Genomic DNA, 71587 nt, shown 5'->3' with positions numbered 1-71587 from the left:
CATGGTGAATGGAGAGCATAAGTTTTTTATTCTGGTATTCCATGGTCCACAAGTCCTTAGTATGATGTCTGATACAAAGGGTAGATAATGAGCTAGTGAAAAAAATGTTGTTGAGGACATTTTGCTTCTCATATGTGCTTTGCCAATGACACCATTCATAATAAGTCTGTAGAAAGACGGGGGCTTGATGACATGCTTCCTTTCTTGCAGATTTTGGAAAATGTCTGATTTAAGGTTAAACACTTAGAAGATGAGAATTATGGGTATTTTCATGCAGGACTTGAATTGGTTCTCAATTATCCCTCTATAGCCCAGTGTGTTGCCAGGGTTGGCCCTTGGCATGTTTAGAGGTCCCCATGGTGGCAATCCACATTTTCCAGCCTTTTAGAATTTGGTTGAATCAAATTCTAATCTCTCTTACTTGCTTTAATATTTTAAGCATGATAGATGCACTACTACTCCATATACTCTTTTGGAGAACCATGTCTAAAAGCAATGCTTCTGTGAACATAATGCCTAGATTCATCTTCACACTCCACAGTACTCCATCAACTCAACAGTATTTTAAGATTGCATCCTCAATCCAGGACATTAAATTGCTATACCACAAATCCCATCTCAAAATGAATAATAATTGACTTAAAAAACAATCCAAGCTATCTTAAGTAAAACAAACCCTGCTTCTAATTCAACATTTGCAACAGGAAGGAACCCTAAATGCTAAAAATCACCTAAATAATCAAAACCAAGTAAAAAAAAAAAATCAATCACAAAAGAAATTTACAAGAAGGGTTACCCTACAAATCCCCTAAGCATCAAACCAACCAGCTCTACAATCAATCAAACAACACAAATCAGCCTACAACATCAACACCAACAACAAATTTACTCAAAAGGGTATGGAAAACTTACCTCAAAGACATCAAGAAGGCGAATGATGTTGGGGTGATTGAAGAAAGACAAGAAATTAAGCTCACAATCTAAGCAGTTCCTCAAATTCTTGTTGAGGTTAGAGAGATAAACTTGCTTCACTGCCACTTCCCCCCCTGTTGTTTTGTTCTCTGCTTTCCATACTGTGGAAAAAGAGCTCTCACCCAGTTTTGATTTCAGGATGTAGTTTCCGATTGTGTGAGATTCTGAGAGATTCTTTGTTGCTTCAAGATCCATTTCTGTTGCTTTTGGATGGTTCTACAAAGAGTACTGAAAACGTTGTAGTAATATTTTGCCTTCGATTTTTGTTCTTCTGTTTTTTTCATATGTCTGTTTGTGAACGTGGCAGAGGTAAAGAGATGAGAGTCTAGATTTTCTTTATCGATAAATTATATTTTAGGCACTGTGGCTCGTGTTGTACAGATTACTAGCTTTGACATATTCGGATGATGCCGCGGTTCATTTTTTTTGTATAAAAAATATTTAAAAAAAATAAAAATTTAAAAAATTTTAGGATTTTTCTATAAAGTTATACCCAAGAATTTTAGGTTTGGCTGCAACGACTGACTAAGAGTAATATTTATAATATTAATAATAAAATTAAACTTGCATGACCCAAGTTTAAGTGAGTCTGACTGTAACACCGGACCTAAGAATATTGGATGTGGGTCTAGCTATAAGGTCGTGTCATAAAAGTGTGATAATTAAATAGATTAATTAAAAAAAAACAAAGAAAAAAAATCAACTAAAAGGAAAAAACTAATGAAGAAAAAAAAAAGAAATTGAATTAATTGGGTTAACCTTTTAAACCAAGTTATCCCGTAAAACCAAGGATTTGCGTCATGAAAGTTTGATAACTAAATAGAAAAAAAATGAAGGGTTTACTTAGAATTAACCGGGTTAACCCATCAAACCAAGTTAACCCGTCAAGCCCAGGTTACGTGTCATGAAAGTCTGATAATTAAATAGAAAGAAAATTAACTTTAACAAACTAAACTAAATGAAAAAAATAACTCGTCAAATCAGGTTAACCCATTAAGTCCGAGATTCGTATCATGAAAATATGATAACTAAATAAATAAAAATTTAACATTAACAAACTAAATCAAACAAAAAAAATTCATTAAAAAAATTAAAAAGAAAAAAAACAATCATATAATATAATACAATATAATAATAATTATAATGAAAAAACGTGGGGAAAGCTAAAGCTAAATTTTCAACCAACTCAATATTAAAAAAATAAATTTAACAAAGATAATTTAAAAAATAAACATGTAGGGGAAACATTGCAGCCAAACAAAAATCATGTAAGGAAACACTGTAACCAGCCTCCTGCTTAATTCACGTTCTGCATGCAAACAAAAACAGGAGGATGGCGAACGTAGAAGAAGATGGGGCGGCGAGAGATTACCTGCGGTGGTTGCTGCTGGCGGCAGAGGCACGTGGGCCGGCGTTGCTCTGTTTCTCTCTCTCTCTCTCTCCTCTGTCATTTTTGCTCTTTTCTGCTTCTTCTTTTCGGTTTTTCTTTCTTCCTTTTCCTTTCCTCTTCTCCTCTTTTCTACTCTGTCCTCTCTCCTCTTCTCCCTTATGTTCCCTCTTCTTTCTAGGTTCCCCTTCTTTACTCCTCCTCCCCTGTTTTTATAGGCAAAAACAGGGGGGGGGGGCGACGTGGTGGGGCGGCCACTGTTGGCCGCCTCTCCACTATCCTTTAATACATGGAAAGCAGGGCAAGTGGGTGTCCCTTTTCGACGTCTTTTTGAAGGGAGGCGGCGTCTTATTGAAGGCGAACGTGGCGGTGAACAGAAGAAGAAAAATAATTCTTCTTCCCCTGCTTCGCTGCGTCTCCAGGGGAAGAAGATGATGGTGCCGTTCAACACGGCACCGTTTTGGGTTTTTTTTTTTTTTTTTTTAAATAGTGCATGAAACGGCGTCGTTTTTACCAAAACGCGCCGTTTCATTTAAATGGATTTGGCGCCAAAACGCGTCAGATTTAAAGTAGGCCCTCAATTTGCGCGCGTTTTACAATTTCGTCCTTGGTCTCGGATTTCTTCAATTTAGTCCCTAATTGGCCATTAAGCTTCAATATTTATGCAATTAAGCCCCTTATTTGACCAAATGAACTTCAAAAAATTATAATTTGACCCCAGAACTTCAATTTCTTCCAATTAAAGCCCAAATTAACTCAAAAATCAATTTTTCTTGCAATTAAACTCTCCAAAAATTCAATTAAACCTTCAATAAAATTTAATTGAGTCCATAAACTTCTGATTTTGAATTTTTCTTTGTCAAATTGAATTTTCTTTATCATCGGGGCTCTCATCAGTCAATGATATATTGTCAAATTTTAATTTTTATATTTTTGAACATCCTCAATCAAATTTTGAGGATTTTAGGACGCCCTGACATTTTTTCACTGGTATATTTTTTGATAATATATTTTTTGAATTTTTTTAAATTTTATTATTTTTTATGTGGAGACCAAAAATGGGTTACAACACCATCTTCCATTTTTTATGCATTAGTGTAGATGCTGGCACTTTATTCTGGACTACTTGATAAGCTAGCAATAATTCAACACTGATTGAACTGCCCATCATTTAATGCAGGTCAGCCTGACCATGAATATAACAGCTGATTTACAGTCACTGTTTACATGGAACACAAAGCAGGTATGAAATTTGAAATAGGCGTATTTTTGTTTTTCCTCAGTGATGTGTTATAGTCTTTTCATTTCAGAGCTGTAAATATTTAACTCTCATGCCAATGCAAGCCATCTGGTTGTTTCATGAGTGTAATCCGAGTAGCGAGTACATTTCATTTACTGAACCAATCGCTCTCTATTATAGTTTCCACAAGTCACTTAATGTGCTTGCTTGACAGAGTTTTTTTTAGCATATTTTTCATAATATGCATGTACATTAAATAAGATGGTTTTAATAATGGCGTAAGGCCCAGAAAATTAGTACACTTAGCTACCCATTAGATAAATATTAGACTTGCTTTAGTGCTGAGTCTGCTGACCTCTCTTTGTTGTTAGATAAAAATAAATTAAAAAGAATATAAATAGATTTTGCTTTTACTTGACCTCTTCGTCTAAATTAAAATTGTCTCTTACTCTTTTAAGAAAATTTGACGAAATTATCCCCACTTCCACTTTTCAATTTTTTTGAACACTAATTTTCACTTATCATCCCTATCTTTCCTTTTTCCTTTTGCCGAAACTCTACCTTTCACAAGTTTAGAAGCAAAAGCTTTCAACTGAGGCTAATTAAGAGATAATTAGTTATATGCCCCGCGTGATGCCGCGGGTCAATTATTTTTTGCATTTCAAAAAATAGTCAAAGATCTAAAAATGTTAGGTTTTTTTGCGAAAGTTATACCAAGAATTTTAGGTTTGGTTGCAACGCCTGATCCAAGAGTAATATTTATAATATTAATAATAACATTAAACTTAGGTTAACCCTTAGCATAAAAGTGTCTGGACTGCAATACCAGACCCAATAGCATTGGACGTGGGTCTGAATGCAAGGTCGTGTCATAAAAGTGTGATAATTAAATAGATTAGTTAAAAAGAAAAAAACAAAGAAAAAAAACCAACATGAAGAAAAAAACTAATGAAGAAAAAGAAAAAAAAATGAATTAATTGGGTTAACCCTTCAAACCAGGTTAACCTGTCATACCTTGAATTCACATCGTGAAAAGTTTGATAATTAAAAATGAAAAAACAAATTAATGGGTTAACCCAGAATTAACTAGGATAATTCGTTAAACCAGGTTAATTTGTCAAACCCGGAATCCGTGTCATGAAAGTTTGATAACTAAATAGAGAAAAAATTAACATCAACAATTTAAATTAAACGAAAAAATTAATTTAAAAGAAAAAAAAAAGCAAAAAAAAAATTCAGGTTAACTCGTCAAACCAAGTTAACCCATTAAACCCTAGATCCGTGTTATGAATGTCTGGTAACTAAAAAAAAAAAAAGAACATTAACAAACTAAACTAAACGAAAAAAATTAATTAAAAAGAAAAAATCAAAAAACAAATCCGGGTTAACTCGTCAAACCATGTTAACCCGTTAAACCCAGGATCTGTGTCATGAAAGTCTGATAACTAAATAAGAAAAATTTAACATTAACAAACTAAATTAAACAAAAAAATTCATGAAAATAAAAATAAATAAAAAATCGACGGGTCAACCCATAATTAATTGGGTTCTCCCGTGAAACCAGGTTAACCTGTGAAACTCAGGATATATGTTATGAAAGTCTAATAACTAAATAGAAAGAAATTTAACATTAACAACTAAACTAAACTAAAAAAATTAATTAAAAAGAATAAAACGCAAAAAAAAATAAATCTAGGTTAACTTGTTAAACCAGGTTAACCAGTTAAATCCGGAAAACGTGTCATGAAAGTCTGATAACTAAATAAAAAAATTTAACATTAATAAACTAAATTAAACAAAAAAATTTTGTTAAAAGAAAAAAAATAAAAAAGAAGCAAAAAAATAATTTTTCAAAAGGCATAAAAAAAGCTAAACATATATTTTAATAAAAAAATTAATTATGAATTATGAGAATAATATTTTTTTTAAAATAAAATAATAAGAGTGAATTGCTTGAAATAACATATTAAAATCTCATTTTAATTAAGGAAATAATCACAGTTTGATTAAAGCACAAAAAAAAATATATTTCTTCTTCATTTTCTTTCTTGGCCAAAAACTCACTCTCATTTTATTTTTTTTGTATATGTTAGCTTTCACTCTTAAAAATAAATCAAAGTTGCTTTTTATACATAGTCATTTATAATACTTAAAAGACTTTAAATCTTTTTTCCCTTTTTTTCTTAGTCTATATCAGTTATGACCCAAAAAAAAAGTGATTAAAGCCAATAATTCTCACCCTTTTTGTGATGTTTTGTATTAAAGGGATAGGAAAAGCCTAGAAAGCCCTTGAAGGCTTAGATGTAGGAATAAATTAAATAAGGGTATAGTAGTAATTGGATAAATAATTGATAAATATAAATAGGAAGTAAAAAAAAAAAAAAAAAGAGAAAGTGATATGAAATTAGAGAGCAGAACCGTGAGAGAGAAGAGAGAAAGAAGAAGAAGAGAAAAGAAGGGAAAATAAGGGAAAAAGGAAGAGTTTTGGAGGAAATAAGTGAAAAAGGTAAGATTTAGGTTGTTTAATGTGTATAATATGTTAATTAAACTTTAATTTCAGTTTTTATGAATGTTAGGGTTTTGAGAATTTGTGTTTGATTTAAATTGATGAATTAATTTGAAGGTTATAAGGTTAATTGTTGTGGTTAATTGATGATTTAGTTGATTATGATGATTTTGAGTTATAGAATTGTGTAAATGGTGAAATTTAAGTTAGAAATCAGGGGAGAACAGTGGGGTTTCTGTTAAAATCTGGACTGGAGGTTGAAGATGACGAAAATTCAATTTGGTCCCTCAATTTCCGAAAATTACAGTTTAGTCCCCGAACTTTGGAAAAATTACAAATTGGTCCCTGGAGCATATTCCGAGATTCTGAACAGAATAACATATGAATTATGGACATAATTACTGTATAGATAAGAGAATTTAACACTTTCAATTTAGTCCTCCAATTTGACAAAAAGTACAATTTGACCCTAAAAATTTAGTAAAATTCCAGAATGATCCCTGAAGCATAATGATACATCCTGGACATAATTGATGATTAAGTAAGGTCAGAATTTCAGTATATTCATGGATTTATGACAAATTTCAGTTTGGTCCTCCAATTAGACAAAAGTTACAATTTGGCCCTAAAATATGATAAGTTTCAGATTAGTCCCTAGCTGTAATATTAGCTTTTGCAGATTAGTTTGATGAATAATTAAGGGTTATTTAGTGAATTATTACCAATTTTATTAGTTTTTTTTATTATGGATTAGATTTCGGGAAAACCGTTAGATTTTGGGTTTTTAAGAAAATTGACTAGTTAGTTCAAAAATATATAGGGTTACAGAATACACCCTTAGTTAAGTGTATTAAATAGGTTAAATGTTCTTTCGAGTTGTTTTTGAATATGTCTCCTTTGTATTCAGATAATCCTGATATTCTACCGGCAGGACGTCAGTAGAATTTCCTTCGGTTTCAGCTTGTGTGTGCAGTTTGCTTTTGAGTCAGGTGAGTGGATAATTTTTCATATGCATGAGAAATATTATAAATATTTGATTTGTTAATATGAATTGGATCATGCTTCTTGATAATATATATGTTGATTATTATCCTTATGATAAAAGCATGATCAATTATTGAATCTGAATTCTTGATATAAACCAGTATATAGTTTGAATTGACTTCTGATTGATAGCTCCTCATTTGATGGATGTCATGAGTTGAGCTTTGAGATATGAATATGTTTGTTTGATTATGATTATAAACCTATGGTATGTCAGTCAGAATACCCATGCTAACAGGGTAGTGTTAGTTTTTGTGCACATCGTATCTGAACCCTAGTTGGTCGGGGAAGTCACCAACCTGTGTGGACTGATCATCCCACAGTACGGAGCCTCATGCTCATTGCATTTTGATTTTCTGACAAGTTTTACCATATGATATTCTTGTTATGGCCTATTTGATAAACCTTCGTATAAGAACTAAAGCCATACTTGTATATATATTTCTCATTGCTATATTACCTCGTGTGTGTATATTGAACGTTATCTACTCACTGAGTTGTTGAACTCACCTTCTCATTATTTATCCTTTTCAGGCTTATAGCTTGATAGCAGGTTACTTTTGTTGAACCTTCTGAACCTGCCTTTTGGTTGTAATTTGTACCTTCTTTTTGTGTCAAGTTAGTGCTCCAAAACTATGAAATGATATTAAATCTTGTATTAAGACAATTACATTATATTATGAAGTTGTTTGTTGTTAATTATGCGTTAAACTCTGATTGAGTTGTTTAAAGGATTGTATGTAAGTTTGGGTTCGCATAGGCTTGGAACCTTGGAGGGGAACCTTGCCTATGTGCCGGTCATGGATCCGGGATTCGGGTCGTGACACTTTTTACTTATTTAGGGGCTTTACCAAGCCTATTTATCTTATCTTCTACACAACTCAAAATTTTTTTTTAGTAAAAACTTGATTATTATATATGAGATATTTTCATTATTATAGATTTTCTCAACAACAAAATACTTTATCTCTATAAAATCTTGAATTCATTAACATTCAATCTTAATGTGATTTAATAAAAAATAAAAAATAAGGTACTTGTTGAGATGGATTACTCTTGAATTATTGTATCACAATACAAAGTTTTATTACTTTAACTGTCTTGGAGCTTGCTTTAACCTATAAACACTCTTCTTCAACTTACAAATTAGTTTATTTTTTACTTGAAACCCTTTAGGCTATTTTATATATATTTTCTTATTGAAGTCACTATAAAGCTTTTCAACTTTAAGATTCAAACTAGTAGTTATACCAAGCATAACATGCATTAAAAACATCTTGATTATGGGTGAAAATATTTTCTCTAAATAAATATCCTATTAAAACCTTATATAAATAATCTTGTCTTATACCTAGGTTATGAGAGATTTTCTTCCTTTATTAACATGATCATTTATTTTTTAAAAGAAAAAAACCTTGTAAAAGGGTTCTAAATAATAAATAGAAAAATCAATAATAACTCTGAATTTTAATTTATCATCATTAAAAGGCTTCCCTCTTCCATATAGAATGTGTTTATATAGATATCAAGAAATTAAACCCTAGTATTCTAAACTAAATATAAATTAAGAATCCTAATAAAATATTTTTAATAATAACAATAACAATAACAATAACAACATATCCTAGAAATCAACATAAATAATAATAAAAAAATTTTAAATGTAAGAAATTACAAACAAACAAGTAAACTTTCCTTTTTCCTACACAACTTCATATAATTTGTCAAACGATATGCTAATGATGCTGGAGTTATGATTGAGATTGGACTGCTGAAAACTCTCTGCAAGCTGTTACAGGAAATATTTATTTGATTTCATAGACAAATGAATCTTTACAGTGGTCTATATGAATGGTACGATGGCAAAGCTGGGCTGCGTCATTTGCCAGTTGTGCCGGAGAGAAGATGGACATCATCTGTGCTTGTTGCATCAATTGGTGGCGATTAATTTGTGGATGATGAGGTTGCTTCAGTTACACTATTTTCTCGTTAGATCTGCGTTGTTTCAGAATTCTCTTTTATGCCAGTGACTATTCTGACGAGACATGATGTATAGTTTTTCTATTTTCATACAAGTAAAATATCACAAAAACAAATTGAAATGACAAAACTTTTCATAAATCACCACCATTAATGTTCTCTCATCTAATAAATCATTTAACATAAAATTTGATCGTTTTAGTTATTGAAATAGCGACAAAAAAAAAACTTTCTCTCTTTTAATTTTTTTCCAGTAACTTTGTCTCTTGTCTCCAACTTTCTCTATAGTTTGCAAAACCTAAAAATTAAAAAAAAAATAAAATTAATTTTTGAATCAAAATAAGAATTGATGTGCGCATTTGAGATTTACCTTCCTTTTCTTTCATGTTTTACATATCAATCCTTTATTTTTTTAATTTAATATTTGTACTACAGTTCTAAACTTAATTTCGTCTAATTAAGCCACAAAAAAATTTAAAAAAGAGAAAAAGGACCAGAAGGGGGTATCTCCTTCGCTTTTCATATGAATAGTGAAGGAGATAGGGAAACCCTAGTTGTTTAAATTTTTTTTTAATAATTATTTAACCACAATAATGAATCAAAACACCAATATAAGCCTATCTGACATCTGCTTTCTGCCCAGCGGCAGCGTTACTCTCTTACAATTACAAGCCCAACAAAAGCATAGACATATATTACAGGACTAGCCTAAATACCTGAAGTCCATCCCAAGTGCTGTGTAACAATTGTGGCTTCGGTCCAAGAATGGAGCCCATGTCTTTTTTTTTTTTTTTTTTTATGATAAGGATATCTTTGGATTAACTTGCTTGTTAATCAATACTAAATCCTTTTTTTAGTGATTTTAAGACACATTCTCTACATTTGTATTAAAAAAACTATAAAATCTTAATTCAAAAAATAAAACATTTTTTTGATCATCAACCTAATCTATAGGCCCATAAATTAGTGATTATGAAGAGTGACGTGAACAAAATATGAGAGAATACATAGTATATAACTAATAATAAAAATTTAAATTGTGAAATAATGATAATTATTTTGTTGTATTTTTGGAAAATATGGAAACTATGAGAGGATGTTTGGAAAGGTGCAATAAGCGGAATAATTTAGAAGATGACTATTAGACAAAGAGGAGTTTATATTGGCTACGTAAAAAAGAAACATGTTAAACTTATGCATTGTATATTTATAAATTCATACCATATATGTTAACATATTTAAATAAGAATGTATGCATAAATATTTAAATATTTCCTAAAATAATAACCAATTAATTTATGTAAAACTAAGATTTCGATAGATCCCTAAATAATCTCCCAAAAGAAGACTTAACTATTAATATATTTTTTTTCTTATATCATGCCTACATATTAAATAATTCGCATCTCATCATATTTTTCATATATTTTGTATGAAGATCTTGTAACCAAAGATTTTATATTCATAGAATTAATTAATGGTATCTACTCATTCAATGCATGAAATTTTCAAAAATTAAAATCGTTTCTCATGGAAAAAGTAACTATAGGTATGATATGAAGATTTTGTGTCCAAAAATTCTTCCCAGCTGATAGATTATAATATTCATTTAATACATGAATTATCGATCGGAAACTGATTTGGGAATACAAATCTTGTGAGATTAGAAACTATCATTACTCCATTAAATCTTTTTATATTTCAAAATGCATTAAAGATTCTACCCGTAACATTGATAGCATATTATAAATATCTGCATGCATGATGCTCCTTGTCCATTCACAACTCAGAGAAAAACGGCTAGAGATATGAGAAAGATAATGAGACTTGTAGCTATTGTTTTGACAGTATATATCGCGTCAAATGGATGTGTAGTGAATGGAAGATCTATACACAGTGAAGATGTAGAGCTGGAGAAGGAACTTGCAGCAATAAACAAGCCAAGCATAAAAACTATTGAGGTGAGGTTATGCTTTTATGTTTTTAGGGTTTTTATTTCATTGAAAAACTTCAAAAAAGATTATATTTTTCTTTTTTCCTATAAATTATTACATTGTTTTGATTTTTTGGTGATCACAGACAGAGTATGGAGACATATATGACTGTGTGGACATAAACAAACAACCTGCTTTTGACCATCCACTGCTTAAGGATCACAAAGCCAAGGTTTATTGCCTATGTTTTGATCTTATGAACCTAAGAATAGAAGTTTTGAGTATTTTATGTGTGCCTTAAGATGATTTTGCTACCAGTTTTGAGTAAATAATATTGTTGACGTTTCCTTTTCCTTCCCACCTTTGTGAGAAAAGACGAGGCCTAGCTTAGCTTTGGAAAAGATTTTAAGAGCTTCAAGGAAGGATACCTCTCTATTGGAGACTAACCCTACAAAAATAGGATTGAAAGAAGGGTGCCCTGCAGGATCTGTCCCTCTACGAAGGGCCACAAAGGAAGATTTGAGAAGGGCTAAATCTAGTTTCAAAAGACTATCGAGTTTTGAACCAAGTAACCCTGGTCAAGGTTATGATGTAAGTAATAAATAACCTTGCACTATAAATTTTCATATATATATATTTTTAGTATTAATACTTCATTTGATTATTACTTAATCACTGTTTCGTACACAAGAAAAACAAAAACAAAACAACTTGTTTAGAAGAATTTTTGATTAATTAATTAATTATAAGAGAATAAAAAACATATGCTTTTAATCTAATAATCAGCTTTTAAATGTATTTGTGAGATTAACGTATATGTTTTGTCGAAAAACATGTTTGGTAATTAAAACCCAAAGTTCTAAAGAAAATGGATTTAATTTCATCTTACCAATTCCTCGTATTAAAATTCTAAATAAAATAGCCTTATCCCATGAAAAATTCTCTCTATTTAGTTTGCAGGAATTGTTACAACACCACCAGCCAATGTATTATTTAAGGGGATTGCAGCACGCATGAGCGTATACCAGCCTCCTGTTAGTAGTCAGCAATCAAGTACAGCTCTGATTCAGCTTCAAACTCAGACTGAAACAAAAGTGGGCAGTATTCAAGTTGGATGGACAGTATATTTCTGAACTACATTATTTCTTAATTATCAAAGAAATATAATTCTTTAATTAATTATATTTTTCTCTATGTTTTTTTCCTTATCCAATATTATATGATTCTTGTTACCTTCTGCAGATTGATCCAGAATTGTATGGTGACAGCAGGGCTAGATTGTTCACCAAATGGAGTGTAAGAACATAGTGTCCTTGTTTCTTGGATACATACGTTGTAAGAGAACTATAATGGATTTTCAACAAATTTTCTGTCTTCCACAGGAAGAACATGATGGAACTGTAGACGGTTGTTACAACACACTTTGTTCAGGATTTGTTGTAACAAATCCAAACATTCCTATTGATACAGCTTTTAACGATGTCTCCATTGCTCAACGATCCCAAGTTTTCCAGTGGATGATGGTAACTCTGGTATGATTCCCTCACTTTCTGGTATTTTCCTCAGCAGAAGGTTTAATGGGTTTTGGACTACAGAAAGGGAACACTGATCAGGCTACCCTTCTTAATATTTGAAAGTGAATCAAAGGGCAATCCTTTTTCACCTGTGTATCTAGCCCTAGGAATCACTGTTTATCTTGATAGCACCCAGAAATGTATCTGTAATATTAAAAAAAATAAAAATAAAATTGGCAATCCTTCTCCTCTATTGATATCATGAGAAAGTTGGTGGTATTTGTTGAAAAAACAACATAAAACCATTTTTTGAAAACTCAAAGATTAAGCAGTAAAGTTAATCGCCTATTTGACCTTCTTCTTTTTGTTATAATCTTGGCATGCAGGATCCATTAAGCCAAGACTGGTGGCTGTCAATGCAGGATGATAACATTCGATTAGGTTACTGGCCGAGAGAATTGTTCTCATTCTCCGGATTTAGTGTTGGAGGTTACAACGCAACATGGGGAGGTCTGGTCCATACCGGAACTGATGTTTCACCCGCCATGGGAAGTGGTATTTTTGAAGATGGGAACTACAATTCAACTTGCAACATGGTAAAGGTTCAAGTCAACATAGGAAACACATTCGTGTCTCCTTATGACAATCCTGTGCAAGTTCTACAATCTAGATGTTTCAAAGCTAGTAAGCAGAATACACATCCCGATTACCGATTCCAGTTTGGAGGACCCGGTGGTTTGCCTAATGCTTGTGTAGCTTGAGAGTATGAACTGGATAAGTGGCAACCATGTTCTTAGTTTTATGAACACGCAATGCTTGTTAATGGTTATGAGTTGCTTAATCAATTCTAGCAAGCCTTTCTCCTCTTTTTGAGTTCTATGTTTTTCCACTTGTTAAATCAATTGAAAACAAATTAAGGAAACTGAAAATCTTCAAAAGGGATTTCTTAGACATAGAATTGTGAGAAAAAACTCGATATCCCATGTAATAGTTCGAAATGATCAATCATCAATATCAAGGAGACAAAATCCAAATCTTTTCATGGCATTAAAGCATTTTGTAATATCTTATTATTGATAACTTGGTGCATAATACTTTTTAAAAAATATTTTTAAATAAGAGGTAAAAACCATATCCTTTCTCTCGTTAATTACCAACAACATTACACTTCCCGCCATATACAGTTAGAAAGAGATAATTAATTGGGTTCATTGAAAAGAGATGAAGGTCTGCCTGTTGAGTTTGGAAATATGTTACGGGTGCAACTCTTGGCATATATTGGTGTTGTGTTTCATGAATTGCTGAGAAACAATGTACTTCTTAAACAATATATGTGATCATATATAGTTTGTAAAGGAGCATAGTTCCAAACTTTAACATGAATGATAAAAAAAACAGGGAGGAGATGATCTCGTATCAGAGGAAACAAACACCTCTAGAGATCCCATTTCATCAACTACTTGAAAAATGTCATGGGAGATTTGCAGTTTTAGTTCTATAATTCTTTCTTTGTCAAACTTTGATTTGCATAAAGATTCTCGAGATATAATGATCTTTAAAGAAACCAATTGAAGAAGGCTTTCACAATGCCCAAAGGTGTAAAGTATATTTTTTAAAACATAAAAGGAAAAGGGTTCGTCAATATATTTTCATTGCTATAGTATTCAATATTATCGTGAAAAAATTGGAAATTGGATCTTTCTTACACATCTATTGTGTGTAGATTGTGTTTACAAGACATAAAACTATTATACTTATATATGACATGGCCATGGTGAATAACCTTGGCTTATATGTCTAGCTTTAAATGGGGAGTAGCTGGCTTTTTATGATTGTATGTTCGACTTCCATTGCTAGAAATTTCTTTGTGTTCTTGCCTGGTGTGAAAAAAAATACATTTGTGAAAAATTAAATCGAGCGTCATGCTCATTTGGGTTGATGTTGAAAGCTCTTCTAAGTTTGTTGTTTCAAGGTGGAGGCTAACCATTGTAGACATAGATAGTAGGGTGTAGAAATTGGTGTAAAAATATGACACTATATAGAAAATATTTTTGCCTAAAATGTATCTAGGCAGTATTGGATTCTATAAGAACTCCCAAGTCAAACTTTGTGTTTTTTTTATATGTTTTTGAATCTTTAAAACTAAAAAGATAAAAAAATAAATATTTTAATTGCAAATAGCCAAGTTTCTAAAAATATATATAAAAATCATATCGTTTAGTATTTTCATATGAAAATTTCAAAATACGTATTTGCGTGTTTTTTGGGATTTAATAATCAGTTTATTGAATTCATGAGAGTTTGATCAATATTTTAATGATCAAAATTTAAATTCATGAGAATTAAAAGTTAAATATTCTAGCATAGAACACTGGATCTGCAAGTGAGGCTGATATTTGAATATCAGGAGTTGACTAGAAAATTTTCAGAATTACTCTAAATATTCACCAATTTTAATTAAGAATATTTTTCATTGTAATATTCAAATTACAAAATCCTTTTTCATAAGAATTTATTTGGATACATGAGCCCATAATAAATTTTTAATATTAGATTTCTTCACACAAATAAATCTCAATCCTAAGTCATAGACAAACTACTGGTTAGGAACTCATTAAAACCTTTAAACTACATTTAAAATTATACAAAGCAGCTTACTTCATGTAAGGTGTGTTAGTGGTGCTAGTGATGCTCATACCTTTTCTAGTCATAATTAGTCTTTTATTCTTGAATCTCTGATAAAACCGGTATATTCGAGTTTTCTAGTGGCTCTGAATCAAACAATATGATGGCAACACTGTCAACCCCTCGACGCCACATATACATGTGGAACAAAGGACTAGGTGATAGGTGATTGTTGTGGTAAAGTTGTTGCCGCAAATGATAGGGCCTTAGGATGTTGGAGAGTAAGAAATAATTTGATTTTCTTTTTTGATTTTTTTTTTGTTTTTTTACATTTGTTTTGTTAAAAAAAACTCCTCTCCTCAATATCTCAACCTTTGTATATTTTTTTTTCTCTCTCCTCTATTTTTTTTCCTTTCAAAATACTCTCTCTTAAAAAAAAAAAAGTTTCCCTCCACTTTCTCTTTCCTTTTTATTGCCCTTTTATAATACCTAAAATTCCTACGTTATATCCTCTCATTTATTTCTTACTCTCTCTATCTTATCATGTTATCTTAAATTACTTCAGGAAGGGATTTAAAATGTTCATATTAGTCCATCATCCTTTCCTTCATGATTGTCATTATCATGCTCACTAAACCTTTGGTTTTCAATATACACTACCAGAAATTCGCTTAATAGCAACGAAATCACCTACGGAATATTTCTGTCGGTAATTTGAGGTTGAAATTACCAATGGATAAATTCCGTTCGTAATTCGGTTGGTAATTACCGACGGTTATAAGCCGTCGGTAATTACCGACCGAATTACGGACAGAAAGTTCGGAAAAAAGAAAAAAAGGGTGGGTTGTTGACGTGGAGGTTTTGGCGGGTGATATTTCCTACAGAATCACCAACGGATTCAAAACGGGCGACCCATATGGGTGACTGGACCGGTTCACTGTCAACTATACCGACAGATTTGAAATGGCAGACTTGTACGACTGACATGACCGGTTCACCGTAAAAATTACCGACGGAATCACCGAGGGATTTGAGAAGCTGGTTTGTACGACGACGTGTCTATTTTCTTGTCGGAAAAAGTTAATGTATGGCCCCTCTGCCGACCCTTTCCTCCCCTATTTCTCCTTCTTCTTCCTAATCCTAACTCTCCCCATCTGCAAATAACCACCCCCCCTCGCACCCAAACAAAATTCTTCCTCATCTCAACACAACAAGTTTTATTTCTTGAAGTTTTGTGGTCACATCATCCGTGTTCTGATTTACCGACGGATTTTATCAATTTTTGTAAGTAATTCTATCTATTTAAATTTTACATTTAAATGTCAATTTTATTGTTTTTTAAGTATATGTATTTTTGTTAGTAGATGTACGTGTTTTATTGTCATTTCTCAAACAAACTTGTAGTATATGAATGTATAATTTTATATCTGTTATGGTTTGTTTTAGAATTTTTAAGATTGTATTTGTTTGTAAATTGTTAAAACTTTGTGGAATTACCGAATTACATGTTCTGTTTTGAAATAATTAATAGCTTACTTAATGGGTCCTTTTTAAGTTTTATCGATGGTATTGCAGAGTGGTAATTTATGTTTTGAAATGATAATGAATATTTAATATTTATGAGAAGTTGTGATTGGTTTGTTGGATAATCTTGAGGTAATGTAATATTTTTGCAAGTTTATTTACCTAACTTAGTTAATTAATACATGATGTCATCATAATTTTATAGAGGTTCGATAGAAGTCATGGATGATCGTTCATGGATTTATCTAGATTCACCCCAAGGATTGCAAAGGATGGATTATTGTAATGATGCTCAGGGTTTTATTAATTTCACAACATCTATTCCCATAAATTTTACTGGAGGCGGTATTAGGTGTCCATGCAGGAAGTGTCAAAATAAAAAGTATTTGCATCCAGATGTTGTAATGATGCATCTTCTACACAAAGGATTTGTGGAGGATTACCAGTGTTGGTATGCACATGGAGAGGTATTTGTTAGTAATAGGAGAATGAGAGAAATGGTAGTTGGGTCAACTTTTAGTGCTAGCAACGTGCATGAAGCGACAAATGACAACACTAATCCTTACAGAAATATGGTTATGGATGCAATGAGAATGAATCAAGGTAATGTCAGTCAATGTCCAATCGTAGAAGAAGAACCTAATGAAGAGGCAGCTAGGTTTGTTGAATGCCATTCTTTTGAAAGTACATCCGGATAAAGATGATGAGGATAGATTAGTTTGGAAAGCCAACTCCACTGGTAGATTCTCAGTCAAATCTCTTTGTGGGATGCTAAGTCCCTATCCCTCTATGGACACTAGCTTCTCCTTTACTGGGATTTGGAGAGGAATCGTCCCTCCTAAAGTTGAAATATTCTGCTGGATGGCTATCATTAAAAAAATTAATACTCGTAGTATGCTGGTCAGAAAAGGAATTTTGGACATCTCAGCTGCTGCTTGTCCAATTTGCTTTATTGAGGAAGAATCGGTGGATCATATATTGCTGCATTGTCACAAACATTGGATAGTTTGGTCTAAAATTATCAATTGGTGGGGCTTAGCGTGGTGTTGCCCAAAGGACTTGGCGGCTCTTTTCTCTTAGTGGGATTCCTTGGTTTATGGAAAATTTCAAAAAAAAGCTTGGTTGATGTTGTTCTTTTTAGTGACATAGTCTCTTTGGCTTCTTCGTAATGATGTGATATTCAAGCAAACAACCCCGAATTATGATACTTTGTTTATCCTTATTATTACTCGTCTCTTCTTTTGGATAAAGGCTATAGAGCCTGATTTCTCTTATTCCGCTTCAGACTTAATAAGGTCAGCAGAAGGGCTGGTTCGATGGACTAATTCTACAAATCATAGGGCAGTTGTTGTGTGGTCTCCCCCTATGACTAATTGCTTCAAATGGAATGTGGATGGTTCATCTCTTGGGAAGCCGGGCCCCTCAGGTATAGGTGGAGTCTTGCGAAATCATCATGGGATTCTTCTTGGTATATTCTCCTCGCCAGTTGGGATTTTAGACTCTAATGTAGCTGAACTAAAAGCGGTTGTCAAAGCTATTGAATTATCAGAACTGTCATCTGCATCATAAACACATAATTGTTGAATCCGACTCGTCCAATGTCATTAGCTGGATGAATAACCCTCATAATAGACCTTGGTTGCATCATAATCTTTTCTCCTCTACTCAGAGAGTAGCTTCATGTTTTGGTTCACTCACATTCACTCATTCTCTTCGTGAGAGTAATCATATGGCAGATCACATGGCAGATCACATGGCAAAAAAGGGGGTGTTTAGAAACTCTGAATGGGTCGCTTGGCTCTAATCTGCTTGATATTTGGGCCTTTCTTTTTTCTTTAAATTCTGGTTGCGGATGCTAAGGAAACTGGATTGTTTCCCAGATTACTCTATTTCTAGAAAGGAGAAGAATCATCAAGCTATACAGAAGCAATTCCAGCTGGTCAGATCTTTGTCTTTTGTGAAACTTCTTGGTATCAGATTCTGATGTTGCAAGTCTAGGGGCTTCTGTTGATGAGCTTCCTTTTGCCTGCTATGGTTTTCTCTGTGTTAATGCGTCGAGTGTCTTGGTTCTCTTATTGTTAAGTTGTCAAAGGCTGTTCTGTGAAGAGTCCATGGCTGGTCTTTTGTTTCGGATAAGAAGATGCAAGATGGAAAGATTTTGTTTTACTTCTAATCTGGATATCGGTAGAAGTCTGTTTGGCTTCTCATCCTGGTGTGGCTCCAAATCTGCATCTTTTAGCTGCTTCTTTGTTTTCTTGGCTTCAAATATGTATATTGTAGCTGCATTTTGTTCTTTTCGTTTCTTGGTATGTTGTTCATTTCATTGCATAGTTCTGTTTAGGTGTCCTGTAAACAGAATCTCTATGTTCCCGTCATCTATTGGCGTCTTCTAATGCAATATTTTACTTCTAAAAAAAAGATACCAGCTACCAAGGAAACACACTTTCTTGAGAACCACAGGGGAGACATCAAATAAAAAAGAGTGTGCAGAAACACTTTGCTTCCTATGCGTGTCTTAGTTGATGCTGTAGGAACCTCTTTGCGAGGCTGCTTATGGTACAAGAACAATTAATAAGTTAAGAGCATATTACAGCACCTTTGTTTCCTTTTTCTTCCCCCCCCCCGGTCTCTGTTGGTCCTGTGGTTAAGGAGACATGCTCATTTCTTTGATGTTTTAGGTTTGGATTTCAGGGTCGACGTTTAGAAGAGTTTATTAAATTTTTATGAACGTTTCAGGATTACAGAATTCAATTCAACATGAAATATCCTGTTGGAACTGCAGATTTACTATGATATCAAACACACATTTACTCGTATTTTTTGTGGGATTCGGATGCGAGTGAGAAAGCAATACACGAAGGATATTTAATTATATCTCTCGACTCAAGTCTGCTCGAAAAGCCAAGTATGCTCTTACCATACCACTAATCAACCCCATTTTATTGTGCAGGTCATGGAAAATGTAACTTTGCTTCACCTGGGTATGTTCTTCTATTTTTCTTTCTAAATAGGATATACATGTTCTTCTTTCACACACTTTGTTTTCTTTTCTTCTTTAAAAGAAAAAAGAAGAGTGTGAAAGGGAACATATGTACCAAGACAAGGAATCAAACATCAACATTCTAATGTCAAACACCTTTTTGGAGGGTTTTTGCAGATCTGTCGGGTCGTCAGCACCTTCTTCACTTAAGTGCAAAACAAGCTTTATGTGGGTGAAGTTTGCTGGGATTTTGCTGCTTTTGTACTTGAGAAGATAATTATTGGTCGGTCGAGTTGTGAATGAAGTGGATAGTCAATATTGACTATGTCCCTTTATCAAACTTTATGTTATGGGAAGCCATAAGATTATGGTATTCTCTGTATTTTGCTAAGATTAGTACTTTGTAATTGGGTTTACAAAGATATTAGTCATATCTTTGCTCATGGGCTAGGAATCTAATTTTGTTCATGCAATCAAATCTTCCCTTTTTGTCTCCCCAGTGTCTATGTGCTTGCTTCTTCTTTTTTCTTTCTTTCTTTCAAACTTGCCTAAATTCCAGGGGACACTAGTGCTAATTAAGTAGGATGATAATAGCATTAATTACTCAACAAGTAAAGAATTTAAATATTAGGATATATATATATATATTGTAAATGGAAGATAAAATTAAAACAACACATAAAACATAGAAAATTTGACAAGAAAAGAAAAAGTTACAGGAATGGATTTTAAATTTGCAGTTATATTTACTTTCAAAGAATAAAACTGGTATTTATATGTGCTGTTTTTTTTTCTCATCCAATTTTCTATGATAATATTTGTTTGTATGGTTAGATCGTGTTTTTTAAATTTTTTGAAGATTTTTTAGTTTTAAATTATATTTTTAATGTTTTTAAATTATTTTGATATGTTGATATTAAATTTTTTAAAAAATAATACAAAAATTTATTTTAATATATATATTTTTTAACAAAACATTTTAAAAAACCATCTCCAACCATAATTTCAAATAAGTTCTGTATATATATTTTTGGTACTTCACAGGTCAAATTGAAAGCAGAAACATATAAAAACACCTTACAAATTACTTCAAATCTACAACCATTTAACACACAAATACATGGTTACATATCACGTATAGATTATGCATAAAACATGAGGCAAATCATTTGGAAACTAAGCGGTGCTGCAGAATGGAGCTATAGCTGGTGGAGCTGGAATGTCACCGGACCCTTCAAGCATCAAGATCACATTCTTGATACAAGGACGTGAAGTTGGATCATGTTGAACGCACAACAGTCCAATCTTCACCATTCTTTCCAGTGACTCGAATTCTATATGTTCATCCTTCACAAGCTTATTCAACTGTCCAGCTGCAAAGCATTGATATGCCCAACTGGGAAGATTCATTTCATCTGGTGTTGAGACGTCTACTTTTATACTGCTCCTGCAACAGATGATCTCCAGAAGTACAACTCCGAAGCTGTAGATATCAGCTTTTACCGACATCAAGGCGTTATTCTGCTATTCAGGTGCCATGTGCCCTCTACTCTGTGAGAGTGCCATCGAGCTTCTTATTTCATCTGGATATAATAGCTTCGATAATCCGAAATCGGAGATTTTGGCCATCCAAGAATCATCCATGAGAATGTTTTGAGGGGTTATATTGCAATGGATGATGCAGACTTGACACTCTTCATGTAGATAGAGTATTCCTCGAGCTATATCTAGAGCAATCCTCACTCTTTCTTTCCAAATGGGGCGCCTCTCAGACTGGAATAAAAGATCGGCAAGGGTGCCGTTTCTCAAGTACTCGTAGATGAGAACCCTCCGAGAGCCCTCCACACAAAAACCAAGCAACCGAACCAAGTTTCTGTGATAAGTTTGTCCAATCACAGTGATTTCTGCTCGAAACTTTTTTTCCCCTTCATCTAAAACTTTCTCAAGTCTCTTAACAGCAACAGTTCTGTCACCCGCAGGTATTGTCCCTCTGTAAACTGCACCAATAGAACCCCTGCCCAGCTCTTCCATGAAACCACTTGTAGCTTTCTCAAGCTCACTATAAGAAAACTACCGCAGAGTGAGCTCTCCAGCCAAGCTTATGATTCCTGACAGCTTTTCGTAAAGATAAGCTCCATCTCTGTACACGCAGAAAGTCGAGATTGTAATGACAAAACACAAGAAAGTAACAGAGCCAAATGCTATAGCAAGAAACACAAGTAAGCTTTTCTTGCTTTCTATGATGATTGTCGGGCTCATTGGAGGTGCAGCAGAAGATGCTGCTTTCACTTTGAAGAAGGCTATAGATGATATGTTTGTATCTTTTAAAACATATCGAATTGGTGCAGTATACTTTTCACACCTCTCATTCATATATAGAGCAACATCACAAAGACAATCTTCCAGGCAACACAAACCACAATTTTCCTTCTTCACATGTAGGACAGAATAAGGATATCGCTCGAACAATATATTCTCTACGGCTTTGACATCGTACATTTTCCCTTCTTTGGTGCCTCTGCAAAAACTTTCACGGACATTCTTGTAGCATCCACTGAATTTCTCACTGGGGTCATTGAAAGCAAATCCAGGATAACAGGAACAGTCAAAATTAGTGCCCATGCCAGAGCAATAACTGTTGAAATCACAGAAGCCACGAACATTGCATTGATTATTCAACGCAGACCACTCAATATGCACACTCTGGCTAGTTTTGTTCTCCAAGCAGTGTGAGTACAACCTGAAAATCCCATCAGCATCAAGCGTCGCACGAAAGATTGTTGTTTTGTTGTTACAGGGATAAGAACTTCTTGCCAACAAGACTGGTTTTTTAGAGACCGTATCCATGGACAGAAATCCCTGGTGATTCAGATAGAGACTCAACCCCTGGTTGTCTTCAGTAGTACTACTAGCCCAGTAAGCATTGAAGAAAAGAAGAATAAGGAGGGAAGAGCTGAAGACAGGAAGAATAAAGAGATACAGAAAAATATGTTTCCTTGATAATCTTTACTGTTACATTATGGTCTTATATATAATACCATCTCTGATTCAAAGAATCCTATAATTAAGGATACAATTAATGATAAGATATACACTTAATTTCTAGGATATCTGTTGTAGATGTGATTATGATTTTCTTCATATTCAAATATCTCTTGTGCAGGTATGGTCAGGGATCACAATCCCTGATCATGATCTTTTCAGTAACCGGACTTCCTGATTATGATCGTAATCCTTAATCATGTTTATCTTCAGTATCAATATTATCTTCATTGTAGATATGATTAGAGATCACAATTATCTTCAGTATTAGTGATCCTTGATCATGATAGCAATCCCTCTTGGTCAGGTATGATCAGGGATATCAATCCCTGATCATGTTTATCTTCAGTATCAGTATTATCTTCAGTAGATTTGATAATATCTTCTACATGCCCCCGCAATCTGGACGGGAGATCACGAACGTGAAGATTGGAGCACAAAAAATTGAATCGAGCAGTAGAGAGTGGTTTTGTCAGAAGATCGGCTAGCTGATCACGAGTAGATAGAAACTTGACTATTTTTTTTTTGAGAAACCAGTCCCCTGACGAAGTGAAAGTCAATCTCAATGTGCTTTGTGCGGGCATGAAACACTGGATTGGAGGATAAATACATGGCACCAATATTGTCACACCAAAGAGTGGGACTTTGTGAGAGGGGTAGACCAAGTTCGACAGCTAAATATTGTAACCACTGGAGTTCAGCTGCAGTGTCCGCGAGAGCTTTGTATTCAGCCTCGGTACTGCTACTAGCGACTGTAGCTTGTTGTTTGCTTCGCCAGGAAATAAAATTAGATCCAAGGAAGACACAGTAAGCACCAACAGAGCGACGATCATCTATGTCCCCTACCCAATCTGCATCAGAGAACGCCTGAAATGTGAAGGAGTTGTTGCAAGACAACAATAAGCAGTATGAGATGGTGTGTTTAAGATAACGCAGAATTCTTTTAACACATAACCAGTGGGACTGTTTCGGTTGATGCATGAATTTGCTAACACGATGAACGACAAAGGCAATATCAAGCCGAGTGAATGAAAGATAATGAAGGCCACCAACAATGCTTATGTAGAGAGTAGGATCATCAAATGTTGCGGTATCAGTTGCTGTCAAAGTCACAGAGGTGGATATTGGAGTGGAACACGACTTGGCACCATCCATTTTAGAATTTGTGAGCAGATCAACAATGTATCTACGTTGAGTTAAGTAGAGACGTGTAGCATCATGTATTGCTTTAATACCTAAGAAAAAACTGAGAGAACCAAGGTCAGTGATAGCAAATTCTTTGTGCAGGCGTTGGATAATATCCTTGACAACAACATCATTAGAATCGGTGATGATAATATCATCAACATAAATGAGGACGTAGATGATACTGGTGTTATGGTGTGAACAAAGAGTGACAAGTCAGCCTTGCTGCCAATAAAACCGAACTGCAGCAACACAACAGCAAAGCGTGAAAACCACTGACAAGGCAACTGTTTAAGGCCATATAAGGAGCGTTTGAGTTTACAGAGATACTCAAGAAACTAAGGATGTTTAAAACCTGGAGGTTGATCCATGTAAACCTCTTCTGATAGAGTGCCGTGAAGAAAGGCATTTTGGACATTCAGCTGACGAATTTCCCAATTATTGCAAACTGCAAGTGACAGAACCAGTTGATAGTTGCAGGTTTCACAACCGGACTGTAGGTTTCATTGAAGTCCACCCCTAGCTGCTGATGAAATCCTTTAGCAACCAGTCATGCCTTATATCTTTCAATAGAGCCATCAGCTTTCCTTTTAATCTTGAAAATCTAGCGACAACCAATGACATTAACATGGCGAGATGGAGGGACCAGTTCCCAGATTTGATTTCAGAGCAAGGCATCGAATTCAGTGTTCATGGCAGACCACAGTAAATGAGGTAGGTTCTTTGTAGGGGAGAGAGGCAGTAGCCTGTAGTGCTCGGGGTAGTGGATACAAGGTGTGTCCATCAAGGGTTTTTTTTTTTTGGTTTGGAAATGTGGTTTTTTGATCTTGTAACCATTGGGTGATTGTTTAAAGGAGCTGGTAGTGTTTTTGTGGGATGTGGAAGTGGTCTGGGAGGAGAGGCAGGGGCTGTAACGGTTAAGAATGGAGATGGCGGCTCCGGAATAGAAGATGATACTGGCAGAGGAGAGTCAATGTGTGGCAATGATGGGAGTTCACTTGTACCTGCAGGTGTTAGTGACAAGAAAGAAACAATATTTGGAAATGGAATGGTTATAGATGGATTGTTTGGACAAACAGTGGATAATTCTCAGAATGTTGATATGGAAATGTGTTTTCATCAAAAACAACATGACGGGATACATAAACTTTACCTATTGTAAGATCAAGACATTTATATCCATGATGGTCCAAGCTATAACCAATAAAAATATAGTTTTTAGATCTGAAATCAATTTTGTGTTTGTTATATGGTCAAAGATAAGGCCAACATGCACAACCAAAAACTTTAAGAAAATGATAGTCAGGAGTATGACGATAAACAATTTTGTATGGAAATTTTTGATTGAGAATAGGAGTGGGAAGGCGATTGATAATATATGTGGCTATGAGAAAGGCATCTTCCCAAAATTGTTGTGGGAGTTTAGAATGAGAGAGTAATGAAAGATCGACCTCAACAATTTGTTTATGTCAACGTTCAACTGCACCCATTTGTTGATGAGTGTATGGGCATGCTTTACAATGATGAATGCCAATTTGAGTTAACAGTGTAGACATATGGCGATATTCGCCTCCCCAATCAGATTGAATATTTTTTATGAGATGATTAAACTGTCGTTCAACTGAAGTTTTAAAGAGCATAAAAACTTTCTCAACATCAGATTTGAGTTTAAGAGGAAATAACCATATGAATTTAGTGCAATCGTCTAAAAAACATACATAATATCGAGCACCACTATTTGACAAGATGGATGCTGGTCCCCAAACATCAGTGTGCACTATGTCTAAAGGATTAATAGACTTATGATTGCTGGTTTTGAAAGATAATTGACTGCTTCTAGGTAGCTGACAATCCAAACAAACTGGAAGCTTTTTATTTGCAACATGTAACGTAAGTGCTGAAATAGATTTTTGAAGAACTGGAAAAGATGCATAACCAAGTCTGTTGTGCGATATTTGATAAGACTCTCGTCCAACAATGAGTGCATGAGAGGAGAATATGTCTGACAGGTTGGAGAAGGAATACAAGCCATCTTTAAAGGTGTCGCGATGAAGGATTTTCCCCAAGTAGTCCTTAATGAGAAAAAAATGATCATGAAATTCAAAGAATACAAGATTATCACTGCAAAATTGTTGAACAGAAATAAGATTTTTTTGAATTTCAGGAACAAATAGTAATTGTTTGAGCACAAACGGTGTTTTGGAGGGAGTTAAAATAGAGGAACCAATGTGAGAGATTTGCAAACTTGCACCATTGCCAACAAGAACGTGATCTGAACCAGTATAGTCTTCACTCCGAAGATTTAAGTTGTCCATGTTATTGGTGAGATGGTGTGTAGCACCAGTATCAGGGTGCCAATTAGATGCAGAAACAGAACTTGTTGTAGCTATCAGACCTTGTAGATTGCTAGATTTTGCAGAATTGTCATGGTATGTGACATCAAACTGATGGTAGCATTTTTTTGTAGAATGGACAGGTTTATCACAGACCTGACATATCATAGTATCTCTATGAAAATTGTTCCTACCCTTAGAACCATTAGAGAAAGGAATATCTCTGTAATTCTGGCCTCTGTCTTTGTACATATTCCGCCCTCTATATGAAGAAGAAGAGTGTTGACGAGTAGCCATATGGATAACAGGCTGGATAGTAGGTGCATTGTGATGTTGCAGATGTGACTTTGTGGTGAGTAAGAGAGCATATACTTCCTCTAAGGTTACAGGATCTGTGCGTGCTATGATGGTAGTGACAAAGGAGTCATAATCATGGCCAAGACCCGATAGTAGATAGGAGATGATTTCATCACAGTGAAGAGCATGACCAGCGACAACAAGTTCATCTTCCATACGTTTGATCTGCATAAAGAAGTCATGAGCAGATTGTGCACCCTTACGAGTGTTTACAAGTTTAGTGCGGAGTTGAATAACTTGATCACGTGATTGAGAAGAAAAGGATTTCGCTAGAGTACACAAAATTGTAGCAAAGGTGGTGTGAGAGACCACTTGGATAAAAATGTTTTCTAAAATTGTAGAGAACATAATAGCAACTATGATGGCATCTTGTCACTGCCAATGTTCATGGAGAGGGTTGGAGATGACATAAAAGGTTGCAGCCATAGAATTGTTTTTAGGTGGAATGAGAATGGTTCCATCAAGGTATCCAAAGATACCTTGACCACGAAAGAAAGGAATTAATTGAGCTTTCCAGACATGATAGTTGTCTTTTGAGAGTTTTGTGACTTTTATGGCTAGAGAAGAAACAAGTGGGGGAATGCCATTTGCAACGACATCAGAGGTGTTTGTTGCAGAGAAGGCCATTTGTGTGACGTGAGTCAATGGCTCTGATACCATGAAAAAAAAGAAAAATAAGGAGGGAAGAGCTGAAGACGGGAAGAATAAAGAGATACAAAAAAATATGTTTCCTTGATAATCTTTATTGTTACATTATGGTCTTATATATAATATCATCTTTGATTCAAAGAATCCTATAATTAAGATACAATTAATGATAAGATATACACTTCATTTCTAGGATATAACCGGCCTACACAACATGGTAACCATTAATATCACGGCACAAGTTCCTCTCAAGCTCACAAGCTCCAACTATCTGTTATGGAAAAATGCAATTCCAAACACTTTTTATTGGTTATGATCTCCAAGGTTTTTGTAATGTTTTGAATTAAAAGAGTAGGAAAAGACAACCAAGCCCTTGGTGGTTTAGAAGTAAGTATAATTAAATGAGGGGTATTGTGGTAATTGAATAAAAGTTGATAAATATAAATAGAAAAAAAAAAAGAGAGAGACCTGAAATTAAGATTGAAAAAAACTGACGGGAGAAGGGAAGAAAAGGGGAAGAAGAAGAAGACAAAAGAGGGAAATTAAAAAGGAAATAGAAAGGAGTTGAAGGAAATAAGTTTAAAGGTAAGATTTAGGTTGTTTAATGTGTATAATATGTTATTTGAACTTTAATTTTGGTTTTGATGAATGTTAGGGTTTTGAAGATTATGTTTTGGGTTTGATTGATGAATTAATTTGAATGTTAGGGGTTGATTGTTATGGGTAATTAATTATTTAGTTGATTATGGAAGATTGTGAAGGTTTTAAGTTATGAATTGTTTAAATGGTGAAATCTGTGTTAGAAATTTGGAGAGAACAGTTGGGTTTCTGTTAAAATTCTTGATTGGAGGTTGAAGATGACAAAAATTCAATTTGGTCCCTCAATTTGCAAAAATTACAGTTTAATCCCCAAACTTTGGAAAATTACAAATTGGTCCTTGGAGCATATTCCGAGATTATGAACAGAATAACATATGAATTATGGGCAGAATTACTGTATAGATATCAAAATTTAACACTTTCAATTTGGTCCTCCAATTTGACAAAAATTACAATTTGACCATAAAATTTTGGAAAAATTCCAGAATGGTCCCTGGAGCATATTCTGAGATTCTGAATAGAATACCATATGAAATTATGGGCAGAATTACTGTATAGATATGAAAATTTAACACTTTCAATTTGGTCCTCCAATTTGACAAAAATTACAATTTGACCCTAAAATTTTGGTAAAATTCCAGAATGGTCCCTGGAGCATAATTAGAGGTTATATACAGAAATGAGGATGAATTAAGGACATAATTCCACTATATTAATGAATTTATGATATGTTTAGTTTGGTCGTCCAATTAGATGAAAATTACAATTTGGCCCTAAAAATATGATAAATTCCAGATTAGTCCCTAGCTGTAATATTAGCCTTTTTAGATTATTTTGATGAATAATTAAAGGTTATTTAGTGAATTATTACCAATTTTATTAGTTGTTTTATTATGGATTAGATTTCGAGAAAACCGTTAAATTTTAGGTTTTTAAGAAAATTAACTAGTTAGTTCAAAAACATATAGGGTTACGGAATACACCCTTAGTTAAGTGTATTAAATAAGTTAAATGTTCTTTTGAGTTGTTTTTGAATATGTCTCCTTTGTATTCAGATAATCCTGATATTCTACCGGCGGGACGTCAGTAGGATTTCCTTCGGTATCAGCTTTTGAGTGTTGTTTGCTTTTGAGTCAGGTGAGTGAATAATTTTCCATATTCATGAGAAATATTATAAATGTTTGATTTGTTAATATGAATTGGATCATGCTTCTTGTTAATATATATGTTGATTATTATCCTTATGATAAAGCATGATCAATTATTAAATCTAAATTCTTGATATGAACCAGTATATATTTTGAATTGACTTCTAAATTGATAGCTCCTCATTTGATTGATGTCATGAGTTGAGCTTTGAGATAGAAATATGTTTGTTTGATTATGATAATGAACCTATGGTATGTCAGTCAGAACACCAATGCTAACAGGGTAGTGTTAGTCTTTGTGCACATCGTATCTGAACTCTAGTTGGTCGGGGGAGTCACCAACCTATGTGGACTGATCATCCCACAGTACGGAGCCTTATGCCAATTGCATTTTGATTTTCTGACGAACTTTACCATATGATTTTCTTATTATGGCCTATTTGAGAAACCTTCTTATAAGAACCTAGAGCCATAATTGAGTGTGTGTGTGTGTGTGTGTGTGTGTGTGTGTGTATTCTCATTGTTATATTACCTCGTGTGTGTATATTGAACATTATCTACTCACTAAATTGATGAACTCACCCTCTCATTATTTATCTTTTCAGGCTTATAGCTTGATAGCGGGTTACTTCTGTTGAACCTTCCGAACCTGCTTTTTGGTTGTAATTTGTACCTTTTCTTTTATGTCTAGTTAGTGCTCCAAAACTATGAAATTATATTAACTCTTGTATTAGGACAATTGAATTATATTATGAAGTTAGTTTTGTTGTTAGTGTTATGTTGAACTCTGATTGAGTTAGGAAAAGTTTGTATGTAAGTTTGGGTTCGCATAGGTATGGAACCTTGGAGGGAAACCTTGCCTATGTGCGGGTCATGGATCCGGGATTCAGGTCGTGATAGTTTTGTTGATGGAATGAAACCTTGTCCACCACAACATCTCATCACCGATGACTCAAACACTCATAATCCTGAGTATTATACATGGGTACGTCAAGATCAACTAATACTCAATGCTCTCATTGGATCGATTCACCACACCATTATTCCATTTATTGCTCGAGCAACTACTTCCCAGGAAGCTTGGAAGATTTTAGCATCCACATATGCCACCCCCTCAAGAGACTGCATCAAGCAAGTCAAGGCCAACTTCAAAGCCCTCAATAAAGGCTCTCTTAACATCTTAGATTTCATTCACTCTATTAAAGCACGAGTTAATGAATTAGCAATGCTTGGTGCCCCCATAAATTTTTTTGGAAGAATTGGGAGATGACTAGAAAGAACTTGTGCATGTCGTACAAGCCCGCGACACTTCAATAACCTTTGACGAACTTCATGAGAAATTACTTATGTTTGAAGCTTCTCTACATGCCTTAACCAAAGCCCCCTTGCAATTCTCACCTACGCCCAATGAAGCCACTGGTCATCTTGAATATCGATCTCAGACCTCAACTTTGAGTCGATCTCACCCTCCTACCTCACCACAATAGGGCACGTCCTACCAAGGTCCTTCAAGGCTGCAAGGACCAGTTAACAATTAGGGACTTCACAAACAATGTCCTGGCCCTCGTCCTTACCTAGGATACTACCAGGTTTGTGGACTCCAAGGGCACACTGCAAAAAGATGCCCCTCCTTCAAATTTGTGCCTTAAGAGATAGATTTTCCCAAGGCCAACAACAATCCTAACTCATGGCAGCCACAGGCTCATCTTGCCGCAAGCAATAGTCCCAACACTCCTTCGTGGCTGTTGGATAATGGTGCTTCTGACCATATCATAGCTAATCTAAACAACCCATGTCTTCACACTCCATGCACTAGCTCAAACAATGTTATGATTGGTGATGGTACAAGCATGCACATTACACATACATGCTCCACAACTCTACAAACCTCCTCAAATCTTTTTAATCACAGGAATATTCTTTGTGTTCCTGAAATTAAAAAGAATCTTATTTTTATTTATTAGTTTTGTGTAACACATAATGTTTCCATTAAATTCTTACCCTGGTATTTTCTTATGAAAGATCTGTTAACGAGAGTGGTTCGAGCTCAAAATGAGAGCAAAGGTGGCGTCTATGAATGGTCAGGGTTCAATCTAACGTCTTCTCTCCAATTGCCTTTTCCAATTTAAAGATTGCACTAATATATTGGCATTTTAGATTAGGTCACCCATCGTCACCAATTGTGAATGTTATCCTTTCAAAAAATAAGCTAGAGATCTCTTCTTTGGCAAAACATTTTTCCTTTCTCAAATGTATGGTCTAAAAAGTAGGTCTTCTTAATAGAATATAAATTCTTCTTTATTCTTTGCAAGAATATTAAATTCTTCTTTATTAATTCTTTGCAGTTTTTTTATAAATAAAAAAATATTCATAAATCAAGTACTATTTCCTGCCTTTCAATTACAGGAAAGGATTAAAGGATGACTTGCTCATCTTACATTAGCTAACCATTTTCTTTCTAGTTCCATCATTGTTTGTTTTTGCATTTAAAAGCTATTGAGTGCATTTGACTTGAAAAAAAAAATCAAATTAATGGATTTTTAAAAGCTTTTTGATGGTTTTTACGTACTAATATAAAAAATTATTTTAATACTTTTCAAGCAAAAAATACTTTTTAAAAAAACACGTTACCTTTACAATACTAGATGCATACTAAATATGTGTTTGAGAGTGTAGTTGTAATTGCTTTTCAAAGTGATTTTCACTTAGAAATATATCAAAATAATGTTATTTTATTTTTTAAAAATACTAAAAAATATATTAATTTTAAATAAAAAAAATTCTAAAATTTTTAGAATCGCAAATTGAGTCATGTTCCCATCAGTGTTCTTGCCAGGACATTTCCACGCTGCATGCCAGTAAAAATAGACAACCCCAGAACCTTCCTGGTTGCTTATAACAAGAATCTTTTTACTTGAAAGATATAATGTAAGGAGAGCTGTCCCTTTCTGAGATGTATGGTCTAAAAAAAAAGTCTTCTTAATATAATATAAATTCTTCTTTATTCTTTGCAAGAATATTAAATTCTTCTTTATTAATTCTTTGCAGTTTTATTATAAATAAAAACATATTCATAAAACAAGTACAAACACACACATACACTTTTACTATATTTTTTCTTTTTTTTTTCTTATATACTACAAATTATACAAATTCAAAAAAAAAAAACTAAGAAAAAATTACATTAAACACTTTAAAAATTACAAAACAGACCCTAAAAAATCTTTAATAATGTTAGGAAAAATTTTGGACCTGCATGAACAGTAGTGGCGCATCTCCTCCACGTGCCACTGCCGCTAACTGCACGTGGGTTCACTCGCTACCGCACAAAAAACTTGGAAATCAGGTGGGTCTAGCTCATCTTCATCTCCTCTTCCATTCCCTGCTGGTGGTGAGGGTCTTCATCACCTGCAAAAGAATAAAACACCCAAGCTAGTTGATTTTAATTTTTCTTTCTTTTTCGGATCTATTTTGGTCTTCTCCTTTTCAGATCTGCTTCACCGCGGATCTTTCTTTATTTACATCTTCTTCTCCTTCGCTTCAGGTGGCCGGCAGTTGGGCGGTGCTGTAGTGTGCAGAGGGTGGCGGTGAATTTGTGATCGGGTGTGGATGGTGCTGCAGGCTAACGATGTGGACAACGCTGATGGCTCTGTGGGCATGTTGCTTGATGGTCTTCACTCCTGTCGGTGGTAACGGCTTGTGATGGTAACGACTTGTGATGGTTGTCGGTCGGTCGGCTACCTCTGGAAGGCTGGTCGATGGAGACGAGGGAAACAATTTTGTGGTGTGCTAGTGCTAGGCAGGGGGGAAGGATGATTGGTTGAGAGGGGAAGTGGAGGCTTGAGCGGGCTGGAAAAAGAAATCAAAAACCACTGGGGGGCACTGTTGATGGAGAAGAAGATGGGAGATAATGGTGATGGAGGGGGATGGGCTTAGTTGGGGTTGTTGTTGTTTGGGGGAGAAAAAAAACCAAGCCGACGACTTCTTTTTGGTAGAGATAGGGAGTGGGCGTCGCCGGTTGGTTTGTGTGAGGGGGGAGAAAGAGTTATGGTTTTCAGGGTTTTTTATGGATTTCCTTTATTTTGTAAAAGCCCCCCCTTTTTTTGTGTGTGTTGAAGACCAGTATGTATAGGTAAAAAAATGTTAGGTTTTTAAACTTGCTCCCTCAACTTCTTTTATTTTTTATTTTTGTAAATTTTGATTTTTTTTTTTTGGATTTTTCTTATCAACATCGCCTCGAATGAGGAAAATCGGTGATTTTTAAAAAAAGTGCATTAAAAGTTGAATGCGTTCTAAAGATCTTTGAAAATTTAAAAATTCTTTTGAGAAGATGCTGAAAATGCTAAAAACGATGCAAATATATTAAAAATATTTTTTTTTTGGATTTTTGATATTTTTCGCTATTTTTGAATTTTTTCTTAAAATTTATCAAAACATGAATAAAAAATTGAGTAGCAACAATTATCATTGACTTAAAACCTAACTTAGAAATTGTACTTATCATATAACCATCCTTCACATCTCTTTCATGCAAATGGCACTAAGAAATTGTCTACAAATGAAAGAATTGAATAAAAAAAAAGAGTTTGCAATATTTCCTACCTTTCAATTACAAGAAAGGATTAAAGGATGACTTGCTCATCTTTCAGTAGCTAACCATTTTCTTTCTAGTTCCATCATTATTTGTTTTTGTGTTTAAAAACGATTGAGTACATTTGATTTGAAAAAAAAACCAAATTAATGGATTTTTAAATTTTTTTGATGGTTTTTTATATAATGATATAAAAAATTATTTTAATATATTTTAAAGCAAAAAATATTGTTTAAAAACACGTTACCTTACAATACTAGATGCATACTAAATATGTGTTTGAGAGTGTAGCTGTGATTGCTTTTTAAATTACTTTTTTACTTATAAATATCAAAATAATGTTATTTTATTTTTTAAAAACACTAAAAATATATTAATTTTAAACAAAAAAATTCTAAAATTTTTAGAATCGCAAATTAAGCCATGTTCCCATCAGTGTTCCTGTCAGGACATTTCCACGCTGCATGCCAGTAAAAATAAACAGCCCCATAACCTTCCTGGTTGCTTATAACAAGAATCTTTTTTCCTTGAAAGACATAATGTAAGGAGAGCTGTCCCTTTCTGAGATGTGTGGTCTAAAAAATAAGTCTTCTTAATAGAATATAAATTCTTCTTTATTCTTTGCACGAATATTAAATTTTTCTTTATTAATTCTTTGCACTTTTATTATAAATAAAAAAAATATTCATAAAACAAGTACTATTTCCTACCTTTCAATTACTGGAAAGGATTAAAGGATGACTTGCTCATGTTATGTTAGCCAACCATTTTCTTTCTAGTTCCATCATTGTTTGTTTTTGTATTTAAAAGCGATTGAGTGCATTTGATTTGAAAAAAACAAAATTAAATTAATGGATTCTTAGAATTTTTTTGATGGTTTTTATGTACTAATATAAAAAATTATTTTAATATATTTTCAAATAAAAAATATTTTTTTAAAAACACGTTACCTTACAATACTAGATGCATATTGAATATGTGTTTGAGAATGTAACTGTGATTGCTTTTCAAAGTGTTTTTTCACTCAGAAATACATCAAAATAATATTATTTTATTTTTTAAAAAATACTAAAAATATATATTAATTTTAAACAAAATATTTCTAAAATTTTTAAAATCACAAATTAAGCCATGTTCCCATTAGTGTTCCTGTCAAGACATTTGCATGCTCCATGCCTAAAAATAGACAGCCCCAGAATCTAATTTTTTTTCTTGAAAGACACAATGTAAAGAGAGCTGTCCCTTTCTGAAATGTATGGTCTCAAAAAAAAGTCTTTTATATAGTTGATTTTCCAGTATTGTTTGATTAACAATAGTGTTTGATGGCTCTGTGCCTTGCATGTAGGCCCGGGCCACTAACTTAAGCCACGCAGTTTTCTTTCTCTTCTGTCTCATGAGAGATGTAATTTGAGAACATACATATCAGCAGGATAGTTCCTGCTAAGAGGAAGCCACTGAGAGCTCTTACAAGGTTTTACTTACAAATTGCTTAACCAGGAATACGAGCATGAGAAGACAAGGGATGCATGAAACTTTGTTTCCCTTTGTCTGGTTAAGTTGATGATGGCCAAATAACTACATGGCACATGAAATTTTAACATCTCAAGTTTAATAGATTTTTTAAATTTCATAGTGATATTCTTTTAAAAAAATTAATATGAATGTATGGAATATCTCAACTAATTTTATATATACTAAAATTTAATAGATTTCTTAAATTTTCTTAACTTGCTCACAATTTTTTATGAGGTTATACTGCACTACCGACAAACTTAGTGCATTAACTGAACATCTTCCATTAGAAATAGAATCAGCAATTCATTTCCTCCTTGTTTGCTCAATGCAAAGACAATGTCAACCTCCTTACAATCTATCATGAGAATTTGGGAGATGATATGCAAAGCACTCTTTGCTGTGATGGTGACCTGACTTACAAGTTGAATCTTTTGCAGGGCCTGCAATCGTTCCAATCTTTACATCCTTTGTGCCAAACAAGTTGGAAAAGCACAAGACGAGCGTCTTGCATTATAGCTCTTTGGTTCACCTTCTGAAATAGAAGGATGGTCCCAAAAGACAAAAAGAAAAAAGAAAAAAATGAAAGGACATCCAGTCTAGAGAGATAATTTTGAATTTTCTTTGTTTCCTTACGGGTTGGTGAAAGATAAAAATGTTTTTATGATTTTTCCCAACCAAAATTATTAAATATTACATAATTTCAATCTACACTTTTACTTTTGGATATAGGCCATTGACCTTGCTTGAGTTAATTTTCCGAATTCAAAGTCGAAAACATAAAAAAGAAAACCCATAAGATATTAAAAATAAGAATAGAGGGAGTAAAATTAATTATTTATGTGTGACAACATATAATTAGAAAATTTCGTCAACAGAATAAAAGGATATGTGACTTTTATAAATTTAATCATTTATCTTTGACAACAAGTAATATATATATATATATAAAATGGCTGATGGAAAACAAACCCTTAATTGTATTAGGGTCTTGAACTCATAGAAATCCAATGAAATATATAGGCTGTGTAAATACAGTCCATTTGTTCCATAGGCTGACTGCGCCCCAGCTTCCAAGCCTAAGCTTTCCTAGATAGGGTGCAGCCTATGTTCCATCCAAAGCCCAAGCTAGCTAGGGGTGGTTTCAGCCCATAATCCTTTTTTTAATATTAAAAATATTTTTTTAATAAATAATAAATATTTTTTCAATATATTTTAAAATAAAATACATTTTAAAAAATAATTTCTATCACATTTCCAAACTATACTTCATATTTTTTCTTTATATATATATATGAAAAAAATAAGGAGCAGTTTTATATTTTTTTTCAAAGAATAAAATTGAGAATTTAGTATTTATATGTCCAATTGTTTTTTTCCTATCAAATGTATTTTTTTGTGAGTTGTATCATGTTTTTTAAAAGTTTTAAAATCTTTTTTAGCTCTAAATTATTTTAAAACTATGAATTTAGTATTTATATATACAATTTTTTTTTGGTCCTCAAACCTTCTTTCATAGTATTTGTTTGTGTAATTGTATAATGTTTTTCAAAAATTTTGAAGGTTTTTTTAGTTTAAAATTAGTTTTTTTTGTATTTTTGAATCATTTTTGATAAGTTGATATAACAAAATAAAAAAATTATTTTAATATATTTTAAAATAAAAAAACATTTTAAAAAATAATATTTTTTTATATTTAAAGCTTTAAATTTCTTTTTGTTTCCGTCTCTTTGAACATATTTTGGTACTTCACTGGTCAAATTGGAAGCAGAAACAGATAAAAACGCCTCACAAATCACTTCAAATCCACAACCATTTAACACAGAAATACATGGTTACATATCACATATAGATTATGCATAAAACATGAGGCAAATTATTTGGAAACTAAGCGGTGCTGCGGAATGGAGCTATAGCTGGTGGAGCTGGAATGTCACCGGACCCTTCAAGCATCAAGATCACATTCTTGATACAAGGACGTGAAGCTGGATCATGTTGAGCGCACAGCAGTCCAATCTTCACCATTCTTTCCAGTGACTCGAATTCTATATCTTCATCCTTCACAAGCTTATCCAACTGTCCAGCTGCAAAGCATTGATATGCCCAACTGGGAAGATTCATTTCATCTGGTGTTGAGACGTCTACTTTTATACTGCTTCTGCAACAAATGATCTCCAGAAGTAAAACTCCGAAGCTGTAGATATCAGCTTTTACCGACATCAAGGCGTTATTCTGCCATTCAGGTGCCATGTGCCCTCGACTCTGTGAGAGTGCCATCGAGCTTCTTATTTCATCTGGATATAATAGCTTGGATAATCCGAAATCGGAGATTTTGACCATCCAAGAATCATCCATGAGAATGTTTTGAGGGGTTATATTGCAATGGATGATGCAGGCTTGACACTCTTCATGTAGATAGAGTATTCCTCGAGCTATATCTAGAGCAATCCTCACTCTTTCTTTCCAAATGGGGCGCCTCTCAGACTGGAATAAAAGATCGGCAAGGGTACCGTTTCTCAAGTACTCGTAGACGAGAACCCTCCGAGAGCCCTCCACACAAAAACCAAGCAACCGAACCAAGTTTCTGTGATAAGTTTGTCCAATCACAGTGATTTCTGCTCGGAACTTTTTTTCCCCTTCATCTAAAACTTTCTCAAGTCTCTTGACAGCAACAGTTCTGTCACCCCCAGGCATTGTCCCTCTGTAAACTGCACCAATAGAACCCCTGCCCAGCTCTTCCATGAAACCACTTGTAGCTTTCTCAAGCTCACTATAAGAAAATGATCGCAGAGTGAACTCTCCAGCCAAGCTTATGATTCCTGACAGCTTTTCGTAAAGATAAGCTCGATCCCTGTACACGCAGAAAGTAGAGATTGCAATGACAAAACACAAGAAAGTAACAGAGCCGAATGCTATAGCAAGAAACTCAAGTAAACTTTTCTTGCTTTCTATGATGATTGTCAGGCTCATTGGAGGTGCAGCAGGAGTTGGTTTCACTTTGAAGAAGGCTATAGATGATTCGTTTATATCTTTTATACCATATCGAATTGGTGCAGTATACTTTTCACACCTCTCATTCTTATATACAGCAACATCACAAAGACAATCTTCCAGGCAAGACAAACCACGATTGTTTTTCTTCTCATCTAGGACAGAATAAGGATATCGTTCGAACAATATATTCTCTACGGTTATGACATCGTACATTTGCCCTTCTTTGGTGCCTGTGCAAAAACTTTCAGGGACATTCTTGTAGCATCCACTGAATTTCTCACTGGGATCATTGAAAGCAAATCCAGGATAACAGGAACAGTCAGCATTAGTGCCCATGCCAGAGCAATAACTGTTGAAATCACAGAAGCCACGAACATTGCATTGATTATTCAACGCAGACCACTCAATACGAACACTCCGGCTAGTTTTGTTCTCTAAGCAGTGTGAATACAACCTGAAAATCCCATCAGCATCAAGCGTCGCACGAAAGATTGTTGTTTTGTTGTTACAGGGATAAGAACTTCTTGCCAACAAGACTGGTTTTTTAGAGACCGTATCCATGAACAGAAATCCCTGGGGATTGAGATAGAGACTCAACCCCTTTTTGCTGTCTTGATAAGTATCACTGGCCCAGTAAGCATCAACAGATAGACCAGCGCTGTTTGTAGGGTAGGCGACAAGGTTTCCATCTGCCTGCATCGCGAGGAAAAACCTTCCACTGGAGTGATTTGAGCTCGACACACTTGAAACCAATTTATCAGAATAAGTAAGATTCTGACCTACTAATTGTTGAATAATTAAACTCAATCCAGAAGGTTCCAGTCAAGGAAGGCAACCAGCCACCAGCCACCGACCACCGACCACCGACCAGCTGCCAGCCACCAGCCGCAGCCGCCAGCCGCCTTCACACCGCCGGTCAACAGCCGCCTTCACACCTGGAACAGTAGATTTTCGTATTCTGAATTTATGTATAAATAGGGTGCTCAGTTATGTTATTTTGTGTGGAGAGAATTGAGAGAAACACTAGAAAGAGAATAGAGAGAGAGGGCGTGTATCGTTGTTAAGCTTTTATTTTGTGTTATTTGTAAGCTTCGAATTTTGTAATAAAACCAGTGTGTTTTATCCCCTCTGAGTGTTTCAAAGCCACCACCAGTGGTTTCTCCCACCAACAATTGGTATCAGAGCTTATGAGTTCTTTGCAAGCTCATGAGCAGAAGATTGTAAAGCGAAATGGAGATAAGGCAATTGAGCATGCCTTACAAGCAAAGCTGTCTCTCAAGGACAGATATGAGCAAGGGGAGACTTCATCAAGTTGCTACACCACTCAAGGAGGAAGTCAACAATCCAGAGGAGGATTCCAAAGATTCCAAGGAAGAGGTTCTTGGAATACAAGCTTTAGAGGAAAAGGTGGTAGAAACACCACCAGAGGAGGTCGAGGACAACAAGCATTCACTCCTAGAGGAAGAGGAGGCGGTTACAATAACCGTGACAAGAGGAATATCCAATGTTATAGTTGCAATCAATTTGGGCACTATAGCACTGAATGCAGAAGAAAAGCTCCGTTGGAGATACGTGAGCAAGCCAACTATGTAGAGAAGGATGACAGAGAAGAAACTGCATTTCTTGTCCAACAAGGACTTGATAAGAAAAAGGAGGACATATGGTATCTAGATACTGGAGCCAGCAATCACATGTGCGGCTACCGAGAGTTATTTGGTGATCTAGATGAGACCAAGCAAGGTCTAGTTACTTTTGGAGATACCACAAAGGTTCCATTCAAAGGTAAAGGCAACATCCCAGTCAAGATGAAGAATGGCGATTCCAGCTACATCGCCGATGTCTATTATGTCCCAGCCATAAAACAGAACCTAATCAGCTTAGGTCAACTTTTGGAGAGAGGCTATACTTTTTACTCGGAGAATTGTCATCTAGCAATTAGAGACAACAATTGGAGATTAATGGCCTACGTGAAAATGTCCAAGAACAGGATGTTTCCTTTGAACATCCAGTATGATGCAGCAAGGTGTTTGAGCGCCATCACCAACAGTGAAGAATGGCTTTGGCACCTGAGGCTTGGACATCTGAATTTCACAAGTCTGAAGATGCTAGCAAGCAAGAAGATGGTCAAAGGTTTGCCTCACATTGATCATCCAGATGAAGTCTGTGAGAGTTGTGTCCTCAGCAAACATCACAGATCCAGTTTTGCCAAAGAAGTCAACTGGAGAGCAAAAAGGCCACTGGAGTTAGTACACACAGATGTGTGTGGCCCAATCACGCCTATGTCGACTGGACAAAATAGGTACTTCCTCACTTTTACTGATGATTTTAGTAGAAAAACGTGGATATACTTTCTGAAGAGGAAGTCAGAAGTATTCAATTGTTTTAAAGATTTTAAAGCAATTGTGGAGAAGCAAACTGGTTATACGATCAGAACAGTGAGATCTGATCAAGGAGGAGAATATACAGCCAATGACTTTGAAGCCTATTGTACACAACAAGGCATCAGACATCAGACAACGCCAGCCTATACACCACAGCTGAACGGTGTAGCAGAAAGGAAGAATCGCACGATTCTTGACATGGCAAGAAGTCTGCTCAAAGCAAAGAAATTGCCCAAGCAATACTGGGCTGAAGCTGTATCATGTGCAGTGTATCTGTTAAATCGCTGCCCGACCAGAAGTTTGCAAGGTGTTACTCCAGAAGAAGCATAGAGTGGTCACAAACCAAGTGTTACTCATCTACGAGTCTTTGGTTGTGTGGCATATGCAAAGATCCCAGATGCAAGAAGGAGAAAGCTCGATGATAAGAGCGAGAAATGCATCTTTGTCGGATATGGTGAAAGAAGGATGGGATACAGGCTGTATAATCCCATCACGAAGAAGGTGATTACGAGTAGAGATGTTATCTTTGAAGAAGATAAATCTTGGGCATGGAATGGTGATCAAGAAGCAGTCAAATGGATCACCACTGATTTGATCCTTGAAGGTGAAGAAGTACCAATAGTACTTGTAGAAGAACCGATTGTGCCAGCAGCTGAACCACAAAGTCCGGCACACAGTTTCCTTGTATTCAACAGGAGGAACACACCAGGAGCATCATCATCAACACCACCAGCATCCTCATCAGAAAGACCAAGAAGGATGCGGAATCTTGAAGAGTTGTACGATACCACTCAGGTTATGGAAGATACAACTCTGTTTTGTTTCTTTGCAGATAGTGACCCACTAAGCTTCGATGAAGCTATCATAGACGAGAAGTGGATAGAAGCAATGGATGAAGAAATACATGCCATTGAGAAGAATGATACCTGGAAGCTGACTTATCTACCAGAAAACAAGAAAGCAATAGGTGTCAAATGGGTCTACAAGATAAAGAAGAACGCCAAAGGAGAAGTGCAAAGATACAAAGCCAGATTAGTGGCTAAAGGCTACAAACAGAGAGAAGGCATTGACTATGGAGAAGTATTTGCTCCAGTAGCCCGGCTAGAAACAATCAGACTGATGATCTCACTAGCTGCACAACATAGATGGAAGATCTATCAACTCGATGTGAAGTCAGCATTTCTGAATGGCTTCCTAGAAGAAGAGATCTATGTTGAACAACCACTTGGATACATTGATGCTGAAAATGAAGGCAAAGTATACAAGTTGAAGAAGGCTCTCTATGGTTTGAAGCAAGCTCTGCGTGCTTGGAATACCAGAATTGACAGGTATTTTTAAGATAATGGATTTGAGAAATGTCCATATGAACACGCCATATATGTGAAGAAAGGAGCAGATGGCAGCATCTTATTTGCGTGCCTATATGTTGATGACTTGATATTCACTGGCAACAACCCTACCATGTTTGAAGACTTCAAACGAAGCATGGTACAGGAGTTTGAAATGACTGACATTGGTCTAATGTCACATTTTCTTGGTTTAGAAGTAACGCAGAAGGAAGAAGGGATTTTTGTATCCCAAAGCGGTTACGCCAAAGATATTCTTGAAAGGTTCAAGATGGAAAGCTGCAATCCGGTATCAACTCCAGTTGAGAATGGAGTGGAATTGAGGAAGAGTAAGGTTGGAAATGTTGATCCAACTTACTTCAAAAGCTTAGTAGGAAGCTTAAGGTACTTGACATGTACCAGACCGGATATACTCTACGGAGTCGGACTCGTCAGCAGATACATGGAGACACCAGACCAGTCTCATTTGAATGCAGCCAAGAGAATTCTTCGCTACATCAAAGGCACAATGAATGAAGGTATGTTTTATACCTCAAGTAAAGACTTTAATCTTGTAGGCTACTCGGATAGTGATTGGGGTAGAGATCTAGATGAAAGGAAAAGCACAACAGGGTTTGTCTTTTTCATGGGAGACACATCTTTCACATGGTCATCCAAGAAGCAATCGATTGTAACATTATCAAGCTGTGAAGCAGAGTATGTTGCTGCCAACTCAGCCGTATGCCATTCAATATGGTTAAGGAATATGCTGAAGTTTTTGGGATTTCCTCAAGAAAATCCTACGGAGATTTACATTGACAATCGATCAGCAATCGCATTGGCAAAGAATCTAGTGTATCATGAGAGGAGCAAACACATTGATACACGTCATCACTTTATCCGGGAACATGTGAAGAATGAAGAAGTCCAACTGATATCTTGCAACACAAATGATCAAGTTGCTGACATCTTCACAAAGCCATTGAAGGGAGAAACATTCATCCGATTAAAGTTCATGCTTGGCATGACATCCCTCGATTGAGTTTAAAGGGGAGATTTGTTGAATAATTAAACTCAATCCAGAAGGTTCCAGTCAAGGAAGGCAACCAGCCACCAGCCACCGACCACCGACCAGCCGCCAGCCACCAGCCGCAGCCGCCAGCCGCCTTCACACCGCCGGTCAACAGCCGCCTTCACACCTGGAACAATAGATTTTTGTATTCTGAATTTATGTATAAATAGGGTGCTCAGTTATGTTATTTTGTGTGGAGAGAATTGAGAGAAACACTAGAAAGAGAATAGAGAGAGAGGGCGTGTATCGTTGTTAAGCTTTTATTTTGTGTTATTTGTAAGCTTCGAATTTTGTAATAAAACCAGTGTGTTTTATCCCTCTGAGTGTTTCAAAGCCACCACCAGTGGTTTCTCCCACCAACACTAATATGGTGTTAGTTGGGTGATCAAAGCTTTGCCAAATAACAGAAGAACCATTGTAAAGCACGAAATTACCCGAATCAAGCATTGAAGCTGAAGCTGCGATTTCTGACATATTAGCAATAAGATTTTCATTGCCCTTCTCAGTTCGAAGAAGCAGCTTACCCTTTTCTGATAAGTGAATTGTAGCATTGAAGGAGACTGGTTCATCATCTCGATTTGCAGTCCAGACGACCGTGTTATTAGGCTGACCCATCATCCATATTCCTACAGCAAATCCATTTCCCTGTGAATAGAAGCCAAACGCAAAATGGCCTGAAGGGGAGAGCCATGAATGCATGTTAGAGATGGGAGATAACTGAGAACCCAAGTGCATTTCACCAAATTGGTTCGGTTGAGTTCTTGCTTCCACGAAGAGTATAGATAACATTAGAAGCTGAAGCCCTGATACCAAAGCCATGCGGACAGGAGTGTTGTGTAAAGAGCCAAACAGATACAGAAAAGCTAGCTAATTTTTAGACTATACTGGCTAAATGTTAATGTGATGAAAATTCTAGCAAACTTCAAAGCTAAAACCGTGTGAAATGAAACATTAAGCGTTGATTTAGACCCATTTTCCGGTCTAAATCAACGCTTAATGTTTACAGACGTCTGCAACTTTTCTTAGAGTGGCCTCGTGTGGTGTTCCACAAAAGTCTACCAAACATGTTAGACCAGTTGGCCGAGAGAAGTCATTATCTTCCTTCACTGATACCCAGAAGCAACCCTCCAAGTCAAAATAATAAAGATTGAATTGCTGTTTTATCATAGTAACTATTATTTTCTCAAGAAATTTCATCAGTTTTACTAGTATTTATATCGTAAAATTCTTATATGCTATAAGCATTTTGTATAGGACTGAGATTTGTAGTTTATGTTGAATTTTATTTTTGTAATATTATTAATAGGTCATCTAGCATTTGGAAATATTAATTAGTCCCATATATACAATTTTTTTGTATAAAATTTCAGCAATACATCGCTTTCTTTTACTTATCGTAATTTTCAATTTCCTTTATAGTTTTCTTTTTTTTTTATTTCTTTACTTACATTTCGTAGATTCCTTAGCATTATACACCTTCACCTCTTAATCTCTTAAACCAAGTTAAGAAATTCATTTGATTTGTGAGGCTATTGGAGATTAAATTTCTAAGCTTAGTTTCTCCTCGTAGGAAGAAAGAAAGAAATAACAAGTAACATATTGATCTTCCATCAATCCATCACAACAACATGGTAATTTTATTTTTTTTTGTGTTGCAACCACTACAATTATAGGATACATAATTTTAATTAATAGTTTTCCTACCTACAAACTTATGCTGAAGCTGAAGTTGGATGTGGAGGAACAGATACATTGGTAATTCCTTCTAACATCAACACAACAGACTTCATAGAAGGACGGATACCTGGTTCATCTTGAATGCACCACATGCCCACCATAACCATTTTCTCCAAATTCTGCAAGTCTACATCTTCACCAAGATCAAGCTTGTCCAATTCTCTTTCAACCAAAAGCTCGTATGCCCAATTAGAAAGTAGAACTTCCTCTGGTCTTGATACATTAGTTTCTATATTTCTCCTGCAGAAAACAATTTCCAACAACATAACTCCGTAACTGTAAACATCTGCCATGACTGATATTGGAGTATTCTTTGTTCGAACACGTGTGAGATGCTGCCTTGAAGGAAGATTGAAGTCAAGATAATGTCCTGTTTTTGTGTTTTTCAAATTTGAATTCAAATAGCAGATTGTGTGCTATTTTTTCGTAATTTCATTTCAATAAATCTCTCAGTGTAGTTGAGAGTTTAATTTTGATTATAATTCATGTTTTGTAAGCCTATATATTAGGCATTTCCATTTTGAATAATATTAAGCAAATACAATTCATCAATTCTGCTCATTATTGCAAGTCTTCAATTTCTTCAAATTTCACATTTTCCAGAATTTAATCCAAACAGTAACTGTTATAAACAGTTACTGTTCAGATCATCAAATTTCAACAGTGGTATCAGAGCTAAATTCCTACGGGACTGAGGGTGATTTTACTGAGTGAAACACGAGAGATTGTGAGTGTAAAACACTTGGGGGGTTGAGAGAAACACTGAGAGTTAACTTCTAAGAAATCAATGGCTTCATCATCCTCTGCACATTCACACTCTTCGGTTCCAATTTTTGATGGTGAGCACTATCACATTTGGGCTGTCAAAATGAGGTTTTTCCTGCGATCCCAAGGTTTATGGAACATTGTGGAGACGGATGCTGATCCATATCCACTACGTGCAAATCCAACTTTAGCTCAAATAAGGGCTCATGAAGAAGAAAATTTGAAGAAAGACAAGGCTATTACATGTTTGCATTCTGGAATTGCAAACCACATTTTCACCAAGATTATGAATCTTGAGACACCAAAACAGATTTGGGACAAACTTCAAGTTGAATTTGAAGGCAGCAATCGAGTCAAAACAGTCAAACTCCTTGCATTAAAGAGAGAATTTGAGCTAATGAAGATGAAGGACAATGAAAATGTCAAGTCCTATTCCGGCAGATTGATGAACACTGTCAACCAAATGAGACTCCTTGGGGAGACATTTGAAGATCATAAGATAGTGGAGAAGCTTATGATGTCAATTCCAGAAAGATTTGAGGCTAAAATCTCTGCAATAGAAGAGTCTTGTGATTTGCAAACTCTATCTATTGCAGAGTTAATCAGCAAGCTTCAAATTCAGGAGCAAAGGGTTCAAATGAGAGATAATGAAGCTGTTGAAGGAGCATTTCAAGCAAGCTTTAAAGGGAAAAAATTTGGAATTTTTCCCAAGAAAAATTTTAGTACTGGTAAATCAAACCTGTCAAAAGGTAAAGCTATTGTCCCTGCCAGTAGACATTTTTCTCCTTGTTCTTATTGTAAGAGAACAAATCACGCAGAGGCTGACTGCTGGTTCAAAGGCAAAACTCTCATTCACTGTGATTTTTGCAAGAGAAATGGCCATAGTGAAAAGTTTTGCAAGCTGAAGAAGAAACAGCCGCAGCAAGGATTTCAGCAGCAAGCAAATGTATCTGAAGAAGACAAGGACCCTGAAGAAACTGAGGAGCAGCTATTCATGGCCTTGCAGACCAGTACCATCTCCAAGAAGAACACTTGGCTTATTGACAGTGGCTGCACCAGCCACATGACAAAGCATTTGTCAATTTTTTCCTCAATTGATCGATCAATAAAGCCAAAAATTAAATTGGGAAATGGTGACTTTGTGCAAGCTAAAGGAAGAGGCACTGTCACAGTCAGCACTTCAAGAGGTACAAAAACTATAAAAAATGTCCTCTTCATTCCTGAGTTAGATCAAAATTTGTTGAGTGTTCCTCAAATGCTTAGGAATGGTTATGAAGTAACCTTTAAGGATAATTGCTGCTTCATTGTTGACACAAAGGATTCTGCTGTAGCAAAGATAAAAATGGATGGAAATAGTTTTTATCTTGATTTAAATGTCATTGAAGGTCATGCATTAAGTGCAAATTCTGATATGAGTGTTGTTTGGCACAAGAGGTTTGGGCACTACAATTTCGATTCTTTGAAATTGTTGCATGACAGATGCATGATAGAGGGGATGCCTGCCATTTCTGAATGTGCACATTTGTGTGAAGGTTGTGAGTTGGGGAAGCACCATAGGGTTTCATTCCCTCGTGCAACAGCTAATAGAGCAAAATCAAGGCTGGAATTGGTCCATTCTGACATTTGTGGACCAATGAGGACAGCCTCTTTGAACAATAACTTTTACTTTATTTTGTTCATTGATGACCATAGCAGAATGATTTGGATCCAGTTTCTGGAAAACAAGTCTCAAGCACTATCAAAGTTCAAGAGTTTCAAAAGCATGGTTGAAACACAAAGTGGACAAAGAATTAAGGTGCTGAGAACCGACAATGGTGGAGAATATACTTCAAGGGATTTCCAGAATTTTTGCCTTCAAACTGGAATTGTGCACCAGTTGATAGTGCCTTATTCTCCTCAGCAAAATGGTGTCTCGGAGAGGAAGAATAGGACAATCATGGAAATGTCAAGGTGCATGATGTTTGAGAAGAGGTTGCCTAAGTTTCTATGGGCAGAGGCAGTAAACACCTCAGTTTACTTGCTAAACAGGCTTCCCACAAAGTCTGTCAATGGAAAAACACCCATAGAAGCTTGGTCAGGAAGAAAGCCAACTGCCAACCATCTAAGGGTGTTTGGTTCTTTGTGTTATTTTCATGTGCCCACTGTCAAAAGAGGGAAGCTAGATGAAACAACAGTCAAGGGAATTTTTGTGGGATATTCAACTGAATCCAAAGGTTACAGGATTTACAACCTGAATGAGTCCAAAATTCAGATCAGTAGAGACGTGCACTTTGATGAAATTGCATGCTGGAATTGGGACTTGAAGGAGGTGGATCAGAAGAGCACAATCCTTGATGCTGCAGCAGGGGAAACAAGCATTGAAACTGAGTTTGATGTTGATGGAACTTCAGATGCAGATGTTCTTAAAGTTAGGCCCCTAGCTGAGATATATGATAGGTGTAACTTGGTGCATGCCGAGCCAACAAGCTATGCTGAAGCAGCAAAGGATGCAGCTTGGATAGAAGCCATGAAATCAGAAATTGATTCCATTGAAAGGAATCAAACCTGGAGCTTGACAGTACTGCCTCACAACAAGAAAGAAATTGGTGTTAAGTGGGTATTCAAGACTAAATTCAATCCTGATGGTTCTGTATTTAAACACAAAGCTAGATTGGTGGTCAAAGGATTTGCACAAGTGGCTGGGGTTGATTATGGGGACACATTTGCCCCAGTTGCTAGGCATGATACAATTCGGCTCCTTCTTGCAATTGCTGGTCAACTTGGATGGAAGGTATACCATTTAGATGTTAAATCAGCTTTTTTAAATGGTATATTAGTTGAAGACATATATGTGCAGCAACCCGAAGGATTCAAAGTGGCAGGCCATGAGCATAAGGTGTACAAGCTACACAAAGCTCTTTATGGCTTGAAACAAGCCCTAAGGGCTTGGTATAGTAGGATTGATTCCTATTTAATCCAATTGGGGTTTAGAAGGAGTGAAAATGAAGCTACATTGTACTTAAAGAAAGAAGGAGATGAAGTGCAGTTAGTAATTTCACTTTATGTAGATGACATGTTGGTGACTGGAAGCAATACTTCATTGCTGGCAAAGTTTAAAAAGGAAATGGAGGATGTATTTGAAATGAGTGACTTGGGGATGATGAATTATTTTCTTGGAATGGAGATACAACAAGACAACTTAGGGATTTTTTTGTCACAAAAGAAGTATGCTATTGATGTGCTTAAAAGGTTCAAACTGGAATCATGCAAAGAAGTAGCTACACCTTTGGCACAAAATGAAAGAATTTCGAAGAATGATGGTGAGAAGCTAGAAGATCCTTCTGTTTTTAGAAGCTTTGGTGGGCAGTTTGCTATACTTGACAGCAACTAGACCAGACTTGATGTTCCCTGCTGGTTTGCTGTCAAGATTCATGAGTTCACCTAGTAGTGTTCACATGGGAGTGGCTAAAAGAGTACTGAAATACATCAAAGGCACAGCTGACTTAGGCCTAAGGTTACTCAAAAACAGGAGGAGTATGCTTGATTGGCTATGCAAGATAGTGATTGGGCTGGAAGTGTTGATGATATGAAGAGTACTTCTGGTTATGTTTTTAGCATTGGTTCAGGTGCAATTTGCTTGGAATGCAAGGAAGCAAGATGTGGTTGCTCATCGACAGCAGAGGCTGAGTACATCTCCATGGCAGCTGCTGCAAATCAGGCTATATGGTTGAGCAAAGTTTTGGCAGATTTGGGTCATAAGCAAAGCTCACCAACCGAGCTTTATTGTGACAACAAGTCAGCAATAGCAATTGCACAAAATCCAGTCCAACATGGAGAACAAAGCACATTAATGTCAAGTTTCATGCATTGAGGGAAGCTGAGAAGAATTTGTTCATCAAAATTCTTCACTGTCCAACTGAAGTCCAATTGGCAGATTTAATGACTAAAGGACTTCCAAGATCAAGGCTGGAGATGCTTAGGATGAAGCTAGGAATGTTCAAGGCAAGTCTCAAGGAGGAGTGTTGGAACACGTGTGAGATGCTGCCTTGAAGGAAGATTGAAGTCAAGATAATGTCCTGTTTTTGTGTTTTTCAAATTTGAATTCAAATAGCAGATTGTGTGCTATTTTTTCGTAATTTCATTTCAATAAATCTCTCAGTGTAGTTGAGAGTTTAATTTTGATTATAATTCATGTTTTGTAAGCCTATATATTAGGCATTTCCATTTTGAATAATATTAAGCAAATACAATTCATCAATTCTGCTCATTATTGCAAGTCTTTAATTTCTTCAAATTTCGTATTTTCCAGAATTTAATCCGAACAGTAACTGTTATAAACAGTTACTGTTCAGATCATCAAATTTCAACATTCTTATGCCATTCAGGAGCCAAGTAACCTCGTGTCCCTCTGACTATCGTAAAGGTTCTTGTATGATCAGGCAGTAGCAATTTTGCTAGCCCGAAATCAGAGATCTTAGCATTCCAAAAATCATCCATTAGAATGTTTCGAGGCTTTATATCGCAATGGATGATTGGCGCTTCACACTCTTCGTGTAGATATAGGATCCCTCTAGCAATATCTAAAGCAATTTTCACTCTGTGACTCCAATCTGGGATCCTTTCAGTTCGGAAGAGAAGATCTGCAAGGGAACCGTTGCTCATGTATTCGTATACTAGGAGTCTCTGGGAGTCCTCAGTACAGTAACCAAGCAGCCGAACCAAGTTCTTATGATGAGTTTTTCCAATCGAACGCATCTCTGTGAGGAACTCCCTTTCACCTTCACTGACCAACTTTTCTAGCCTCTTCACTGCAATAACTTTTTTACCTTTGTATAATGTCCCTTTGTAAACTGCTCCAAAAGATCCTTTTCCCAACTCTTCCCTGAAACCCTTGGTTGCATTTTCAAGCTGCCGATATGAAAATGCTCTCAGAGTGAGCTCATGGGCCAAGCCAAGATTTCCGCCTCCAAACCGCATTCTGGCCTTAACAACTCTTGACTTAGAGATGAAAAAAACAGAAACTGCAATGGCAATTGAAGAGCATGTAATGAATGCTACGCTCATAACACAAATGAGCATCACTGTCTTCTTGCTTGTCTTATGGACCACTGGAGGCTTCGTTGCGGTGGCAATGGATCGGTTGCGGCTTTCGACACTCTTCAAACCCACCTTGAAGAAAACCTTTGATGAGTCACCTTCCAATCTCTTAGCATATTTCACTGGGAACTTCACTTTCTTGCAGTCCCCAGATTCGTACAGCGCACCAGCACAGTTACAGTCCTGCAAACAGGACTTTCTGCAATCTTCTTCTGACATGGAGTTTTTAAAATAAGGAAAGTCATCCCAAGTCATTTTCTCCACATCAGTAATGCTATACGAGGATGTTTCCTCTGCAACTTTGCATAATTCTTCAGTGTAGTTCCTCTTACACCCATTATATCTCTGGTTGGGATTGACAAAAACAGTGCCAGGAAGACAGCTGCAGTAAGGTTGATTATCGTTCATGGTGCAGTAGCTGTTGAGACCGCAGAAAGACTTCACTTCGCACTGACATTTTGGTGCATAATGCATAAGAGATGTAGTGTAGGCACCATTGCTGTCGAAGTTATGAGAATACAATCGAAAAATTCCATCGTACTCCAATGTTGCACGGTAGATAGTTGAGCTGTTTTCCGATTCTGAATCAGAGGAAAACACAGGTGTGCCACTGGCCAAGGTGTTGTTAAGGATTAGCAGTTGCCCGGTATAATTCAAGTACAGATGGGTACCGGACGCAAAAGTGGCAGTGTTCCAATAAGCATCTACTGAAGTGTCTATAGTGTCTATGGGATACAAAACAAGATTCCCATCAGATTGCATTTTAAGATGAAACCTTCCTGTTGAAAAATTGGTTGTAGATGCACTGGAAAGCAGTTCACCCCCTGCATATAGATTCTGGCCTCCTAATATTGTATCCGTAGGAAATTTGAAACTCTCCCAAATGGCATCAGAATGTTCATTGTAGAGCACTAGATTTCCAGAATCAAGCATGCGAGCGTTTGAAGCTGACTTCTCTATCTTAGCAATGAGTTTCTCTTCACCGGCCTCATTGTTGGCAGAATAAGTTCTTAAAAGAAGCTTACCGTTTACGGTCAACTCCAACGTAGCATTTGAGGGCACAGGAGGGTCATCTCGGTATGCTGTCCAGGTGATTATATCAGCTGGCTTACACACCAACCAAATTCCCACTATAAAGCCACTGCCCTGTGGGTAGAACCCAAAGGCAAATGTGCCAGAAGGGGAGCGCCATGAAGTTGGTTGGACGTTGGTGGAGATTGAAGAACCTAATCTTATCAAGGTTGAGTGGTTCTGCTGGGAACTTGCAGGCTTCTAAATACAAATTACCAACAAAAACAAAGAAGCATAAGCGAAAGCCATTAGATGAATTATGGAAGATAGATGATACTGTTGTCCTTGTCACTTCTCACGAGTCTCGAATGACTGTAAATTACAACAAGGAAAATTCTAAAGCTAGCACAACCCAAAGGCAAACGGCTGGTTTTTTTTTTTATAGCTTTCTGTTATTAAAAAAAACTATTTTAATATATTTTCAAGTAAAAAATATTTTTTATAAAACACCTTACTAGACACACCCAGTCTTTCTACGGGGACATTTCCACGCTGTTTTCCAGTAAAAATAAAGACATTATAAGAAGAATCATTTTCCTTGCAAGGTACGTAAAAGACATAAATTTCTTCACCTGTGATGTAAGAAGAAGAGGTTGCACATATGACTTTATTACTGCAGAAAGATTTTTCAACACAAAAGAGATAAGGATAATTGAATTAAGCAAGACTGATTGAAAGCGGTTGAGAAAATTGTCTATGTTCTCTATTTCCTCCACTAATGGTATAACAGAAAACTGACTTGTGTTGAAGCAAACAACACGGCTTATTGACAAAATAAAAAACCTGTCCCTTTCTGAGATGTATGGTCTCAAAAAAAGTCTTTTATATAGTTGATTTTCCAGTATTGTTTGACTAACAATAGTGTTTGATGACTCTGTGCCTTGCATGAAGGCCCGTGCCATTAACTTAAGCCACGCAGTTTTCTTTCTCTTCTGCCTAGTGAGAGATGTAATTTGAGAACATACATATCAGCAGGATAGTTCCTGCTAAGAGGAAGCCACTGAGAGCTCTTACAAGGTTTTATTTACAATTGCTGAACCGGTAATTACGGTGGAAAAAAAAGAGAGAAAACTGGGAAAAAAAAATAATTGAAAAAACTAAACTATAAAAAAAAAACGATTAAACCGATTAAAATATTTTAAAAAATATTTGGTTTGATTTAGTTTTATAAGCCTGGAATCGAAAAACCTAAAATGAACCAAACCAGTTTAGTTAAATAAACCGAACAAAACTGAAAAATTAAAAAAATCGAATCAAACTGAAACTGAAACTCATTAAAAAGTCCAAAAAAAAACCCAAAAAAATAATATATTTTTGTTTAAATACAAAATAACTGAACCAAAATAGAATCGAACAAAAAAAAACCGAACAAAATTAAAATGATCGGTTGGGTTTTTGATTTTTGATATAAAATAACTGAACCAAAAACCGGTTGGTTAGAATATGTTTCAGTTTATAAAATTTAATTTGGTTGTTTCCCTTCTTCTAGTTAAGTTGAAGATAGCCAAATAACTGTTAGCCAATAATGTCCAAAGACTTAGTCTTCAGGAAGACTGGTTGCTAATGTAGTTAGGAGTCTTGGTTTTGAATTTGAATTAGTTTTATCTTTTGTTTCGGTTTGTTAATTCTCTTTCTATGAAGGAGTTTATCCTGCGTTTTTGTTATTTAAAGAGTTGTATAAATAACTAAATTAGGTTAATAATAATACATAATTCCAAATCATTTTTATTGTTAACATGGTATCAGAGCTTTCTTAATTTTTTTTCTGCTCTTTTATCATCATGATTGATCCCGACACCACCAGACAAAATATAGTCGGCCTACACAACCTGGTGACCATCAATATCACGACACAAGCTCCTCTCTAGCTCACAAGCTCCAACTATCTATCATGGAAAGCTGCAATTCCAGACACTTTGTATTGGCTATGATCTCCAAGGGTTCGTTGATGGAATGAAACCTTGTCCACCACAACATCTCATCACCGATGACTCAAACACTCCTAATCCTAAAAACTATGCATGGGTAATCAAGATCAACTAATACTCAATGCTCTTATTGTATCGATTCACCACACCATTATTCCATTTATTGCTTGAGCAACTACTTCCCAGGAAGCTTGGAAGATTTTAGCATCCACATATGCCACCCCCTCTAGAGGCCACATCAAGCAAGTCAAGGCCAGCTTCAAAGCCCTCACTAAAGGCTCTTTTAACATATTGGATTTCATTCACTTTGTTAAAGCACGAGTTGATGAATTAGCAATGCTTGGCACCCCTAGAATTTTTTTTGGAAGAATTGGGAGATGACTACAAAGAACTTGTGTGTGTCGTACAAGCTCGCAACACTTCAATAACCTTTGACGAACTTCATGAGAAATTACTCATGTTTGAAGCTTCTCTACATGCCTTAACAAAAGCCCTCTTGCAATTCTCACCTACAGCCAATGAAGCCATTGGTCGTCTCGAATATCGATCTTAGACCTCTTGAGTCGATCTCACCCTCTTGCCTCACCACAATGGGGCACGTCCTACCAAGGTCCTTCAAGGCTGCAAGGACCAGTTAACAATCAGTAACTTCACAACCAACGTCCTAGCCCTCCTCCTTAGGATACTGCCAGGTTTGTGGACTTCAAAGGCACATTGCAAAAAGATGCCCCTCCTTCAAATTTGTGCCTCAAGAGACAGATTTTCCCAAGGCCAACAACAATCCCAACTTGTGGCAGCCACAGGCTCATCTTGCTGCAAGTAACAGTCCCAACACTCCTTCATGGCTGCTGGATAATGGTGCTTCTGACCACATCACATCTAATCTAAACAACCTATCTCTTCACACTCCATATATTGGCTCAGACGATGTTATGATTGGTGATGGTTCAAGCTTGCACATTACACATACAAGCTCCACAACTCTACAAACTTTCTCAAATCTTTTTAATCTCAAGAATATTCTTTGTGTTCCTAAAATTAAAAAGAATCTTATTTCTATTTATTAGTTTTGTGTAACAAATAATGTTTCCATTGAATTCTCACCCTGGTGTTTTCTTGTGAAGGATCTGTTAACAAGAGTGATTCAAGCTCAAGATGAGAGTAAAGGTGGCATCTATAAATGGTCGGGGTTCAGTCTAACATCTTCTCCAATTGCCTTTTCCAATTTAAAGATTGCACTAATATATTAGCATTTTAGATTAGGTTACCCATCGTCACCTATTCTATATATTATCCTTTCCAAAAATAAGCTAGAGATCTCTTCTTTGGCAAAACATTTTTCCTGCAATGCAAGTCAATTAACAAGAGTCACAAACTTCCTTTCTCTGTGTCCTTTTTAGAGTCTCTTACTCTTATTGAAATATATATTTTTTTTTATGTATGGACTGTTCCTCTATACTCAATTATGTCCTTTAAAATATTATATAGCGTTATTTTTTGTGGATCATTTTACAAGATATACATGGTTCTATCATTTAAAACATAAATTTGATGTAAAACTTACATTCATACGCTTTAAAGTCGTTGAAAAATCATTTCAAAACAAAAAATCATAAACTTTATATTCGGGTAATGGAGGTGAATTTGAAGCTCTCAAAGATTTTTTTAGTTATTGTGGCATCTCTCATCATACTTTCCCACAACACAAACCTAAACACAATGGTAATCGTTCTGAGCGCAAGCACAGACACATAGTGGAGACAAGTCTTTCTCTTTTCACTCATGCATCTTTACCCCCAAAATTTTATTTAAATTGATTATTTTATGTTAATTTATTATTTTAAAAAGTAGTTTTTAAAGATTTGATTTGTTTTTAATAGATGGGAGATTATATATATATGCTGATGGAAAACAAACCCTTACTTGTATTAGGTCTTGAACTCATAGAAATCCAATGAAATATATTAGGCTGCGTAAAAACAGTCCATTTGTTTCCATAGGCTTACTGCACCCCCAGCTTCCAAGCCTAAGCTTTCCTAGATAGGATGCAGCCTATGTCTCATCCAAAGCCCAAGCTAGCCAAGGGGATGGTTTCAGCCCATGTAATTATTTTTTTTTAAATAAAAAAATAAGTTTTAAAAAAATAAAAAATATTATTTTTAATATAACTTTAAAAAATAATTTCTAACCACACTTCCAAAATATACTTCATATATATATATATATATATATATATATATATATGAAAAAGTAAAGGGCAGTTTTTATATTTTTTTTTCAAATTATAAAATTGAGAATTTAGTATGTTTTTTAAACTTTTTAAAGTCTTTTTAGCTCTAAATTATTTTAAAACCATGAATTTAGTATTTATACGTGCACTTTTGTTTTCCTCATCAAACCTTTTTGATAATATTTTTTTGTCTTGTTGGAGGTCATGTTTTTAAAATTTTTTGAAGATTTTTTAGTTTAAAATTAGTTTTTTTGGATTATTTTGATATATTTAATATATAAAAAATAAAAATAATTATTTTAATATATTTTAAAACAAAGAAAACATTTTGAAAAATAATATTTTTTTATATTTAAAGCTTTAAATTTCATTTTGTTGCCGTCTCTTTGAACATATTTTTGGTACTTTACAGGTCAAATTGGAAGCAAAAACATATAAAAACACCTCACAAATTACTTGAAATCCACGACCATTTAAACACACAAATACATGGTTACATATCACGTATAGATTATGCATAAAACATGAGGCAAATTATTTGGAGACTAAGCGGTGCTGCGGAATGGAGCTATAGATGGTGGAGCTGGAATGTCACCGGACCCTTCAAGCATCAAGATCACATTCTTGATACAAGGACGTGAAGCTGGATCATGCTGAACGCACAGCAGTCCAATCTTCACCATTCTTTCCAGTGACTCGAATTCTATATCTTCATCCTTCACAAGCTTATCCAACTGTCCAGCTGCAAAGCATTGATATGCCCAACTGGTAAGATTCATTTCATCTGGTGTTGAGACGTCCACTTTTATACTGCTGCTGCAACAGATGATCTCCAGAAGTACAACTCCGAAGCTGTAGATATCAGCTTTTACCGACATCAAGGCGTTATTCTGCCATTCAGGTGCCATGTGCCCTCTACTCTGTGAGAGTGCCATCGAGCTTCTTATTTCGTCTGGATATAATAGCTTTGATAATCCGAAATCGGAGATTTTGGCCATCCAAGAATCATCCATGAGAATGTTTTGAGGGGTTATATTGCAATGGATGATGCAGGCTTGACACTCTTCATGCAGATAGAGTATTCCTCGAGCTATATCTAGAGCAATCCTCACTCTTTCTTTCCAAATGGGGCGCCTCTCAGACTGGAATAAAAGATCGGCAAGGGTTTGCCGTTTCTCAGTACTCGTAGACGAGAACCTCCGAGAGCCCTCCACACAAAAACCAAGCAACCGAACCAAGTTTCTGTGATAAGTTTGTCCAATCACAGTGATTTCTGCTCGGAACTTTTTTTCCCCTTCATCTAAAACTTTCTCAAGTCTCTTAACAGCAACAGTTCTGTCACCCCCAGGCATTGTCCCTCTGTAAACTGCACCAATAGAACCCCTGCCCAGCTCTTCCATGAAACCACTTGTAGCTTTCTCAAGCTCACTATAAGAAAATGACCGCAGAGTGAACTCTCCAGCCAAGCTTATGATTCCTGACAGCTTTTCGTAAAGATAAGCTCGATCCCTGTACACGCAGAAAGTAGAGATTGCAATGACAAAACACAAGAAAGTAACAGAGCCGAATGCTATAGCAAGAAACACAAGTAAACTTTTCTTGCTTTCTATGATGATTGTCCGGCTCATTGGAGGTGCAGCAGGAGTTGGTTTCACTTTGAAGAAGGCTATAGATGATTCGTTTAAATCTTTTATACCATATCGAATTGGTGCAGTATACTTTTCACACCTCTCATTCTTATATAGAGCAACATCACAAAGACAATCTTCCAGGCAAGACAAACCACAATTGTTTTTCTTCTCATCTAGGACAGAATAAGGATATCGTTCGAACAATATATTCTCTACGGTTATGACATCGTACATTTGCCCTTCTTTGGTGCCTGTGCAAAAACTTTCAGGGACATTCTTGTAGCATCCACTGAATTTCTCACTGGGATCATTGAAAGCAAATCCAGGATAACAGGAACAGTCAGCATTAGTGCCCATGCCAGAGCAATAACTGTTGAAATCACAGAAGCCACGAACATTGCATTGATTATTCAACGCAGACCACTCAATATGCACACTCCGGCTAGTTTTGTTCTCTAAGCAGTGTGAATACAACCTGAAAATCCCATCAGCATCAAGCGTCGCACGAAAGATTGTTGTTTTGTTGTTACAGGGATAAGAACTTCTTGCCAACAAGACTGGTTTCTTAGAGACCGTATCCAAGAACAGAAATCCCTGGTGATTGAAATAGAGACTCAACCCCTTTTTGCTGTCTTGATAAGTATCACTGGCCCAGTAAGCATCAACAGATAGACCAGCGCTGTTTGTAGGGTAGGCGACAAGGTTTCCATCTGCCTGCATCACGAGGAAAAACCTTCCACTGGAGTGATTTGAGCTCGACACACTTGAAACCAATTTATCAGAATAAGTAAGATTCTGACCTACTAATATGGTGTCAGTTGGGTAATCAAAACTTTGCCAAATAACAGAAGAACCATTGTAAAGCACGAAATTACCCGAATCAAGCATTGAAGCTGAAGCTGCGATTTCTGAAACATTAGCAATAAGATTTTCATTGCCCTGCTCAGTTCGAAGAAGCAGCTTACCCTCTTCTGATAAGTGAATTGTAGCATTGAAGGAGACTGGTTCATCATCTCGATTTGCAGTCCAGACGACCGTGTTATTAGGCTGACCCATCATCCATATTCCTACAGCAAATCCATTTCCCTGTGAATAGAAGCCAAACGCAAAATTGCCTGAAGGGGATTGCCATGAATTTAAGTTAGAGATGGGAGATAACTGAGAACCTAAGTGTATTTCACCAAATCGGTTTGGTTGAGTTCTTGCTTCCACGAAGAGTATAGATAACATTAGAAGCAGAAGCCCTGATACCAAAGCCATGCGGACAGGAGTGTTGTGTAAAGAGCCAAACAGATACAGAAAAGCTAGCTAATTTTTAGACTATACTGGCTAAATGTTAATGTGATGAAAATTCTAGCAAACTTCAAAGCTAAAACCGTGTGAAATGAAACATTAAGCGTTGATTTAGACCCATTTTCCGGTCTAAATCAACGCTTAATGTTTACAGACGTCTGCAACTTTTCTTAGAGTGGCCTAGTGTGGTGTTCCACAAAAGTCTACCAAACATGTTAGACCAGTTGGCCGAGAGAAGTCATTATCTTCCTTTACTGATACCCAGAAGCAACCTTCCAAGTCAAGATAATAAAGCTTGAACTACTGTTTTATCATAGTAAATATTCTCCCAACAAATTTCATCAGGTCTAGTAAAATCAAATGTTCATCAAAACGAACATCCAAGCTCAAGAAAAGACATCCAAATGAAACCAGTTTTTTTTTTTTTTCCTGATTTACAAGGAAAAAACCTTTTAAGTATGCAATTGTATATATAAAAAAATAAATAGCCATTAGTCGTTTGAAATAGTTATTCATTTTTGTTTTTTTGAGCAAACCAATGAAGATATCCGATATGGAAAAATCGGACCAAGAAAAACGAAGATTCAAGTTATGGACTGAAGACAAAATCCTATTCAAAACAAGAATGTTTAGAAGTTAACGTTGGTGAATGTTGCAGTTTATTTAGAGTTTTGACACATACATGGGCATAAATAGGGAGTAAGAATTATGATAGTATTTATATTGTAAAATTCTTATATGCTGTATAAAACAGTTTGTATAGAATTAAAATTTATAGTTTATGTAGAACTTTATTTCTATAATATTATTAATAGGTCGTCTAGTATTTTGAAAATAATGGTTAAATTTATATAAACAATTTCTTAACAAAATTTCCGCGATACTTCGCTTTCTTTTACTTATCGTGATTTTCAATTTCCTTTTTAGTTTTCTTTTCTTTTTATTGTTTTACTTTATTTCGTTATTTAATTTGTTGATTCCGTAGCATTACACACCTTCACCTCTTAATCTCTTAAACCAAGTTAATAATTTCTTTCGATTTATGAGGCTATTAGAGATTAAATTTCTAAGCTTAATGTCTTCTCATTGGAAAGAAGAAACGAATAACAAGTAAAAATATCGATGGAAGAATCCATCAATCCATCAACAACAACATGCTGTAATTAATGTTTCCGTAATAATTATCCAAACCAGTTGACACATTGAATTTGGAGGAGACAGAAACATGTTCTTTACACTACTGTTTCCGTAACTTCTCCTCCCATGAAAAACAACAAATGATTTTTTTTGTTAGAACTACAAGATACAGAAATTTAAAAGTTTTCCTGCCTACAAACTTATGCTGAAGGTGAAGCTGGACGTGGAGGAACAGATACATCGGTAATTCCTTCTAACATCAACACAACAGACTTCATAGAAGGACGGATACCTGGTTCATCTTGAATACACCAAATGCCCACCATAACCATTTTCTCCAAATTCTGCAAGTCTACATCTTCACCAAGATCTAGCCTGTCCAATTCTCTTTCAACCAAAAGCTCGTATGCCCAATTAGAAAGTTGAATTTCCTCTGCTCTTGATACATTAGTTTCTATATTTCTCCTGCAGAAAACAATTTCCAAGAGCATAACTCCGTAACTGTAAACATCTGCCTTGACTGATATTGGAGTATTCTTATGCCATTCAGGAGCCAAGTAACCTCGTGTCCCTCTGACTATCGTAAAGGTTCTTGTTTGATCAGGCAGTAGCAATTTTGCTAGCCCGAAATCAGAGATCTTAGCATTCCAAAAATCATCCATTAGAATGTTTCGAGGCTTTATATCGCAATGGATGATTGGCGCTTCACACTCTTCGTGTAGATATAGGATCCCTCTAGCAATATCTAAAGCAATTTTCACTCTGTGACTCCAATCTGGGATCCTTTCAGTTCGGAAGAGAAGATCTGCAAGGGAACCGTTGCTCATGTATTCGTATACTAGGAGTCTCTGGGAGTCCTCAGTACAGTAACCAAGCAGCCGAACCAAGTTCTTATGATGAGTTTTTCCAATCGAACGCATCTCTGTGAGGAACTCCCTTTCACCTTCACTGACCAACTTTTCTAGCCTCTTCACTGCAATAACTTTTTTACCTTTGTATAATGTCCCTTTGTAAACTGCTCCAAAAGATCCTTTTCCCAACTCTTCCCTGAAACCCTTGGTTGCATTTTCAAGCTGCCGATATGAAAATGCTCTCAGAGTGAGCTCATGGGCCAAACCAAGATTTCCGCCTCCCAACCGCATTCTTGCCTTAACAACTCTTGACTTAGAGATGAAAAAAACAGAAACTGCAATGGCAATTGAAGAGCATGTGATGAATGCTACGCTCATAACACAAATGAGCATCACTGTCTTCTTGCTTGTCTTATGGACCACTGGAGGCTTCGTTTCAGTGGCAATGGATCGGTTGCGGCTTTCGACACTCTTCAAACCCACCTTGAAGAAAACCTTTGATGAGTAACCTTCCAATCTCTTAGCATATTTCACTGGGAACTTCACTTTCTTGCAGTCCCCAGATTCGTACAGCGCACCAGCACAGTTACAGTCCTGCAAACAGGACTTTCTGCAATCTTCTTCTGACATGGAGTTTTTAAAATAAGGAAAGTCATCCCAAGTCATTTTCTCCATATCAGTAATGCTATACGAGGATGTTTCCTCTGCAACTTTGCATAAGTCTTCAGTGTAGTTCCTCTTACACCCATTATATCTCTGGTTGGGATTGACAAAAACTGTGCCAGGAAGACAGCTGCAATAAGGTTGATTATCGTTCATGGTGCAGTAGCTGTTGAGACCGCAGAAAGACTTCACTTCGCACTGACTTTTTGGTGCATAATGCATAAGAGATGTAGTGTAGGCACCATTGCTGTCGAAGTTATGAGAATACAATCGAAAAATTCCATCGTACTCCAATGTTGCACGGTAGATAGTTGAGCTGTTTTCCGATTCTGAATCAGAGGAAAACACAGGTGTGCCACTGGCCAAGGTGTTGTTAAGGATTAGCAGTTGCCCGGTATAATTCAAGTACAGATGGGTACCGGAAGCAAAAGTGGCAGTGTTCCAATAAGCATCTACTGAAGTGTCTATAGTGTCTATGGGATACAAAACAAGATTCCCATCAGATTGCATTTTAAGATGAAACCTTCCTGTTGAAAAATTGGTTGTAGATGCACTGGAAAGCAGTTCACCCCCTGCATATAGATTCTGGCCTCCTAATATTGTATCTGTAGGAAATTTGAAACTCTCCCAAATGGCATCAGAATGTTCATTGTAGAGCACTAGATTTCCAGAATCATGCATGCGAGCGTTTGAAGCTGACTTCTCTATCTTAGCAATGAGTTTCTCTTCACCGGCCTCATTGTTGGCAGAATAAGTTCTTAAAAGAAGCTTACCGTTTACGGTCAACTCCAACGTAGCATTTGAGGGCACAGGAGGGTCATCTCGGTATGCTGTCCAGGTGATTATATCAGCTGGCTTACACACCAACCAAATTCCCACTATAAAGCCACTGCCCTGTGGGTAGAACCCAAAGGCAAATGTGCCAGAAGGGGAGCGCCATGAAGTTGGTTGGACGTTGGTGGAGATTGAAGAACCTAAACTTATCAAGGTCGAGTGGTTCTGCTGGGAACTTGCAGGCTTGTAAATACAAATTACCAACAAAAACAAAGAAGCATAAGCGAAAGCCATTAGATGAAGTATGAAAGATAGATGATATTGTTGTCATAATGACTTTAAAGTTCAAGAAGCAAAATGCTAAAGCTATGGCTTGACCATTGTTTCTTCCTTTGGGTACGACTATTAATCTAAGATATTCGTGAAACGAGGCCCGACCCTGGTAGACTTGACTTGCATTCAACTACCAACAAATATCATAAAATGTTTTATTTTTAGAGAATAATTGTAGTATTTTATTAGTTATTTTTTTAAATTTATTTAAAATAATTTGACAGACACCAAGAAAAATAAAATAAAATTTATGTCTCATTAAAATAATAAAAATAACTAAAAAAAAGAAAGCTGCATAAGCGAAAGCCATAAGATGAATTATGGAAGATAGATGATACTGTTGTCCTTGTCACTGCTCACAAGTCTCGAATGACTATAAATTACAACAAGGAAAATGCTAAAGCCAGCACAACCCAAAGGCAAAAGGCTGGTTTTTTTTTTTTTTTTTAGCTTTTTGATATTAAAAAAAATTATTTTAATATATTTTCGAGAAAAAAATATTATTAAAAAAATCTTAAATCACAATGCCAGACGCACATCCAGTCTATTTATGGGGACATTTCAACGTTGTATTCCAGTAAAAATAAAGACATTATAAGATGAATCATTTTTCCTTGCAAGGTAAAAGACATAAATTTCTTCACCTGTATTGTAAGAAGAAGAGGTTGCACATATGACTTTAATTACTGCAGAAAGATTTTCAGGACAAAAGAGATAAGGATAATTGAATTAAGCAAGACTGATTGAAAGCGGTTGAGAAAATTGTCGATGTTGAATTAAGCGAACAACACGGCTTATTGACAAATCAAAAACCTGTCCCTTTCTGACATGTATGTTCTCAAAAAAAGTCTTTGATATAGTTGATTTTCCAGTATTGTTTGTCTAGCAATAGTGTTTGATGACTCTGTGCCTTGCATGTGTTGAACCTACGCTCAATCTAGAAGGTCAAGGAAGGCAACTACCGCCCAGCCAGCCACCAGCCGCCACCGACCAGCCGCCAGCAGCCAGCCACCAGTCACCAGTCGCCTTCACACCCGCAACCACCAGACGCCTTCACACCTGGAAAGTTTGAATTTTGTATTCTGAATTCGTGTATAAATAGGGTGCTAAGCTAATGTTATTTTGTGTGGAGAGAATAGAGAGAAACACTAGAGAGAAAGAGAGGGTGTGTATTGTAAGGTGTTGTGTTGTTGTAAGCTTCTTGTTTTTGTAATAAAACTTTGTGTTTTATCCCCTCTAAGTGTTTCAAAGCCACCACTAGTGGTTTCTCCCACCAACAATTGGTATCAGAGCCCTGTTCGTCAGAAAACAGAAGTGTTTTGGGGTATATCCAAATTTTCAAAGTTGTCAAAAACAAGTTTTGATCACTCCACAGTGTAGATCTACTCCGTACGAACTCACTGGTGCAAGAATCAGCTTGATCGGAGACCGCGGTGAGCCACACACGCCGCCTGAAGATTCTACACAGACGCCCACGCGCAGCCCACGCGCGCCAGAGGTAGACGACGAGTTCCGTCCACGCGTGCCATATATTGAGCCGAGCTGAGCCACTTTCCAGACGCTGCCAAGCCAACTAAATATTCCCAGAATCTGTACAGAATTGGTTTTTTGACCGGTTCACCCATTTTCTGACCCGATTTCTACAAAGTTAGACTGGTTCCCTACTATTTGGACCATTCCGGATCGATCTACAGTGTCCGTTTGTCCAAATTCGGCTCCCAGAAGGTAATATAGTCATTCAAAAAGCAAAATGACTACTGAAAGTACACAAACACTTATCCCGAAGCTGACCAAAGACAACTATGATAGTTGGTGCATCAGATTGAAGGCATTTCTTGGTTCACAAGAGTGTTTGGATATTGTACAAAATGGTTTTGAAGAACCAGAGTCCAAAGAAGCAGCCACCACCAGTGGTTTCTCCCACCAACAACATGTAGGCCTGTGCCAATAACTTAAGCTACGCAGTTTTCTTTCTTTTTTGCCTAGTGAAGATGTAATTTGAGAACATACATATCAGCAGGATAATTCCTGCTAAGAGGAAGCCACTGAGAGCTCTTACAAGGTTTTATTGACAAATTGCTTAACAGGTAATAAGGTGAAAAAAAAAAGATTAAATCGAGAAAACTGGAAAAAAAATATTTGAAAAAAATCAAACTATGAAAAAAAACGATCAAATCAATTAAAATATTTTAAAAAATATTCAGTTTGGTTTAGTTTTATAAACCTGAAACCGGGAAAGCTCAAATGAACCAAACCAGTTTAGTTAAAAATAAACCGAATAAAACTGAAAAATTAAAAAAACCGAAACTGAAACTCATTAGAAAGTCCAAAAAAGCCCCCAAAAAATAATATATTTTTGGTTTAAATATAAAATAATCGAACCAAAATAGAACCGAACCAAAACAAACCAAACAAAACTGAAACCGATTGGTTGGGTTTTGATTTTTGATATAAAATAACCGAACTGAAACCGGTTGGTTGGAACAGGTTTCAGTTTTGTTTTTGTATTTTATAAAATTTTAATTTGACTGTTTCCCTTCTTCTAGTTAAGTTGAAGATAACCAAATAACTGTTAGCCAACAATGTCCACTGACCTAGTCTTCAGGAAGATTGGTTGCTAATGTAGTTAGGAGTCTGGTTTTGAATTTGAATTAGTTTTATCTTATGTTTTGGTTTGTTAGTTCTCCTTCTATGAAGGAGTTTATCCTGTGTTTTTGTTATTCAAAGAGTTGTATAAATAACTCCATTGGGTTAATAATAATACATAATTTCAAATCATTCTTATTGTTAACATGGTATCAGAGCTTTCTTAATTTTTTTCTACTTTTTTATCATCATGATTGATCCCAATACCACTAGACAAGATATAGCTGACCTACACGACATGGTGACCATAAATATCACAGCACAAGCTCCTCTCAAGCTCACAAGCTCCAACTATCTGTCATGGAAAGCTGCAATTCCAGACACTTTTTATTGGTTATGATCTCCAATGTTTTTGTAATGTTTTGAATTAAAAGAGTAGAAAAAAGCAACCAAGCCCTTGGTGGTTTAGAAGTAAGTATAATTAAATGAGGAGTATTGTGGTAATTGAACAAAAGTTGATAAATATAAATAGAAAAAAAAAACAAAAAGAGACCTGAAATTAAGATTGAAAAAAACTAACGGGAGAAGAGAAGAAAAGGGGAAGAAGAAGAAGAGAAAATAGGAAAATTAGAAGGGAAATAGAAAAGGAGTTGAAGGAAATAAGTTTAAAGGTAAGATTTAGGTTGTTTAATGTGTATAATATGTTATTTGAAATTTAATTTCGATTTTGATGACTGTTAGGGTTTTGAAGATTATGTTTTGGGTTTGATTGATGAATTAATTTGAATGTTAGGGGTTGATTGTTATGGGTAATTGATTATTTAATTGATTATGGAAGATTATGATGATTTTGAGTTATGAATTGTGTAAATGGTGAAATTTGTGTTAGAAATTTGGAGAATAATTGTAGTATTTTATTAGTTATTTTTTAAATTTATTTAAAATAATTTGACAGACACCAAGAAAAATAAAATAAAATTTATATCTCATTAAAAATAATAAAAATATCTTTACTTATAATTTTTCTTTCTAAATTATATCTTTTTTTTAAATGGCTCTTTCAACATCTAGAATTCTGAAATGTTTCGTGAATCAGTCTTGTTTTTGGCAAGAAATGTTTTTTTTCTCCACCAATATTTATTGTAAATAGCTTTTTAGATACAATATAACCTTGATAAATTAATACTTAATACCTTCAAAACCTTTATTAAATAATATTTTTATTTGGCCCCAATTTAAATTTAAGATTTGAATAATATCTCGACTAATTAATAAATTTTTATGGTTCAGAATATTAATTTATAAAGGTTTAACTAGATATTGTTCAAACTAGGGCATAGGTACATATATACCTGACACATAAAATCTCAAAAGCTAGAGTACTATATCATGAGTCAGATTTTTTTTTTTTTTGGATGGTTAATGTGTTTTAAAAAGAAAAACTGAATTGGGAATAATCTAATATGACTTGATTATTTTAGCAAGTCAAAATACAATTTAGATAATTAAAAAATATATAGTTTGACTGAAAAAAATATTAATACAACATCTTTTTTCTTTAAATATTGAGATGATAATATATTAAATCGACCTTATTCAATCTAGGTTAACATGTAAAATTCATTATCTGGGTTATGAGACCGTGAAAACTTTATAGAAAATAAATAAATAAATATTTTAGAGTCTAATTCTCAATCAACTCAATGTTGAATGATGAAATTGAAAAAAAAATTAATTAAAAATAAACAAAAAATAAACAAAAAAAAAAGAAAAGAAAAACAAAAAGCAGTACTGTTCCAATGTATATTTCTCCGTGAGAAGGGGGACAATGATTTCCCTTGCTCAATTAATTTTTGTTAATGTTAACAGGATCCAAGAAGTGTCCAAAAATGTAAAGGCAATTGAAAATTAGCAAGTTTGATTTATATAAAAACTAATAAGAAGGAAAGTAACTCCAATAGGAATAGATTGAGAGTTAATGTGTTAGGTAATGTAATGTAATTTTCTTTTTGAAAGTGATTTTCAATTAAAAATATATCAAATTGATATTTTTCATAATTTTCTTTTTATTTTTATCATCAACACATCAAAAATATTGAAAAACATCTAAAAAAATTAATTTAATATCTTTTCAAATAAAAAATAATTTGAAAAGTAAAATCTAAAAAGAAAAGTGATTCCAATATGAATGAAAGCAAGAATGGAAATGTTTCATCCTTTCCGTTTGATTTTATATTATAGTCCTTCCAACTAAAAGCATTGGTAAAAAAATACATCAAGTTTGCGAACTTTCCTACCTTTCAATTATAGAAAAGGATTATTTTTCCATCCTACCTTTGCTGACCATTTCCTTTCTAGTTTCATGCATCCACTCTCCTAACCTAACACTAAAATAAAGCAAACTTATAGGGAAATTTCCATGCGGTATGTCATAGCCCCAGAAAGTTCCTAGTTGCTTATAACAAGAATCATGTGATATTTTTTTATGCAAGACAATGATGGATTGATATAACTAGAATTTATATGCAAGTTCAATGTATTTTATTTATGATGATGTTCCAGAAATGAATAAGCTCAGTAACAAGGTTTCTGAGTGTGTGGGTAGTAGGTTATCACATGATCATGTTAGTATTCTATTCTCAGGAACTGTGAGAGTAGAGGATCAGTGGTAGAGTATTGGTTTTTTGCAAAATAATCCATTTTGATGGGATTTTATGACTCTCTAATGATTAAGTTAGTGACTTTATGATGAAACATTATAATAAATGAGCATTAAATTCTAAGAACAAAATAATTTTTTATTAATTTGTGTGTGATAAATTCCATGAGAATAAACCATAAGAGAATCAAGATTGTGAACTTTTTATCTAGATGATTTAGAGAGTATTTAGAGTCTTAGTACTTTAAACCTTCTTGTTTTTACTGAAAGGGTCAAAAGTATTTTCCTTTTGAGTATACAAGTGAGAAAAAAATCCTTTACATTAACATTAATGTTTGCATTTATTTCTAGAGATCTAAGATGGCATGATAATTCATTTATCCAATAATGAGGTGAGAAGTTGTGTCCTTTATAACCCCATCCATTTATTTTTTTTCTTTCATTTACTTTTCGTAGCCTTGGTAAAAACTGATCTGAAGATTTCTTGAGTAAGTTTACCTTGTCATTCCCAATATTTTTACACTATGTTTTCTTCTTCTTCTTCTTCTTCTTTAATAAACACACATGGACTTTCATAGGAGCAGTTTCGATCCTAAGAGCAAAGGTATCAATTCTTTTGGTGATGAGTTCCCGTTTCAAACAAAAATTGGAGGGAGTAGTAGGGGACAGGGTTTCATTAGATTGTGGATGGTTCTTATTATTACAAAATCCCTCCTTCTAATGCCTTGAGTGATCCACAAAGGAGAGAAAGGCTACCTCAAACCCTTGAGGATGATGCTTTCAGCACCTTGAATATTCTGGAGGTGGCCTTTTCCAATAGCAAACATCCTGGAGCATATATGTCCCAATTGCCCTCTAAAAAAAAGAGGATCAGTAAAGAGACATTGGCTTCTACTAGGGGGTATTTTAAGATTACAATCTCCATATGCATGTATGAGTTAGTGTACTCCATCCTTCTTTGAGGGTTTGTGAGGGACATCTTCAGGTATTATAGATTAGGTTTTAGGCAACTGTACTCTAGTAGATGAGTGGTTTTGTCAGCTTTTGACAAGTTTTTAGGCTTGTCTATATCAAACCTACTATAAACCTTTTTAAGGCATGTTACTAGTTGGTTGTAGGCACTAATGGTGGTAATGATATCCATGGGTTTTTTATTATCTTTTCTAATAGACCCACTAATGGTGGTAATGAGATGCACAGACACAATTAACCCCTAAAAAGGCATGCACCAAATTTAGGGTTGTTCCCATTACTGAAGGGTACCTCCTTGTAAGGTAAGCAAAGGCATTGTTTGAGTCTGGATGAGGAGGAAACACGTGTAGTGTTAGCCTTTCCCTTGAATCAGTATCATGTCAATAGGATGGCCAAAGGTCAGTACCAAGACTCATTGGGAAGTTTCAAACCATTTTATCTTTTGTTTTATTGATGTAAGTTCAATTCTGATTTTATTTCTACATAGGGTTAACAGCTGAAGGAGAAGGAAAGACTTCAACTAGATCTTTAAAGGGAAGCTTATTTGCAACAAGGAGGGGGTCCTCATCTTTTGGAGTAAGTGGAATAACTATCGGAGAAGAAATAGAACATGACCCTATTATCATAGATGGGCTTTTCATTCTTAAGGACCTTGTTCTTGAGGAAACAACAACAATAGAGGGGGTTGTACATCCTTAGTTGGGGGTTAAGTAGATCAAAACAACCCTGAAGTAATTGGGGGTGCCATCCCTCATTTCAAAAGGAGAATGGTCTTCATCTTTGTAGAGATTAATGTTCATGTATCAATGTAAAAGCTTCTTTAGAGATGTTGATCCTCCTTATTCATCTCCAACCTTGGCTGCAAAGGTTAGATTAGTCGATTCCTCTACCTAAGATCAGAGGTTTAAGGACTCTTTTGCTTACCTCATCCTCGGTTGAGCTCCCTTCGCTGAGAAGAAAAGGCAGGCTATAGAGGCCATTGTAAGTGAAAGGTCTAGGCTTAGTGAGACTGGCTTAGAAGTGGTGAGGAAATTAGAGAAGATTCTTACCATCCCTTCAAACATTTTAAAGATGTTCAATGAGATCTATAACCACCATTTGGCTTTGATCGGTTAAATGGCTTTTAATGTAAGAAAAGTTTCTTTTTCACCTTTTTGTTTGGTTTTGTGACCATTATTCCTAACACTTGTTCTTGGTAGACTTTTATGATGTGCGTCCATTTCAAGAGGCATTGGTTGACTTAGAGGAATTATATAAAGGAGGCTATTGCCAAACATAGAAAAGATCATACTGCTTTGTCAAAGGCTATTATGGAGGCCGAGCTGAGGGATCTCAAAATGGCCTATACATCATTAAAGGATGATATACAAGATGTTACCTTTCATTTGGGTTCTACTAAACAATAATTTCATGAGGCTTATAGTGAAATAAATGCCTTGAGGTAGGCGATTATAGAGTTGAGGGCATACGGGGGTGTTTTGTGTAAGGAGCTCCAAGCTGCTAGAGATGAAGTCCAAACCTCCCGTGTGAGGCTGGATGCTTTGAATAATTCTCCTAGAGAGTTCTAGAAGTTTTTTGGAGGATCTGTAGTTTTGTCCAAGGTGGTTGGGGACAAGATCTTCTTGGCTATGTCTAATCTATCATTCTTCAACAAATCTAGAGATATGCAAGTGGACTTTAGTGATGTCTTCCATCTAGTCTATATGCCTGATTTTGAGGATGTATTCCCTGTCTTAGCTGCTTTTGCCCAACATAGATATTTGAAGCCCTCTTTTTTTTTCACAACCCTGGTCCTGTGGGGTTCATCAATGTAATATTTTTTTATTATAAATTTAACTTTTACTTTACATTTCCATGTTGACTTGTGCGGTTTGTATGGATCTAACATCTGTAGAAAAATATTAAGGGTAATTCTTTAGACAATGTGTGGGTTCAACACCCGTACTTAGGAGAAATTTATCAAACTTTGATAAGAATCGAGCTATGAATTTTACTTATCTTTGGTAGGATTTGCCCCATGCTTGGAATAAAAAAGAGACTTTGGTTGCAAGTATATCTTTATGTTCCTAACAGACTATTGAGACGCTCTAGGACATTGTGTAAATTGGTCTTATTGCATTATGGAGATGGAAGTAAAATTATTTGCAACTATTGAGACCTTGTCCATCCTATCCTTGGAGTGTGTGCAATCGCACTAGGAAGATCATATCAATCCCTTCCAAGGTAAATTGTGTATTCACACTAGAGAGACAGTTGATCCTTTCCAAGGTAAATTCTGCAATCGCACTAAGGAGACTGTGTCTAACCTATCCTTGAAAAATTATAGGGCTATTGCCCTAGCAAGATTGTATTAACCCTCTTTGTTGAGGCCTTGTCAATCCCATCTTTGGAGAGTGTGCAATCGATTAAGAAGACCACATCAATCCATTCCAAGGTAAATTGTACAATCGTATTAGGAAGACATTTGATCCATTCTAAGGTAACTTATGCTATTGCACTAAGGAGACCATGTCTATTCCATCATTGAAAGGTTCTGGGGTTGTTAGCCACTTTTATCCCATAATTGAAAATGAGTTTCCTTAGTAGATGTCTTCTGGGTGGTCCTGTTAGCCCATAAAATTTCATTTAACAGCTCTGCCTATTTTGACTTAGCCTCTGTTATTTTTTTTTATCAAGCCCATTAAGCAAAATACAATTGGTAAGTTTGGTTTGACCATATATTTGTGGATAAGATACTGAAGAGAATCGATGGTTGATAAGAAGCCTTTGACATTACTATTTATCTTGCGATTGTTGAACTGTGTCCCATTATCAGTGATGAGGACCTTTGGAGTCCCAAACCTTCAAATGATGTTCTTCCATATAAAAAAAAATGATTTTGTTAATGATGATGTCTGCCAGAGTTTATGTTTTAACCTATTTGGTGAAGTAATCTATAGTTACTAGTATAAACTGCCTATTTCTCGTGGCTTTTAAGAAATGAACCA

General features: G+C 35.4%; 7 protein-coding genes and 1 non-coding gene across 8 annotated transcripts in view; 2 read left to right on the top strand and 6 right to left on the bottom strand.

Moving 5' to 3' along the window:
• Positions 1-1275, bottom strand: part of LOC118062797 (serine/threonine-protein kinase ATG1t) — a 3499-nt gene extending 2224 nt beyond the window's left edge. Inside the window, exon 1 of the mRNA XM_035076640.2 lies at positions 913-1275. Coding sequence (XP_034932531.1) covers positions 913-1167 — 255 coding nt within the window. The 5' untranslated portion in view covers positions 1168-1275. The remainder of the gene's footprint in view (positions 1-912) is intronic.
• A 9674-nt stretch (positions 1276-10949) lies between these two features.
• LOC118062790 (protein neprosin) lies at positions 10950-13434 on the top strand. The gene is made up of 6 exons (XM_035076632.1): positions 10950-11090; positions 11209-11295; positions 11439-11654; positions 12306-12359; positions 12446-12595; positions 12964-13434. Exons 1-6 carry the CDS (start codon positions 10950-10952, stop codon positions 13336-13338), a joined length of 1023 nt encoding a protein of 340 aa, XP_034932523.1. The 3' UTR covers positions 13339-13434.
• Positions 13435-17368: 3934 nt separating this feature from the next.
• On the top strand, positions 17369-18295 carry LOC140955026 (uncharacterized). The gene is made up of 2 exons (XM_073406548.1): positions 17369-17692; positions 17978-18295. Exons 1-2 carry the CDS (start codon positions 17369-17371, stop codon positions 18293-18295), a joined length of 642 nt encoding a protein of 213 aa, XP_073262649.1.
• Positions 18296-26610: 8315 nt separating this feature from the next.
• Positions 26611-26749, bottom strand: LOC118062813 (small nucleolar RNA Z247). Its single transcript, XR_004689833.1, has one exon. It is a non-coding gene; the product is annotated as a small nucleolar RNA Z247 (small nucleolar RNA).
• A 10168-nt stretch (positions 26750-36917) lies between these two features.
• On the bottom strand, positions 36918-38889 carry LOC118062791 (G-type lectin S-receptor-like serine/threonine-protein kinase LECRK3). Its single transcript, XM_035076633.2, has one exon. It carries the CDS (start codon positions 38813-38815, stop codon positions 37010-37012), a length of 1806 nt encoding a protein of 601 aa, XP_034932524.1. The 5' UTR covers positions 38816-38889; the 3' UTR covers positions 36918-37009.
• A 10842-nt stretch (positions 38890-49731) lies between these two features.
• Positions 49732-54314, bottom strand: LOC118062792 (G-type lectin S-receptor-like serine/threonine-protein kinase LECRK1). Its single transcript, XM_035076634.1, has 4 exons — positions 54260-54314; positions 53985-54092; positions 51994-52115; positions 49732-51744 (listed from the first exon to the last, which is right to left on the bottom strand). The coding sequence occupies exons 1-4, from the start codon at positions 54312-54314 to the stop codon at positions 49732-49734; spliced, it is 2298 nt and encodes a 765-aa protein (XP_034932525.1).
• A 1787-nt stretch (positions 54315-56101) lies between these two features.
• LOC118062795 (G-type lectin S-receptor-like serine/threonine-protein kinase LECRK1) lies at positions 56102-58903 on the bottom strand. Its single transcript, XM_035076638.2, has one exon. The coding sequence runs from the start codon at positions 58590-58592 to the stop codon at positions 56247-56249; it is 2346 nt and encodes a 781-aa protein (XP_034932529.1). The 5' UTR covers positions 58593-58903; the 3' UTR covers positions 56102-56246.
• A 1059-nt stretch (positions 58904-59962) lies between these two features.
• On the bottom strand, positions 59963-62344 carry LOC118062794 (G-type lectin S-receptor-like serine/threonine-protein kinase LECRK1). The gene has a single exon (XM_035076637.2). It carries the CDS (start codon positions 62342-62344, stop codon positions 59963-59965), a length of 2382 nt encoding a protein of 793 aa, XP_034932528.1.
• Positions 62345-71587: the final 9243 nt, after the last annotated feature.

Source organism: Populus alba, chromosome 19 (assembly GCF_005239225.2).
Source record: "Populus alba chromosome 19, ASM523922v2, whole genome shotgun sequence".
Lineage (NCBI taxonomy): Eukaryota > Viridiplantae > Streptophyta > Magnoliopsida > Malpighiales > Salicaceae > Populus > Populus alba.
This window is presented reverse-complemented; position numbering and strand designations above follow the sequence as displayed.

Excerpts from the sequence above, each read along its gene's own strand:
- LOC118062792 (XM_035076634.1), bottom strand. The coding sequence starts at position 54,314 with ATGAAGGAGTGTTGGGACTGTTACTTGCAGCAAGATGAGCCTGTGGCT. Across the intron at positions 54,093-54,259 it reads TGAGCCTGTGGCTGCCACAA|CCTTGAAGGACCTTGGTAGG; the intron begins GTTGGGATTGTT and ends TGGTCCTTGCAG. Across the intron at positions 52,116-53,984 it reads GACCAATGGCTTCATTGGCT|GTGAAGAAATTTATGTCTTT; the intron begins GTAGGTGAGAAT and ends CTTACATCACAG.
- LOC118062790 (XM_035076632.1), top strand. The coding sequence starts at position 10,950 with ATGAGACTTGTAGCTATTGTTTTGACAGTATATATCGCGTCAAATGGA. Across the intron at positions 11,655-12,305 it reads ACCCTGGTCAAGGTTATGAT|ATTGATCCAGAATTGTATGG; the intron begins GTAAGTAATAAA and ends TACCTTCTGCAG. Across the intron at positions 12,360-12,445 it reads GATTGTTCACCAAATGGAGT|GAAGAACATGATGGAACTGT; the intron begins GTAAGAACATAG and ends TGTCTTCCACAG.
- LOC118062791 (XM_035076633.2), bottom strand. The coding sequence starts at position 38,815 with ATGCAGGCAGATGGAAACCTTGTCGCCTACCCTACAAACAGCGCTGGT.
- LOC140955026 (XM_073406548.1), top strand. The coding sequence starts at position 17,369 with ATGAAGAGGCAGCTAGGTTTGTTGAATGCCATTCTTTTGAAAGTACAT. Across the intron at positions 17,693-17,977 it reads GCTTTATTGAGGAAGAATCG|GCTATAGAGCCTGATTTCTC; the intron begins GTGGATCATATA and ends TTTTGGATAAAG.
- LOC118062794 (XM_035076637.2), bottom strand. The coding sequence starts at position 62,344 with ATGGCTTTCGCTTATGCTTCTTTGTTTTTGTTGGTAATTTGTATTTAC.
- LOC118062795 (XM_035076638.2), bottom strand. The coding sequence starts at position 58,592 with ATGGCTTTGGTATCAGGGCTTCTGCTTCTAATGTTATCTATACTCTTC.